At 48.1% G+C, this 71,713-nt stretch overlaps 1 protein-coding gene across 1 annotated transcript; it reads right to left on the bottom strand.

Annotated features, from left to right (window-relative positions):
* Positions 1-697: 697 nt before the first annotated feature.
* CTSD (cathepsin D) lies at positions 698-33,155 on the bottom strand. The gene is made up of 9 exons (XM_074954838.1): positions 32,965-33,155; positions 29,182-29,338; positions 18,624-18,747; positions 15,615-15,733; positions 9,679-9,878; positions 7,465-7,587; positions 5,773-5,917; positions 3,426-3,524; positions 698-2,592 (listed from the first exon to the last, which is right to left on the bottom strand). Exons 1-9 carry the CDS (start codon positions 33,024-33,026, stop codon positions 2,431-2,433), a joined length of 1,191 nt encoding a protein of 396 aa, XP_074810939.1. The 5' UTR covers positions 33,027-33,155; the 3' UTR covers positions 698-2,430.
* Positions 33,156-71,713: the final 38,558 nt, after the last annotated feature.

Here is a 71,713-nt window from a genome sequence, read left to right on the forward strand (position 1 = left end):
CTCTGGAGGGCAGCTGAGGATTTGTGTTTGATGGTTTTGGGGAACACACTGTTGTTCCCTAGCTAGGTCTTTAGGCTGTAACAGATGCCTTCAGCTTCTAATCGGAGGCTGCAGCCGAAGAGCATGCACAGACGGCAGGCCATGGTGGGAACAGCGTATTTATCACTCCTGGGGCTGTGCAGATCGACACATATGTTAGCGTTACTACATTCGCACCAGTCACAGCTGCCTCAGGCAGCCCCTTCCAGGTGTCTGAGTAACAGTAATGATTGTGAGCATTAAGTATGCACCAACGAAACCCCTCCCAGTCTGAGCAGCAGAGGTTGTTATTAAAGCCTGAGTCAACGTTAGCAAACTCATCACAAGGGGTGCAATGGACTGGAAAAGGGTGGCACTCAGCAGGCTGATGTGATGGGAATCTTTTTAGATCATCTCCACCCCATTCTCTCTGAACATCCTAATTAAGTGGCAGCCCTTTTCTCTCCCCAGATGGCAGGCTCAATGTTGGCTTGGTCCTGGGGAAAAGTGTATGCTCCCTAGTGTGACTAGCCTCCTATATGCCCCCAGGCACATTACTGCTCTCACTGCCTGCTGCTCCCTGGGGGAAATCCTGACTCCATTAAAGTCAGGGGCCAAACTCCCATTGACTTCAGGGAGGTCAGGATTTCACTCCCTACGTTACTCCCAATCCTCTCACCTTACTGCTAACATTGGTGTTACACTGGCTCACACCAGGGCACGATCTGGGTCTTTGCTTTTCTTTTTCACCCTCTGTGTTGTGCTCATGCCGCATTATACAGCCCGCTGAAGTCAATGAGAGTCTCCCTGTTCACTTCAGTGGGCTTTGGATCAAAGCCTTGAATAACTCTACCAAGCTCACTCTCTCCCACTTCCTCAAAACCCTACTTAAAATCCACTTTATCCTCCTTCCATCCACCACTTGCTCCTTGCAGTCCCTCCCCTGGACTACTGCCCCATGTTTGTCTTGTCTAAGGGCCCAACTGGGTGAACAGTTTTGCATACATAGCTGGTGGCTCTTAACTGGACGAGTGTGGGTCTGTGCGCATGACTGTAAGCTCTCTGGAGCGGGCAATATGCCTCTCTCTATATTTGTATAGCACAGTGTACGTTTACGTGGTTTTTAATAAGAAAAGTAAGCCAGGGTTCAGAACAGGGAGTGTAGAGTAGAAATGAATTGGCTTCCAGAGGTTCAGAGGCTTGGTAAAGAGAAGCACCTGGAACTTGAGATGCTTCCCCAAACCTCTTTGATCTGGAAGTCTTGCAAGTCTCTCGTCTGACTGCTAATAGGCTGGTTTGATCAGATCAAACATGCCATGAGTAAAATTTTCAAAAGCATCTAAAGAAAAAGCATTCAAAAGCTACTCTGAAAAAAGCATCTAAGTGACTTGAAAGCACCTAAGCCCCATTGACTGTCAGTAGGGTCTAAGGCTTCTAGGTAACTTAAACGCTTTCAAAAAAATGTTACCTCCCAGATCAATAGCTCTGGACAAATTTTCTCAAACCGTAGTACTTTAAGAAAAAACCCCAACCAACCAAACTATTTCAAACCTAAGAAAAGTTTGGGTCATCTCTTATTTATCTGATCTGGTTTGCTCAGCCTTAAGCATAAAGATAGGCCGTTGCAGACATGAACTCAAAGACCATTATCAAATCCTACCATGGTACCCTTCCCGCTCCCTGAGGGTTCTACCGGCTGGAGCCCCTGTTGTCCTCCCTGCCAGGTGAGACACTTCAACAGGGATGGTCACACCACGTCAAGTGCTCCCATTGTGCTGCCGCACAAGAAACTCGGCTAATGTATTTTGATCCTAAACTGTCCCTTGTGCGTTTTAAGGGATGGCTCATGCAGCCATCACTTGACCACCCTCCTCAGCTCCACAAGAAAGCACATTAAAGCAGCACAAGCTCATTGAGAGCCACCAGACTATTGCTTTTCTTCCTCATGTGACTCGGAGCAGCCCTAAGATGAACTCAGCTCCCGCACCGTCATTGGTTAGAGAAGAGGAATAAGGAGAAAGTTTTCTGCATGTACGTGGAATCCAGGGACCGTTACCAATGTGGGTTCTCTGCAGGAGGAGTGGAATCATCGCATGGATCTCATAAGCTGGCTCTCCTATTTGCGAGACCGGTGCTTGGAGTCATGAGTGGGCATTGTGCAGCTTCAACAGCGAATATTTAAAATGGAGCTGGAAGATCTAACAAGGCAGGGGCTGCTCTAGAGATTGAGTGATCCGCTACAGTTCTGATTATCACTTATTCAAGAGACGGCAAAGGGTCATTAAAAGGGCACGAATATTGTTTCCTTTTTAATTTTAAATCTATTTCCATTTCTTTTATTTCCTCATTTGCTTCCTAATCCTGGTACTCACTCTCTACAGTGCATGCGTGTGGCAGGGGTGGGGCAGGTACTCAGACACATTTGGCAAAGCCAACAGAGTCATTATCACGGTCAAACACTGTGTAGTAGGGGCCAATGAATACGTCTCCCAGGATCCACAGCGGGCCCCCGGGAGGTGGGACGTCCAGGGCTGAAAATCCACTCAGGCAGATGGTCTCTCCCTGTACAGAAATCTACAGGAAAGAGTGAGAAGGTCAGTAGGAGGACGAGTCTTTCATCCCTTCCCCTGCCCTCCCACACGCTCCGCTCTAGGGCACTGATTGGTGGAACTGACTCTACGTGGGGTGAGGTATTAACCGTGATCATCATCATGATCTATCACGACAAGGACTGGCCCTGACCTCTCCAAACCCAGTGGCAGATGGACTACAATAGTAGGAGTCACATGATGTCCAGTCCATTATTGCTCACTCTGCCTCCCTAGTTTCACCCACTGCAGGGGTTGATGGCTTTACTCAGTCGTGTCCTACAACTGCAACAAACCAGTGGAGGTCTCCATTGCTCTCTACAGACCCAGCAGCATGACAACATCCTGATTCTTCAGACTCATGCTTCTCCCCAAGTCTGGCATGCAGGGGTCCCAGCCGGAACCGTAGTGCATGGAACCAATTCTGACCACACACACAGTGGTCTCACTCTCTGTAGAGTTACTCCTGATTTAGACCAGAGTGAGCAAGGTGAGTGTCAGACTCTGTGATTGAAGCTCTGGGCTGATCCTGCTCCACGGATCATGCTTTGGAGTCTTGCCTGCTCTCTTCAAGAGAGCAGGTTATGATGCGGACTCAGAGATAGGACTGGCAAACCGCTAACCTTGCAGCAGTGAACAGGCACTATCCTGGCAGGACTCACGTGGTCACTGGGGTGAAACCCCTGCTCCACTGAAGCGATAAGACAACCACTGACTTCAGAGGGGCCAGGATTTCACCACGAAAGCCCGGCCTCCTACATCTAGGTAAGAACAGCTAGCGTAGGAAAGGGAGCTGGGTAGAAGCTGCTCTGGACTCACCTTGAAGGTGTACTGTTCTCCTGTGAGCCCATAGGGCTTTCCTCCTAGCATGAGAGTGACGACAGGAAGGGACGGCACTTTATCGCAGGGGATCACATACTGAAAAGGAAACAGCAGCAGTACACTGAAGCATGAGACCCCATGGGCACAGAAAGGCAGCTGGCTGGCAGGCTTAAGGAAAAGGGGGGTCACTAGGGGAGATGGTCAGGCCTCTCCTTCTGTTCTCAGACAACAGCCTTCTGCGGGTTAAGGGGGGGAAAAAAAAAAAAAGGGAAAGGAGGCAGCCTATGGTAATTAGCACCCTCCAGCCTTAAATCGAATCCGAATGGGTTCCTTGCTGAGGCATGGGCCCCTTACGATCAGCAGGGCTCAGCGCAGTTCAGCGTGCAGAGTTTCAGACAGCCAGTGGGAAGACTAGATCAAGAGGCGGTGTGGTCCTGGGGGTAGCACACTGGAGTGAGAGTCAGAAGACCTTGGTTCCACTCCCAGCTCTGCCACGGATCCGCGGTGAGACTTGTGGCAAGTCACTCCATGACTCTGCCTGGCTCTCCTCCCACCCTTTGTCTGCGGTGCCTCTTATGCCGATTCAATGGGAAATGGGACTAGAATGCAGTTGGGCTCCTTTGAAAACCCCACCCTCAGAGCTCTTCACTTTACTAAGTGCACGCATGGCGCCTATGCACAATGGGGCCCCTAGGAGCTGCTGAACTATAAAGCACAAAACACTGGATGAGCAAAGCAGGAGCAGGGGCACAAATACAGGGGTTCGAGTTCCTCAATCCCTTGGCCAGCCGGGCCCCAAGTTGCTCTCCACAGACCCAGTTTTGTCAATGGGGCTTGTTAGGGGCTAGCTGGGGTATGTAATGGACGAGTATTTGTTTCATGGTATGTCTGGGGAGATTTTTCAAGGGCTTGCAACACCATATTCTTACATCCTGCCTGGGACAGCTGGGGGGTGGTTCTGTTCTAGCACTGTGGAAGCCCTTGGAGGGAGACTCTTTCAACCCCTTTTTGGCATATCCTATTACTTGGATTGTAAATGCTTTGGAGCAGGGGGTGTCTCTTCATTAGGCATTTGTACAGCATCTAGGATAGTAGGGTTAGGCCCTTCTAGCTGCTACTGCAATAGGAATAGATGGTGTTAAACAAAAACCCCTAGAGACTATGGATAGGTGCAATCCATCTAATTATACATAAATTCTCTGAGTGCTGTTGATGGGGCCTGGAGGGAGCCAGGTCCAGAACGAATGTCACTACATTACAGGCACCCTTATCCCTGCAGAAGTTAATAAGGCTGATAATAAGTTAATAGGTTAATAATGCTCTATACACATTGTTCTAAAACCCTACAGAACTTAGCAGAGAAGGAGATCCTTCCTAGACCTTTATTAACCACCCTACAGAATCCTATACTGGGGACTTGATTATCTACTAGGTTCTATAGGATTGGAAAAAAGCCCCTGGGAAGATTCTCATTGTATATTAAATCCTGTAGGACTTTTGTGCAAGTGCTCTCAAATGTGAATTTACCTCCGCCCCTTCCCCCACTGCTACAGGGAGGGGATACAGGGGCTGAACCAAAGCCTACTGAAGTCAATGGGATCAGGCCTTAATTCTTGTCCCAGCTGGCCAAGAAACAGCGTGGGAGACTATTAAACTCCAGTCCATTTCCTCACTGGCTGCTTCGGTCTTAGTTTATCCGGAACTGGCGTGATCACGGTTAGGGGGGCTGCGATTTCTCCATGGCAACTTGCTCCTCCCAAACAAGCAGGTCAGTTTCCAAAGCAGGAGAGAGAATCCAAGCTCACTAGCTGCGGTTCAGGACAGGGAGGAGCAGCGTGTGTCTCTCCCTCTCCCAGGCTGCTGCCCTTAATTCTCTGTATGGGGCTGTAAAGTGTACAGCACCTGGCTCGCCGTGCCAAAGGAACGGCAGGTCCCTGCCCCAAGGAGCTTGCAGTCGAGAGGCGTGACGCAGGACAGAAAGACTTACGTGCTGATGGAACACTACCATTGGGTTTCAGGAGCTATGGGCAGAGAGAAGGAGGGGATTTGGGTCATATTAATCAGGAGGCTTTTCAGGAGTAGAAAAAGGAGAAAAGGAATCCCCCCCAAGAGGGGCTTCAGCAGAGCACAGAGAGTGGGAAGGGGCTGTAGGAGGAAAGACAGGTAGAGCTGCAGGGAGGGACAGAAATAAGAGATCTACAAAGTAAGGAGAAGCTTGATGTTAACCTGTCTGAAGAGGGGAAGCCAGTGTAGAGATTCCAAGGAGTGGGGGCACCAGTATTTTGGAATACTCTGCCCTCCCCGAGTTTCCAATACACCACCCAGTTTCTCTGCCAGGGTTTACCTGTCCTTTGATGAGTGGCTTAGCCCCGATGGCAGCCTGCAGCGCCTTCACCTCCTTCGTTGGCCCTGTAATGAGCGAGGTTCCGGTGTCCACAATGGCTTCACAGCCCCCTTTGCACAGGGTCAGGCTGTTGGCAACATCCAGTCTGTGTGAAGAAGAAGATTCCCAGATAATAAAAGCCCTTTGTAAGTTGGAGCCCAGGTTGCAAAAATGAATCAGTTCAACAGGGGGAAAAAACCCTTAATAGAACAGTATAAAAATACTGGCAAACTTGTGTAGAGGAATTAAGAGTTAAAACTCCCAGAATATGATGAAGTATGGAAAAACCTAGGCCTTACTCCAGCAGAACACTTGAGCAAATACCTCACTTTAAGTGAATAGTCCCATCAACTTCAATGAGAGCACTCATGTGATTGAAGTTATACGTACTTTGCTGGAGCACGGCCAAAGCTACATTTGCCCAGACATCTTTAATTTCTGCCTGGTATCCCATAACTAGCGGGCATGCTAAACCTGTTACCATGGTGAGTTAACCAGGATGACGACATATAAACCTGTATGTACTCTGGCACTTCCCCTGCAGAAATCTGAATCCGTTTCCACAGTGGTTTATGCAGCAGTATGTACCACTGTGGATGGCAAAGGGTTAAAAGGGTTGTGTAACATTTCCTACTTCAAAGGAAGTGTGTTAGGCCGGTGAGGTGGGGAAAGGTTTGGCCTTTGCAGATGTTAAGTATCACAATACTCTGCACTGTTATAAAACCTTCCCGTCAAGGGTCTCAATGCACTTTGCAAACATGAAATAACTTGGGGATAATGATACTTAACCCATGTGCCAGGGAAGGGTGGGAGGCACTTGGAGATCCTATCTACACTACAAAAGCTTTGCCGGTGAAGCTATACCAGCAGAGGCCCCTAATGTAGACACAGCATATGCCCACAGGAGTTTTTCTGTTGGCATAGTGACAACACTTTCCCTAATGACATTAGCTATGCTGAAAGATGCCCTCTTCGGTCACTATCACTGCAGCTACACTGGGAGGGGGTTTACAGTCAGAGCTGTGTCAGCTGTGGCTCTTTCCACACCCCTGACTGACAAAGCTACGCCAACAAAAAACTTTGTAGTGTAGACCTGGTCTAGAGCTTGGAATAGAAGTCAGGGCTAACAGCCCTTTGCTCGGACCACGCAACCAGGCTCAGTTTCTCTCTCACTTCCCTGAGCGAATGCAGAGTGATTACTACTGCATGCCTGTAAGAAGAGGGCCCCTTCCATCAAGTGCTGAATTCTTGGAGCCCCATTCAGCCCTTACGTACAAGCAACTCTGGGGCTTCGTCCCCTCTGGGAACGATAGCAATCGGTGTAGCGAGGCCCCGGGGGAGACAGGTAAAGATGCCAAAAGCCGTGATTTGGTGGGTTTACTCCTGCTTGAAATTGGCATAAGCTGCAGCTTATAAGTGTTTGCACTGGTGGCTTGTGCCCAGCACAGAGCAGGCCTGAAAGAAAACAATGGGACTTACACCCATGTATTCAAGGGCAGAATTTATCCCATTGTCTTCCGCCTCTCTCTACTTCCCAGGGACTAATTGGCTAGGTGTGCTATGGGATTTTGAAGGGTACAGTCCAGACGTGTGTGTGAGTGACAGAGAGAGAGAGAGAGAGAGAGAGAATGCGGAAAAGGAGATGGAACTCACTGATCCATGTGGACCTGCCAGTATGCCTTGCGTGTGACATTCACCCAGTTGAAGTCTCCGCTATAATACTTGGGGTCAGTCCCCCCCAGCAGCAGCTCCCCTCCGGGCTGAGCTGATGGGTCCCTGAAAGAGTAGAGACAGAAAATCAATTCAAGTAAAGCAGGGGGGAGGAAGACACTGCTTCTCCAAGCACGCTCATTCCACAAGGGATCCCTGTGCACTCATGCCAGGGGGTGGGAAGAAGAGAGAGCGAGCACACAGGGCACCCACATATGAAAGGTATAAAAATATTAAACCACCAACATTGTGGCTTAGGCTGTGAGGAGAGAGGGGATATAAGGAGATGTCTTAGGCTAGCTGAGGTGGAGCCATCCTGTAACAGCTATGGATGTTGTGTTGAGACCTGGAGAAACTCACTGTATGCAAGGAAAGAGCAATGGAAGAAGGATCATTGATCACTGACAGCCTAGACTGGCCAACTTTTTTTACCATTAGCTCCAGGACTAAAGAGACAGACATAGACAATTTCTTTATCTCCCTTGCACTTGGGGCTAGGGCAGGGGCAGAATAAGCTCTAATACCCTGCATCCAGCCAACAACATGTGTTTATGTGGGCAGGGATGAAGCTGATCAAATGATCCGTTGTTATTGCCTGACTCTTGGACCAGAGAACCAAATTCTCCAGGTTATTTCAACACACAGATTGCAGCTGAATAGGTGTGAGGAAGCATTGCTATGGGGGATTTTTAGCCTTAACTGAACCAGAAACCTGCCCCCCAATAAAGACAGTTTTCAGCCCAAGGAGTCTTGTCTCTCCCAGGTAAATGGAAAACCATGCTCAAGTCTGTAGGGGTGGTGATGGGTATGACAAAACCAGCCAACACCATGGTGTCAGGGCCTCCTGCTGCCATGATCCCAGTCCTCCCTCCATATGGTCTTCTCCCACTCCCCTTGAAACTCACAGCCTCTCCTGGTCCACCACAGCACCACATTCAACCCCTCCTCTTAGGAACAAAGCCCCTGAATCTCCCCTCCCTCACACTGGTTTCATACCAATGTAGCTCTGTGGAGGTACTCCCAACTGTCACTGGTGCAAGGGAGAGGAGAATCAGGCCTAAACTCCTTCAGCAAGGCCCACCAGTGATTCCCATCACTACATGCATAGGACTAATGTGAACCAACCCAGAAGGAATCCACGACTCCTTCCCAGTCCAGAGTTCGACTTTCTGCCAACATATAAGCAGCAGGTAGAGTTATGCACTGAGACCCCATTCCTCTACCCCCTGGGTAGGCATCCGGGTATACTTGGTCCTGCCTCAGTGCAGGGGGGTGGACTAGATGATCTCTGGAGGTCCCTTCCAGGCCTACTTGGCTATGATACTGTTAACGGCACCTGTGCAAAGTGGGTGTGAAAGGCTACCATTTTGATCAGAAACAACAAGGAGTCCGGTGGCATCTGAAGAAGTGAGGTTTTTACCCACGAAAGCTTATGCTCAAATAAATCTGTTTGAGTCTTTAAGGTGCCACCGGACTCCTTGTTGTTCGCATGGATACAGACTAACACGGCTACCCCCCGATGCTTGCCATTTTGATCAGATGGCATTAACACACCCACTTTGCACAGGTGGAAGTGACTGCCTAAGGGGCCAGACAGGGAAGAAACTTAGGGCTGGACAAAGGAAGCTGCTAAGCATCCTCAAGTCTTTTTGGGGACGCTCATCTCCTCAAAGGATCGGGCCATTTGAGTGCCAGCGCCTCGGGGCAGGACGTGCACGGACTTTGCCCGGTGACAAACACGCTGTAGGCATTCAGGAAAGGGAAAGCTTTGCAGATGATGGAAATCAGCGGAGCTCCAGAGAACTGAAAGAATCAGGTTTTTTTTGTTTTTGTTTTTTTTTTTTAAAAACAACAAAGCAGCTATGTCCGGAGCTCCTCAATCAGTTGCCCGATGCCAAGCAACCTGTGGGAAGTAGCTACAGCGAGAGATGAATGCTCACTCTCCCTGCAGGAGTAAGGGACCCTATTGCAGGAATAGGATTCTGGGGCCAGGCCCTCCTCGGGTGGAAAGGGATGCCAATTTCAATACAGCTGCGCCCCAATCAGCTGAGGATCTGGCCCTTGGAACGAGGGTGGGAGGACAGGAGGTGGCCCACAGGTTGGAGACAGCCAGACCCGATGTCTCAAGAATGAGCTCCGTGCCCCCCACAGCGTCACCTGTTGAGGTAGAAGGAAAAGATGTTCTTCTCCACCAGCTTCTGCTGAATGACGTTATCGAAGAAGGGTGTGACTTTGTCCACAGAGATCTTCGGGAAGGCCATACCCAGAATGCCATCGAACTTGGCAGCGATGAAGGTTATGCCAGGCTGCTTGGTTGCTTCACCAAAGATCTGGTCCTTGACAACTAAGTCACCAATCTGTGGGGGTCCACCAAAAAACAAGATGGTTAAAAAGAGAGACAGACAGTCTCAGAGTACCTGGGTGGGAGAAAGCACTTTCCTAGAAACAGGATGGAGTCAATGTGCGAGAGCTGTTCTCTGGTCTAGCATTGGCTAGAGAGATCCTGCCCCTTAATGCGCGCCTCACAGAGAAATCATGGGTGGATCTCAGGTCAGAACGCTATGCTACAAGTACAGGCCACTGGAGATACAACTCACATCTACTGCAGGCAGACCGACATCGGACCCTCTTAGCTCCCTGTGAATGGCATGACAGGAAATGCTTATGCTCCCTTCCCTGGATCAGACTTACTCCTCTAGCTGCTCTCTTATTTCTCTTGGCTCGCCCTCCTTGAGCCCCTCGGCTCGATCTGTGCCCCCTCCACTGAACTGAAACAGCCCAATTGCAGGTCACCGATAGCTTAGCTCCTTGGGGCAGGGAGCGTCTCTTTGTTCAGTGTTTGTACAGTGCCCAGCACAAGGGGGTTCTGGTCCAGGACTGGGGCTGCTAGGTGCTGTGGTAAGACACGTAACAGTAACAATAATAAATCCCATTCTCTCTTGGGCTTTCACCTCATGGCTTCCCTGGGCCTGCGCTTTCCCGATTCTCCTCATGTCCTCAGAGTGGATTTTTAGTAACTTCTTGGCCTCCTCTCTGCCCCACACGATTCTGTATTCTGTCCCCGCTTTGGCGTCCCCTAAAGAGAGGGAGTACCTCTCTCACCCATTCCCTTACCTACCACAGCGACCACCACCCCTATTGCCCTCCTCCCTAAGCTCTGCACTAGCGTGTCCGACTCCAGTTCAGACTGGCTCTCAGGTCCCCCCCCAGCCACTGGCAGTGCCGTTATCCTTCCTGTCCCCACACACATCTGGCCAGTTGCTGAGTCCTGTAGCTTCTACCTGCCCTTTCCTTGCTATCCCCTTATTGAGGTCATCCCCTGCAACCCCCCCCCCCCCCGACAACCGTCTCCTGTCTGGCTTGACTGCCTCACTGCTCTCCCCCATCAAAGGCATGTCTGAAGCAACCACTGCTAATGGGAGCTCCCATTCTGACCACATCACTTCTGCTCTTTCAGTCCCTCCACTGGTTTCTGGTCACTTACTGCCTTGTATTCGAGTTCCTGTTCCTTACCCTTGAGGCCCTACAGAATCCTGTCCCCAGCCACAACTTCCCCTTGCATTCCCAACGTGCCTCCTCACCTTTCCCTTCCTTCCGCTCTCAGCGGCCACCATGCTGCCCCCTACTCCTGAAACAACCTCCCCTCCCCCACCGCTCTCTTTCCTCCTTTAAAACCCAACCTACCTTATTTTCCTAGCTAGAATCTGCAGCCTCCCCTCATGAACTGTTGCTCTGAGCCACATGTTTGTCTGTCTAGTGGGATTTGGATGGCACGTCCCTCAGCGTAGGGAAAGTTTCCCCATCTACATTTACGGTCCTACTTATGCCCTTTGAATTAGGAGACCCCAAACATTCAGAGAGCAGACACCACAGATGCTGGTTCCCACATTTCTCAGGAAAGCAGGTCATGAAATTGAGGTGGGCACTGAAGGGCTGTGTTGGGGTGGTAGGAGGGGCAAAGTGGTAATCAGACCGATGTGAATTTAAGGTCAGCAATCTTGCCAGACTCATGGCTAGAAGGACTGACATGGTGTAAAGCACTAGGAGATCAGTTTGGCCCCAGTGAAGTCAACGGAGCTATGATGATTTACACCAGATGGGGATCTGGCCTTTGGTTTCTATCTGTAGCTGTTCACAAGATGTCATGGCTTAAAATGATCACAGGCAATTTTACCAATTGGACCAGGATGCTTTCAGAGTCCTAACCATCTTTCCTCAGTCCCCCCTGGTTGGGTCTGAAACTCCTATTGACGGCATTACAGTGAGATGAACTGTACTGAAAAGGAAAAGCTCAGCCTCTCTGACCTGACATCAGAAAACGATCCCTTGTAAATGACTAAAATCCCCCTAGGGTTAGATAGGGCCTCGCTCTGTGTCAGTGTGTAAGGGTGTGTGCGCAGGCCTCGTATGCGTGCAGAGAGTTCTTATTTTAACTGCACTAAGGACACTTTGTTTCAAAGTGTCATTTGCGTCACAAGAGAGAAAACCCACAGAGCAGGATGTGGGACAGAAAAGACCCGAGTGACATGTCCGGTAATGCACTGAGAAGAGGGAGGTGTTTTCAGAAGTTATAAATGCACCACCACAGCACTACTTCAGTGCTTAAACAAGAGCAATGAAATATTTGACGGGCCCGATCCCCAGCTGGAGCAATGCTGATTTACGCCAGCTGGGAAGCTGACCAAAAATTGCTAACATTTTGACATGCACCAAGGTAGCCAGGCGTGCACGCACTTTCAGGCTTGAAGCCTAAGAGCATCTTTAGCAGAGCAAAGGCATTGGGTTATAGAACTTTCCCTCTTTAAGTCACTTGTTTGGCTCCCATCCAGGTACATAATGATCAAAAATCATTACTAGTGGATGCTTGGTTGGTGGCCTCGCTCCAGTTCCTTGCAGAGAAGTCTCCCGCATCACATCCTGCAATTGGCACCATAGTTAGCAGCCTCAGCAGAAAAACCAAAAACTGAAAGGGGCATGAAGGCTGAAGGCCAAATCCTCAGCAGGTGTAGGGCAGGGTAGATTCAATGACTTCCTGGCTGGGGTAAATTGACCCCACTCCACTGAATCTTGCCTTGAACTCGCCCTTCCTGCTGTGTGGCTAAATGAGGACTTCACCGTGCAGGGCCATCAGCCTAGCACTCAGCTGTCTGTGTTTTCTGTCCTGTTCTTGTAAAGCACCCCCTAAGCTTCCTGTGAAGCTAGAATCCCCTTGGCAGAACTTGGGATCACTAGCACTCTGGGAGGCAGGGTTCCCCTGTTACAGCTGCATTCATCGTTTGTTCCTGATGGAGGTGGGAATCGTACTCCAAGTCAGTCAGAAAGTTTTCTACAAGGCTAGTGAATCATGGGAAAAGGCTTCCAAGGAAGGTTGTGGAATCCTCCTCACTGGAGGTTTTTAAGACCAAATTGGACAAACACCTGTCAAGGATGATCTTGGTTGGTCCTCCCTCACTGTGTGGGGATGGACTAGAGGACCTCTTGAAGTCCCATCCAGCCCTATATTTCTGTGTTTCTATTACCTCTCATGGGGTGTGTTTCCCTAGGATGTTCAATAAAGGTTCAGGATGCCCAGAATTACTATTTAGGGGCAGGGGTTTAAGGGGAAAGCAAAGAAGGGAAAGTCACAGTCCTCCATTCCCTCTCAGCTAGTCAGCTGTCCTTGCCAAACACCCGCCAAGATAGACCCACAGCTGGCAAATAGTGACTTTGATGGAGCTTTGCTGATATCAACCAGCTGAGGATCTGGCTCAGCTTGATGGCTGCATTTTAGGTCTGAGCTCAGACATTGACAATGGCCCCCATTTCACATCTCTTGTGCATCCCAAGCCTCTCTTGGACGTCAGTGGGAATTTGGGGTGTGCAATGAAAGCAGGAACAGGCCCAGCACGGGAAGCCACTTAGGTTCCCAGCATTTAGCGCCCCACCTCTGAGAGTGCCAGGAACCCACTGCAGTGCTCCCTTGGATTGTAAACTCGGCTCATCACAGGACAGACTTCGATCACTTCCGCACACAGGGAAGCTGAACATTGCAAGTTGCAATGGCTGCAGAGAGCCCCCCCACCCAGGCAGGCTCAGGAACAAACTAATTAAAAAGGCATTCCAATGATGATTAAAAAAAGCTGCAATTTTCCTTCTGACTCATTTCACTCCCTCCATTAAACTGGAGAGCACTGAAACCTACCAACACAATCCCATAAAGCCAGCTGCTTTGGATCACCGCCCCACTCCATCATTGGAGCAGCTCCTTTCAAATTGCCTCTTCATCTCTCCCGTCACCTGCGCCCAGCTCCCCCCGCTGCTCTCTCCCTGTAATCCTCCAATCCCACGAACAGCAGCCGACTGCACAGGGCAAAAGCAGACATCTCTATTGGTGCTAGACTTTTTTTTTTTTTTAAACCTAACAGAAGTGAAACATTTATTGCTAAATGCAAAATGACTTCATTGGGCATCAGCCATAAAATCCTTGGAAGGGGTTTTAGTGAATCCTAGAAGCTGCAAGGTTGAAATGGAATGACTAGGGTCTAGAACAACTCTTAGAGGTGAATGTTGCGATGCCAGGGATCTAGGCATGGGAGCAGGGACAGAGAGCTAGAATGGAGGGACAGGGATAGCATTGGGCTCTGCAGATCTCCCAAGACCAGTGCAGTACTTGAGGGTGGGAATAGGGGGAGGAAAGATCTACTGGTTTTGAAGGTCAATCCTTGCTTATTGTGGGGTGGCAAATCCTCTCACTCATCCGGGCAATACTGACGGTGAATCTTAGCAAGGGGAAACCGCACTCATGGTGTCATCTGTGCGACTCTGCCCATTGAGGATTCATTCTGAATCAGTCCCAGAGTCTCCTGTTGCTTACGGGGATAACACCTACAAGGGGACGTTCTGGCTGTAAGTCAAGTATTTCTGCACTAGTCTAGAAAAGACTCTGGCAGAGGGGAGCTAGAGTCTAGTCCAAGCCAGATGGGAAATTCAATTCAGGCTGTTCTTCTGCTCAGTGTGTGGGGGTGGGAAGAGGAGGAGAGAGAGAGATCCCCTTCTTTTGATACCAGCAGACTTTGTTAGCCAACACTTTTCAACTGGGACAGGCACAGAAAATGCCAGTGGATTTCTGGGCCTACCTAAAATAGGTTTATAGATTATCTATTTTGCTAAGCAAGTTTAGGGCTCTCAAGCCAGCACTGAAAACTAAGGCCCAGATCCTCAGAGGTATATAGGCTCCTAACTTGCATGGATTTCAACACCTTTGAGGACCTCGGCCTACGTAATTTGGAAGCCCAAGTCCCAGTGACTTTCAACAGGACTTGAGCTCTAAGTTACAGCTGTGCTTCAGAAGGCACGGAGCCCATGTTTTCAAGAGTGATGAGTGATTTCGGGCACCTCATTTTCTGAGTGCCTCACTGGAGACACACTGAAGTAGCCTGATTTTCAGAGGGTGGATGCTCTGCACTTTCTGGTAATCAGGTCCCTTTAAGTTGTCTCAAGTTGAGTGCTGGGGGGAAAAAAATAAAAAGATGTAGTCCCCTCCCCCCCCCAAAAAAATCACAGGTCACTTGAAAGTGTAGGCCCCAAGTTTCTACACAGAAGCAAAACTAATGCAATACAGGCACTAGCAGAGCAAGCTTACCCCGGACTGCCTCAAGTCTGATATGACGGAAGTACCCCTAGTGGTGGTAGCGTAGTTTAATCTCCATTCTCACTCAAGGCTTAGCCTCGCCAACGAGATCTGCCAATTGCAACGTGGACATGTGTCCCTAGGGGAGGTGGACTGAGATCCCCAACTAAGGCCCTGACTCAGCAAAGCACTTAAGCATGTGCTTATCTTTAAGGAATAGTGGGATGCAGTCTTTCCTAGTGACTAGAGAACTGGACTGGGAGTCGGAAGACCTGGGGTCTATTCCTAACTACTACTGGTCTGCTGGGTGACCATCGGCAAGTTGATTCCCCTCCCTGTGCCTCAGTTTCCCCACCCTACAATACCGACCTGTGTAAAATGCTCCAAGATCTGATGAGCCATTGAAATCAAAGGCACATGCCTGAATTCCTGGCTCAACGAGGGCCTACATGGGTTGCAGAAGTGAAGTACAGTCAATACTAACCCCCACAACATCCTGGCTGAGGTATCCAGACAGGCTCCCGGTTCCATAATGGATGGCGAAAGCTGTGCCGTTCTTCTGGTATGTACTGGATTTGGAGGAGTCGTATTTGTGATGGATCACTGCAGCGAGGAATAGGAACACAGGAGGTACACACAATATGAATGTTGCTCAGCAGTTTACACAGTGCGTTGCCTGTCTGAAGCACTGGTCAGGCATTAGCTAATTAACTGAGTGGGTCAAAAAAAAAAAAAAAAAAAAAAAAAAAAAAGCTGTCAGGAACTCCTAGAAATTAATGTCACAACCCGCCTGAGAGATGTGATAGAGGATCCCCCTTTTACAAATGTTGAAGGAGAGGGTAAGCAGAACCCTCATTCTTACATATGCCAATTCCAGAATGCCTTATAAAGCATTTCTAACATGCGAGCAATTCAATGATGAGATCCAATTTAGCAGTTGAATAGGATTTGGCTACCGGATTTGGAGACTAGACTACACATGGCTGATATGTCAGGGGACATTAGAAACCAAGAGAGTGATGCTCAAGTCACCATAACGGCCCCAAGAGGAAGATGCTTTGTGCTCCAGAGAGTTTGGGTGAATTTAAGTATATACAGGTATTAAAACATTAATTTTTGTATTCACTTATTTAGATCACATAGCATTTCTTTCTTAAAGGTGACCTGGAAAAGATTTTTTAAAATATAGGTTTTCTGCCCTTCTTTATAAAGATGGCCTGGAAGGTTTTAGTTTAAAAAAAAAATTAAAAAAAAAATGGGGGTGGGGGGAACGGGGGACGGAGAAGAGGGAAGAAGGATGTCTTCCCCCATTAGAGTGACCAGATAGCAGATGTGAAAAGTCAGGACAGGGAGTAGGGGGAGGTGGGGGTAATAGGCGCCTATTACAAGAAAAAGCCCCAAATATTGGGACTGTCCCTGTAAAATTGGGACATCTGGTCACCCTATCCGCCACGCCTATTTGTTTTATACCTTAGAAAGTTCAGGAATTTTATTTATTTCTTCCCCAGTTTTGCTCAAGGGTCTAAATGGATGTCTCAGCAGACATTGATTGTTTTTAATTATAAGGCTGGAGACAAGAAGTCATTAGCAATGACATCCTTGCTCCCAAATGTTTTTTCATCCCTGGAATTAAATAGGTCAAAAGACAAACAAGCCAAAAAGATGGGACCTGATGCATCACTGCCTGGCACCTTGTGCATAATCACATCTGTGCAAACTCAATTCCAGTTTGGGAGCATTTTACATTTGCTTTGCACTAGAGTAAAATGAGCGATGCAAGGTGCAAGTTGAGAATCAGGACCACAGAGCTGTGAACAGACCAGCTAAAAATCTCTTCCCCTCTCAAATGCGCAGCTATCTTACTCCTGGCTCTTGGGTTGTCAACCTTTCCCTAGCTCTCTAGTTGTATAGAATCTCCAAGATAGACCAGTCCTGAATCAGAGTCTCCAGCCTAGACAAGGCCCAAATCTCCAATATATAAAAACAAATGGGAAACAAACCCACTAAAAAAAATATTATACAAATATTTTATATAAAAATATCCATCCAACTGCCAAACTACTATGAATCACAAAGGGCACAAGTCCAATATTCACCTCCCCCCCCCCGTCCCTCCCCGGCTTTGCAGGTCACCTTTCATGTTTGTATATTTGTTGGCTCCACTTTCTCCATTCTGCTTAAGTAACACATTTGGTGGCTTTTAAAAGGCATTTTACCACAGTTGGGTTTGACATCTTCTTCTTTGGAGATTTATTATACTGTAACATCACAGGGCGAAAACCTTGTAATTTGTAAGCCTTTGGTTCTAGCCACAACATTTTTAAAAACATAGTTATTATTAATTATAGATCCATAAACATGTGCATGCATAGTCTGGGCAGTAATAAACTAGAAACTAGGACAGTTGGTATCAGATCTAGCAAGATAGGCTTTTTTGACAGCATTGAGCAATAGGACAACACAGCTATAATTTGGGGAGAAGCAGAGCGACACATGGAATGGCTCATTACCCAATCAAGGTCATTCCGAAAAGAAATTAATGTGAGTGTGTGTGGGAGACGGGGGCGGGAAAAAAAAAAGACAGAACAGGAGGAGAGATGGGAGAAGGAAGGGCCATTAACTTGATTGCTCACGGGACTGGGACTCAGGACACACAGGTACTGTTCCTGGCTATGCTTGTGACCTTGGGCACGTTGCTTCGCCTTGTGTGTCCCATCTGTAAAATGGGGATAATGATATTGACATCTCCTTTGTAAAGGGTTTGAGCTCTACAGAGGAAAACTGCTGTAAGAGTTGGAACATTATTGGTGTTTTCTATTTCACTCACCCGCCAACGCCACTCCCCCATTTTAGGTGGGCCATTGAAAAACCATCAGCACAGACTTTCCTTGTCCCTTACTCCTTCAGTCAAAGGGAACAAGGGCGCCAATGCCCAGATATCAGCACCGTGCTCCAATAATGCAGTGAAACTATCATCACAGGGCAAGAAAAGGACTTGCTCTGGTGAGCCTGAAAAGTGCAAAATATAAAAGACTACATCCTCCAAACCGCTGGGATTGGACAAACTTAAGGGGAAGAGAAAGGGGATTCTTATTTTGAAGACCTAGTGGCTGCAGGTGCCAGAGACAGGGACCATTTCGGTGTATTCCCAGTGCTGTGTCTAGCTTAGCCATGCTGCAGCTGCCTAAGCTGGGGAAGCCATTCTGGGGACTGGCGTGCAAAGGAGAACAGAGAGAGCGCCCTAAAGCATTCAGTGCTTCACTTGGGTTATTCTCCCTGACTGCTCCAGCTGGCCCACTCATGGGCCGAGAAGTCTGCAGGACAGACTTGTTTGGAGGATGCCGGTTGCCTTCTGGGTTTCTCCCTTGAGCGGTCTGACCTTCCGTCCCTGGTTTGCAGGGTGGCTCTTTGGTGCCTGTACTGGATATGCAAGGAACAGGAGACTGTTAAAGGTCATGAAGACAGGCAGCTATACAGCACAAGAGCTACTTACAGCAGGCGATGTCCAGGAGGTTGCAGTGGACAGAGGGCACCCAGAGGTTGGACGATCCAGTGTCAAAGACCACGGTGAACTTTTGCGGTGGTGTCCCAATGCCAATCTCGCCATAGTACTGAGCCTGGGGGAGAAGAGGAGCGCAGAGAGGAGTGTTAATACAGATGAAAGTTTTTCTGGAGACAAGGAGGGTATTCTCGCTCAAAATAGAATTGAACCGGATAATCCTCTGGGATTTATGCATAAATAACTTAGTGGTGTAAGACTGCAATTGCAATCCCTACTTCCCCCAGCAGGAGTAGGGAATGGTGTAGACAAGTGCTGGCGGTAGCGAGCTCATAATCACTCCAGTACCAGCCTCTTCCAGCAGGAATCACTTATAGCGAAGGGCATAGTAGTGGTGAGCTCACAGCTGCTCCAATCCCAGCCTCTCTCAGGAGGAATTAGTGTAGGAACATGGGCTGCGGTAAGCTCACAAACCCAGATCCTCAAAGGTAACTAGGAGCCTAACTCCCATTGATTTCAGTCCTACAGCAGTCTGAGCCTCACACAGCAAGAATCACTGAAAGGAATAGCAGGGAATCCAAGAGATACAGGAGCATTGGTATAGGTTACAGCGTTTGCAGGTTGGGTAGGAATCTCCCTCTCTCTCCTCCACCCAAGCCACACAGTTACAAAGTGCTGAACGGAGAGATGGACTTGTGATGAAAGCCCTACAGTACAAGTCATAAGATCTGGGTTCTGCTCCCAGCTCTGCTACAGACTTCCCGGGTGACCTTGGCCAAATCACTTGATCTCCTGATGCCTCCGTTCTCCTTCTGAAAAAAAATGGCGGTAATAATATTCCCTTCACCTGTCTTGTTCATTTAGAACGTAAAAGAATCTGTTTCTCACCAGGTATTTGTACAGCACCTAGCACAATAGGGTCAAGGCCTCTAGGTGCTACCATAACACAGACAGAGGGAAATTCCTCAGAGAATACCTGGAAGTTACTACACTTAGACACGGAATGAGACTAAAAGAAATATTACAACTGGAAGTAAAGTGACTCTGTCATCTCCCAAGTACCCCACCTGCTGCCAGTTCTTAGCAGGTAGTAACTAACGTCAGCCAGGAAAATCCTGTGCGAAACAGAACAGGTCCTTCTAAATCAGTACGTGAAACCCCTGTGTTCTATGCTCTTCCAGGTGCCTCAGCATGGATATGGGGCCGTCGCCTCCCAGCTCCTCCCAAGCGTAACAAAACTGTACATAGATCAGTTCCTTTGGCAGATGGATGTGCACCTCTGTGGTGGTTTTATTCTGCCTAGACAAGGCTGACATCCCTCTAGTTTCTTACCAGCTCACTCCCACTCATTTAAAAAAAAAAAAAAAAACATTTATTTTTTAAAATGTAAAACAAAGCATCAGCCACAAAAAGTTGGCTGCCCGCAGACAGTACCTTGGGCATCCACCTCCCTGAGCTTTTGTTCTAACTCCAATATGCAACTGTAAGTAGGGCTAGATTACACTTGCTTGCTCCTATGTGCTGGGTAGGTAGATTTCCCAGGTTAGGGCCATTAGCTTCTGCTCATTTGAAGTTTTCATTAAAATAAGAAGTTTCTAATCCTTAGGACAGTGAAGAGAACCCTGCAGCTGTGAACCAAGTGTGTACTGATGCAGTGCAGTCTGAGTCTGTAGACAGCCAGGTGCCTCTGTAGCTGATCTTCACTCTGCCAAGCTGCAGCAGAGTGAAACTGGACCACAGGTTTGCCAATTTGCATTGTTGCCATTCCAAGAATCAGGTTAGTTTCAGCCCTGCTGACACTGGGGAAAGTTGTAAGTAGCAGCAGCAGCATACATGGAGCTAGTCACTGGGCAGTGGAGAGGAGTCAGGACTCGTAAACAGGCTGAGATAGAGGTAGAGTAGCAGGGAACTTTCCAAGCACCCTTGCAGCTTAAAAAAAAAAAAAAAAAAAAGGTAGGTGTGAGAGTGAGAGAAATGCTCAGTTTCCCTTCCAGCAGGGAGGGGATAGGTATAATAGGGAGTACACAATGATCACCTACTAGACCTGCAAGCCAGGGATTGGTATGAAAGAAGCCCTTGAGCAGGGATCAAAGTCAGAGATTCCAAGTAGGACTCCAAGGAGCTAGACATGGGGCTGGCTTCTCACATGGGTAATGCCTTCCCTTCGTTCTTATCAGGCTTTGGCTAGACAAGATGGGAGAGGTAATCTCTTTTATTGGACCAACTTCTGGTGCCTAGTAGTTTTAGTCCAATGGTACACAGAAGTCTGGAAAGATTTTCAACCCCTATTTGTGAGTGAGTGGGCGGGAAAAGATAAGTTAGGAAACTCACAGAGACAGGATGATTTGTTTATTGCAGGGAGGTGAGGGGGAGGGAGAAAGAAAGCAAAGATAAAAAATAGAGGGGAGAAGGCAGAGAAGTGGTGGCGGGAGAGAAAAGGAAGATCCTAGGCAAATGCTGAAGACACACCTCAATCTACTATAGGAAAAAAACAAAAAGGTGGAGTGAAGCCAGGAAGGAAACAACTATTACAAAATGTAAAAAGGGAGTAAGGTGAAAAAAAAAATTAGAAAGCCAACTAGCATTGTGACAATTACAGTGCACAAGAATCTTATTCCCGCAAATTGCAAGAGGTAGGAGTGGCAGCACAAGTATTTCCCACCCTGGCTGGCAGGGATCAGAAACTTTTCAAGCGGCAAGCGTAGGAGAACACAGCTCCCCTGAGCCAGGGGGTAGCAAGAGATCGCACTAGTTGTGCCTGGAGTTGTTTAAGGAAGGGGGGTGGGAGAGGTGTTTTCAGTGTTGTGGGGAAAGAGCTGGACCAGCAGTTTATCAGCCAGCTACATGTGCGGGTGGCTGGATGCCCTGGACTGCAGCATGCTGAACACAGAGATGGCGGTACAAAGTACACCAGTTAGGCAGGGCTGGCGCTCCTGTTCATGCACCATAGATGGCATACCCTAGCAGCAGCAAAATTTTGCTTATTGTTATAGGAGCGATTGCAGGGAGGGAAGGGCAGTCCCCCTCCAGTTTATGGCAGAAGGAAGTTGAGAGCTGGGGCAACCCTTGGGTGTGAGGCACACAGATGCTCTGGGTTTGCTTACTGGGACTCTCACATGATGGAGGACATCTCCCCACCTTCCTAAAGTTTATTTCTGGTGTTGGGAACTATCAGGATTGGGGGCAAAGGAAAGCCACACACCATGGACTGTTGCACTGTGCGGAGAGGGTAAAATGGGGTCCAGCTGGAGCTGCTCTTCCCCCAGCACCTTCCTGGACCCAGAACTATGCAAGGAAGCGCCTCACCCCAAAACACACACTCCAGGGGCACTAGGACGCAGATGGTGACTTCCCCTGGCCCTTCCTCCCCCATATGGTCTTGGGGAAAAACTGCAGTGAGAAAATCAGCCGGAGGCTCAAGTCTAGCTGGTAGGAGCAGGCACTGAGGCAGTCAAAGCAGGGACCAGACATACCAAGAACTTCCTCTGCTGATTGATCCGACCCTATCGCACTGCCCAATCTCTTCACCCCAGTTCACTCTACACCTGCCCCTCTTAGCCTTTTGTTCTCTGTCCTGCCCCCTCACTCCTCTTCCCCTCACTTTTCTTTCCTCTGAATTTACCCTTCTCCCACGCTGCACCGGTCTGGTCAATTTGGACTGTAAACTTGTTGGGGCAGGGACCATATGCTACTCTGTGTTTGTACAGTGCCTTGCACAGTGGGGGACCCAGGCTTGATGGGTGCTTAGTAATAAGGGAAGGCTGGGCAACTAAAATAAAAATCTCAGGCCCTGATCCACGGACAATCAGGACCTTAGAGGGAAAGCTATGAGGAAGGGAGGTCAATTTTTGCCCTCAAACACCCTCCAAACCCTCAGGGTCCTGATTAAAAAGGACACTGCATTGTATAGCCAGCTGCAGTGAGGCAGGGTCCTAAGTATTTAGCAGTTTTGTAAGGCAGCTCGGATCACTAAGGAGTTAGCGATCCATTATAATAAACTGTAATGGGGAGGCAGTGATGCTTTCCGATTATTGCTAGAACTCGGAAAAATTAACCCCTTATTGCAGGCAAGGAGGGATTAGCACGGGACACATGCCTGACTACATCAGTTTATGGAATCCTGAGCATGATTCTCTACTGCCTTGCCCCTGCTGTGCTCATTTATACTGTCCCCAAGTGCTAGCCAATAAACATCCCACTAGCTTACAGTGGAGTAGGGTTTGTAAGGCATAGCCACATAAGGAGTGAGGTAGCACAGGATCAGTCTTCCCCTGACCAGCAGTTCTGGGAGACGGACCAGGAAAGCCCATTACTAGCAGCACGGCAGCGGGCTGAATGGAAGCGTAGCCAGAGTGCAGCAGGGGAGGCTGAATAAAATGAAATGCAGATGGAGCGATGTTGGCTTTTTGTTTTTTAAATTGCCTTAACTGAAGGGGTTTCACACACAAGAACTCATCTGATCAGAATAGCCCTGGACCAGCTTTCCACCGGGTTGCCAGCAATACGCTGACTTGCAGTCACAAGGGAAGGCAGCGTAGATGGGCCAATGATTCAGCACTTTTCCTGTGTTTTCTATGTTTTTTATTTTGCACGGTCACCAAAGTTTGTCCAAACCCAGCACGCCTCAAAGGTCACCCAACAGCAGTGCTGAGGATTTTCACTTCTCTGCATTCTTCCAGTGGGGAAAAGGAGCCACTAGACAGTGACCCAAAGATCAGCTTACTTTAAAGCACTTCCTTAATACTAGAAGAGAATGACCCTGGGTCGATGCAAAGACCTCATCTACACCTTAACTAGAACCAAGTCAGGGGACCCAATTACAATCTTGCCCCGTGACCAGATTACAAAATACAGATACTAGTTGATGTAACCGACACGTAACCATGTAGTAATTGAGTCAGGTGACCAAAGTGTTGTAACAGATACTTGACTGGGTTAAAAAATAGAAGTGGTCACAATCTGAAGAGAAAAGTCTCCCGGTCCTTTCTCCTTAATTTGATCTTTTGAAGCATCCTTCTGTAACCCTGCAAATACCCCTCCACTAAGAGTGACAGATTTCCACCTTGTCACTGACAGTCACAGTCATGGTCAAATCCCCTCCATGTAATGGGCTATTTAAATTCTTGAACATTGCCAGCCAGAGCACTGTAAAAGCCTAATCTGTTAGCAAGGCAACAAGATGGAGGAGGTCGTATTTTTTAATTGGACCAGCTTCTGTTAGTGAGAGAGAGAAGCTTTTGAGCTACACAGAGCTCTTCCACCAACAGAAGATATCCCCTCACACTCCTTGTCTCACTAATATCCTGGGACCAACATGGCTACAACACCATCGCAAATAGTAAGAGGACAGACAAGAAAAGCTTTGCAGACTCCCTGACCTCCAAAGGGAGCTTGAACTTTGGGAACGAAGCTGATCTTAAAACAAAAACAAAAAAAAAAAACCCACATGCCAATCCTACAAGGCTGACTTTGTACTGAATTTGCAGCAAATCCAGTACAAAGTACTTAAAAATTGACAGATACTTAAGTGCTTCGCTGGGTCAGTCTCCATCACAGGATTAGCTGGGCCTATATGGACCTAGGCCTTCAGTCACATGACTGTCACCTGATCAAAGCGTAGGCTAGAATTGGGGGCTGGAATCTTTGACAGGCCCAGCTCACCCTATGACAGGGCCACAGAACTTAGACTCAGGGTTTCTTTAAGTTCTGCCGGCTGCAATGGAGCCCCACTGGGCTGTTCTGGGACCCGAGACAGGAATGCAGCTGCACATTAGCCACGCACCCCTTCTGTACGTCACAGCCCTATGCTGGACGCGGGATGGGCGGCCCACAGCTGCCAGGCCAGTTCTATGCCATCTGGAGATTCCTAAGGGGAAATTCGTAAGGTAGCCGGTTAAGCCGGCTATAAGATTGCACCAGTCTAACAGCGCAAAGCAAAGCATTCTCCATGTGAGCCATGATCTGGCCAATAGTCGCTGCTCAAGGAACTAGACAGCTAAATGTATACGCTAGAACCAAACAGATGCTGGGAAACCCAGAGGAAGTGCTATGTGCTTTAATACTGATGAGCTTCACGGAAGAGGTGCTTGAAGACCTGAATGCAGAGAGATACTGCTTCCCTCGGCCAGGGAGGGCATCTTAGGTGTAGGGATGCAGGAGAACTAGGTCAATATAGTTAAGAAAGCCATGGAGATACCACCTGTCATGTCACTCTCATGACATGACCCACATCTCAATGGTATTGCAATGCAGGGTGTGCAGTCTCCATTGTGCATCATGCCCAAATGGCTACTTCTGCTGAGGAGGTCTAGAGGCTCCCCCAGTCTCCTAGCACTTTGGGTGGGGTTCTGGCACACTGTCAGGGTCTCCCTACCTGAAGGCAAACCCCCCGCCCCATTCCCCACTTTCTTGCACCAGAAAGGGAAAAACCAAAACAAGCCATTGGAAACAATACAAAGCTGACTTTAAGGCATGAGTTGTCCATTAACAGGAACAGACGCAGAGTATCCCCTTATGAGTCAATACTGGGTACCATTCTGTGCCATCTGTGGGCCACAAGCTCTGGGGGGAGGGGAACGCAATGAGTCACTGGCATCCTGATCAGCGGCGACCAAAACTCTCAGAGGGGCCTCTTGGGGAGACTTGGGCAGGATCTTCTGCTCATCTAACCAGGGGACACTGGTCCAGATTGGGGTGACAAGCAGCGATGAGTGGTAGAAGGAGGGTATATTTCAGGGGAAGGGGTGAAACCTTGTTATTTTTAAACTCTTCAGTCATAGGGCATGCAGAGCTGGGTGGGAAGGAGAGGGGGCATTGCCTGGAAGGAAAAAAAGAAAAAAAAAAGGGTGGGGGTGGGCTAAGAAAGACACAGCTGATATCATGCACAAGAACTACAGTGATCCCTTCTGTGAATCCTCTCCCACCCAGTGGTTGGGCCAATGCTACATGCTCTTTCAGATGGAAGGAGAGAGTGTGGTCTGAGCTACATCACTGCCCATCACACTGACTAGTATGGTCTCATTATTTCCTTTAACCACCCCACGTTCATCTGTTTCCACCTGTTGTCTCTGGCCTTTTTGTTAGATTGTAAGCTCTTTGGGGGCAGGGACTGGTTTTGCTGTGTTTGTACAGTGCCTAGCACACTGGGGACCTGGTCTATGACTTGGGCCACAAGGCGCTACAGTAAGACCAATAATAAATCTGCCCTGCCACAGCTCCTGGGGTCCAGTGTTCTAGCCTGATGTCACAAGAGCAGCACAACCAAATCCCTCTGACTTTCTTGTGACTTGAAAATAAACCAAACGGGTGTTGAAATCATTTCTAGCAACAAGATTTGAAGATGGAAAAAAACAGCACCTGAGAAGTGACTTAAGTGTCAGCTCCCAACCGGCAAGAGCTGAAAATGAGGAAAAAGGTCTTTAGAAGAAGAAGCCAGAAATGTTTCAGAATTGCAGCCCCATTGTTGTGTAATCCCCACCTCCCTCTGTTTCGACATTGCTGATTAACCAATTGCGGTCCCTCCTTGCTGATCCCAAGGAAGTTGAGGGAGGAAGAAATTGGAAATCTGACAAGAGCCCAGGGGGCTGGGCAGTGCAAGTGAAAAGCTGCCAAGATATTCCTGTTCCCAGGAGAGCACTCCACATATGCAGGATGTGGCATGTATGGTTGTTCATAAGTCTGATGCCTTCAGGTCTGGGAGCTTTAAAATTCCACCTGTCCTGTAGGAACCAAGGCTGAATAGCCACTGAAATTTAGAAGTCTCATGTTTTGGGTGCCCAACCGGAGGCGAATTTTCAGAAGTGCTGAGCACCTGCATATTCAATTGAAGTCTACAGGAGCTGCAGATGCTTAGCAACTCAGAAGGAAAAAAGATGAAGCCACTTATTCACATTCAGGTTGGGCGTTTAATTTTCAGCACCCAAGTTAGAAAACTTTGGCATAACTAAACAGTCTAAACCTCCTGTCTGGGGAGCAGCGTGTCCGGAAGGTCTGACGAAGCGAGTGAGAGAAGGAACTAGGCAGGGGTGAGGCTAGCACAGCTGTGGGGGAAGAGGTGCGATGCGATACGAATCAAGGGCAGAAACATGGGCAGGGCCAGAGCTGGGCAGATCACCGCAGCTGCGCTGAGCCCTGTTCTGGTTACGTGAAGCAGCTAATAGGTAACTTTCTAGAGGACAGCAGCATGGCTACTACGTAGGAAAAAGAACCTGCTTCAAAGGTGGGCCCTTCTGGAAGGTTCTACCTGCAGTATGAGAGCTGAGTCATTTACTGAGGGTGGATAAAGCCCTCGAATGAGGGTCTCTCACAATGAGGCCCTGTTTGAAAACACCTGATCCAAAGCCCATTGAAGTCAACGGGAGGCCTACATTTTTAAGAACCAGGGATAATGCTGGCAAGGGTGATTCAGCAGGATCCAAGCTGCGGAGGTGGGAAATGACCTCTATCCCGGCGGAGGGTTGCCTCTCCTATCCTCCCCTATCATTCAGGCACCCATTGCCTCCCCGATGTTTGCAAGGCATTTTCTTTTCCATCTGCAGGGAAAACACTTGCCTAGATCCTGGTTGACAGTGTCACACAACAGCCCTAATCACGTTGTTGATTCCCCATCAGATGACCCAAGCTCACATCCCCCTTTTGTAATCTGTTTCCGGTCATGTGCCAAGAGGAGACTTCAGTAAACAATTGCTGCCTTGAATGCTTGGGGTTTTTCCCTCATGCTAGTGTCAGCACCACTGGTATCAAGGGGTTAATATTATAATGAGCATGTGTGCCAATGCCCCCTACTGGATGGAAGAGGGCTATAACCATGTTTCATGGATCCTATACTGCTAAAAGCTAATGCAGGTTCCCCTTAATCCACAAGGGGACATTTCCTTTTGAAGTGGGTTCTGAACCTCCCTCCAGCATTCAAGTTACATAAAGTCCCTAGCGAGGCTGAGGATAGGCAGCTTCCTGAATATCCAACATGTAATTTGCTCCATTAATGAACTACAAAGCGTCTGTGTGTGTCCAATGCAAACCCAGGTAGTGAACTTTGATGAAAGGAACCCTGCACTCTCAAAATATATGCAGTGTTTTACTAAAGCAAAATGGCACACACATTCTGGTTCTGGATTCCCTTTTCACTTGACCCTCATCAGTGCTGCTGCCAGTGTATGGGTGTGTAACATCTGCCTTGTTGTTTTCTTGAGTGCCCAATCTCAAGTGCACTCGACAAGCCAGACTTTCCAAAGAGCTCATGGCCATTTTGACAAATGCTAAGCACCCCCAACTGGGGCCAGACTTTCAAAACAACTCAGCGCCCAGCAGCTCCCATTGTGATTCCTATTCCTGTGTGGGCTTAGGCTCTGATCCAGCAAACGATTTAAAGCACATGCTTAACTCTAATGGGACTACTCAACAGCTTAAAGTAAAGCAGTAATGCTTTGCTGGATCTGGGCCTCAAACAAACAGCAGTCATTGTTCTTTTCATCCATAGACAGCACAGCACTTTACAAAGGAGATCAATGTCGTTATCTCCGTTCTACGGATGGGCAAATCACTTCCCACCTTCATTTCCCCAGCAGCTCAGTGATAGAGCTGAGCTCTATTCTTGGCTCTTACAGATTCCAGCCTAGTGCCCTGGCCACAAGGACTAGTAATACTAACAGCTACCTCTCCCTCCTGCTTGACGCATTCCGTGAAAACTACAATTTGTTATGCCCTTGCATCACAGACAGCGGATTGTGGCACCACCAATCAGGCAAGAAGTTGAAAGGTCTGATTATAAAGGAGAAAGCTTCTACTGACAGTCATAAAGTTTGGGTATTTAGCAATGAGGGGAAAAGAAATAGGTTACTGAAGCTGTGAAGACTGTTTTAAAGCTCTCTTGGGTGTGGCAGCGGGTTTATTAAAACTGCAAATAGCTGTAAATAAGAGGAGCTCGCCCTTCAAACTGTTGGCTCCTCCATTCCCTGGGAGTCTGCACCGCATCCGTGTACTTATGTAGTGCTACACTTAAAGGCCTTCTCCTCCCCCTGAAGCCAAATGAGGCATTGCCATTGATGTCTGTGGAAGCAGGACTGGAGTCTAAAGGATCAAATCTTCAAAGAGAGTTAGGCAATCCCTGCAACAGCTCTGTAAAGGAGGTATTATCACTGTTTTACATGTGGGTAAACTGAGGTAGAGCAAGGAGCTTGCTGCAGAACTGAGGCCCTGACTTTGGCAGGGTGAGTTTCCTTGGGAGTGGATTTCCACAGCACTGGATGAGAGAATGTGTCTGCAAACAAATACTGCCCATGTGCAGGGGCTGTCAAAGGGATAAGGCCTGAGTGCGATTCAATATTCACAGCAAAGAGTCAGGCACTTGAGAAGCATTTGCAGCAGGATGAGTCAGCTATCACTGTGGGCAAGCAACAGCCTCTTTTTCCTGTCCTTGCATGCTGCAAAGAGGTGCAGATGACAACAAGTTTCCAGGTTAATGGTAGACCCTATGCATTGAGACAGGGAACTCCCTGCAATACCATGCTGCCAAATAGAGCAGTGACTCTGCAGAATCAGCTGCTGTACTTACATCCATGTAGTTCTTGAGGGTCTCTGGGGTGGGATCCCCTATGCCAGGCACACCCAACTTGTATTTCAGGAATTCGCCCATGGCATTCAGATCAGGGATTTCGCTTCCGGCTTCATTTAGGATGCGGCGCACCGAGGGGAACTTAGTCAGCGGGATTCTGTTTGGGAACGAAAGAAAAGCACATTGCCAGTTAAAGCAAGTAACCCTGCCAATGCCACACAACAGCATCCACCTCCCCTACAGGCAGGGCTGGGCCCCATGCAAAGCAAGTGATCGTCTGGTATGCAAGGAGCGCTCAGAGGTTCAGTAGCAGTCTTACAAAAATCCAGAACATGCTGCTGTTTAATGTTCTGAGGGACAGAATTTTCCCTCCTCCTCCCCTCTCCCCAGGGTGACAGCACCTGTTTCTGTTGATCTGTGCATACAAATAAATGCACACCAAGGCCTATAGGGTTCTCAGGAACACATCTTCTGCCAGTGCAAAATGACACAGTTCCATGGGAATTAACGGATCTGCCAGTTTACATCAGCAGAGAATTTGGCTCCTAATGTCAGGATGTTTACAGCGCAACTCCAAGCCTGGGCAAGCTTCGACAAAGTTTATATTTTTCTGAAGCCCACTGTCGGGTCTTCTTTCTGGAGCCTTAATAAGAATACCTAGCTTTTGGTGCTTTTCATGTGTAGATCTCAAAGTGCTTTACAAAGGAGGAAACGGCAATTATCCCCACAGATTGGGAAATTGAGGTAACTGAGGTACAGAGACTGACTTGCCCAAGGTCACACAGCAGGTACGTGGCAGAGCCAGGAAGAGCACCCAGGTCTCCCATTGAAGCCCAGTGCCCTATCCAAAGGGTCATGCTGTCTGTCTCTCTCAATTCCCAAGGCCTGTGCATGAAGAGAAGCACTCACTGCTTTCCATCCAGGGCATGTCTACTACACTTCCAGCTGGGGAAGTGTGCGTCCTCGAGCTTGGAACGGCAGCCCCAGCTCCTAGTGTAGACATTCCTGAATGAACCAAACTTAAGGTGTGTCACAATCCAGCATTTCTAGCATGCGCTGCTTCTAAGAGTTGGAAGCCTCACCTCAACTTCAGTGACCCACGTGAGTTTGTCTGTGCGTGGAGGGGAGGTGGGCTAACAGCACCGGAAGAAAAATAAAATATCAGGACGTTTGGATATCACTGTTATTCCCTTCTCCTCCTTCCTTGCCTCTTTGGGGAACTCCCCTTGTTCTTTAAGGCCCAGAAGCAGAATCACGCTAGCTCTAGCTATGTTCCAACACATAGAACAGGACATCGTTTTCATGACAAAGGCCTGGATCCAAAGCCCACTGATGTCAATGAGAGTCTTTCCATTGACTTCAGTGGGCTTTACACCAGGCCTCCCATTAGCAGGGTGCTGGATGAATATAGAAAACAGACCATTCTTGCCCTGAAGGGCTTATAAAACCATGTTTGGGGAGGCGGCAGAAGTGGTGTACAGCGCTGTTTAGTTTGGGAAAAGGATTCCCTGTTCACTTGAATAAGGGAACCATGCTAACGATAGTTACTGATCCAGCCTCCAGATCCCACCACAGGCGACGCCTCAGCGATTTCACTCAAACAGGGAAAGCACTTTAATGCTCAAGGCCCCTGTGCTACTAGTGATCTTCTGGAGCCAGTGGCTAAGCTCAAGAAAGTTGCCCCTTAAAGTGTGGCAGTCAGCCTGCTCAAAACCATCCATTCTCCTCTCCCAGGGAGGCCATTCATCTGGATGCTGCTGCGTGTAAGGACTCTGCCAACTTTTCTGGAGTTTCTGTATTTCAGGCCCTGTCCATGCTGGGAAACTGACCGTGTTCTTGCCAGCGGTCAGGTACCATGGCTGTACTGGTTGCTGATGGCCAGCAACAAGAGTATAATTTTGTTGAAACAGTTGTTGAAAACTGCTCAGAGTCCAGAAACAAGGGAAGCACAGGAGGGGCTCTATGCAGCAAACGATAGCTCCAGTATCAGGCGGTTTCCCTAGGATCGAAGAGTGGTAAAGTCAATACTTATGTAAAGGCACTTCCTTTGTTGGTTATGATCCAGTGCAGATAAAGAAAGTTAGTATATTGACAGAAAGCGGACCACAGCTCACAGAAAATGAAATAAAGGAAGACAATTTACAGCTATTTTGCTTATGATTTAGAACTTTGTAAAGACTACACTGAGGTTCAACTTGAGAGGACAACTATCCCAGCTTGGCACTCCCTAGATCAGACTCCTGACTCACAGGTCCTCATTCACTGCTGTCCAGCACCTAGAATAGTTATTTTCACCAGTTGGGGGTTGTGTGTGTGTGTGTACACACTACTATTCTGATTGCAAAGCATTTTACACACACTTTGCGCTGGTGAAACTGACTGTGCAAAGTGCAGGGCGACAATGATCAGGCTCCTAATGTGTCCGGAAACTCCCACTTCTGTATCACAGATCAAAGCAACAGACTTCAACAAGAGGGCACATTGTTTCCACAACACAAATCCCCTGGTCAAGAGCTGCTTGCTGCCAACAAATCCCGCAAATTCACTGCTACCTAGTTCCAGAGTAAATGTATATTTTGTGGAGCATTTTGTTTGAAGTTAACATATTGACTGCCAGTTTCAGCAACAAGAGAAGAATATTCCTGACCACTAAATAACTCCTCAAATCTTGATGATCTCTCAGACGTTCCATTGGCCTTCACAGGAGCCAAACCTTCCAAGCCCTGATTTTCAGAAAGGCTGAACACCCACAATTCCAGCTGAAATCAATAGCAGCTGCAGGTGCCTAGACCTTCTGAACAATCAGGGCTTGGAAAGTTTTGCTCCTGTAAAGGTCAACAGAACTTCTGAGAAATCATCAAGACTTGAGGTTTTATTTAGTGGTCAGGAATTTTCTCCTCTTATCTATTGAATGTCAGTTTCAAAAACAAGTGAAAGTTAACTCAAAACAAGGCCCACCCCCCCCCCCCAATATACATTTACCTTGGAACTATGCAAGAATTAATTTGGGTGAGTGACCTGAGCCCGACAGGTTTGTTTCCTGAGGACCACATCCTGCTCGACGCTGTGCACCCTCAACTCTAACCAGTTTCAATGGGGCATTGAGAGTGCTCAGCCCGTTTGCTGGATTTGGCCCTGGGGAAAGGTGACTGGGGAAACAGCTGCAACACATCCAGGGTAGCACACTACATGCACCTAACTTCTGCTTAGCAGTAGGAAGACACTATAAAGCGCGCCTCATGCCTCTTCATGAGGCAAAGTGTGCCCTTGGAGAGGCAGGTGCATCTCCCAGGGGGGAAGCCCATAGAAAAAGTCCGGGTCTAGCCCAGGACCAAATTTGAGCTCACACTAGGTCATATATATATTTTTACTTCTTTGCTTAATTCTCCCATTTCCAACCCCTGCCGGGATGCAGGGAGGCCGCTCTTTGGTTTGGTAGGAGTTTACCTGAGTCTGCAGCTTATTCCTCACGTCAAGTCCTAATCCCCCCCATGAGCTCATGATGGGGGAGAGAAATCGCAGCCTCCCAGGAGCGAGAGACACACGCACATTCCTAAGCAACAAAGACCCTGCTTTCCTGCAACCCTCCCCAGTTACCGCAGGCAGCCGGGCAATGGGCAAGCCCAAGCTAACACATACGCCCCCAGCAGCTCTTTGGCGGAAGGGGTGAGCGGCTGCTGTAGCCATCGGGCTCCCAACCAGCACCTTTGTTTACAAGGACCCCACCCTGGGAGCCCCTAGCGCCTGCTGTCCAGCCGTGCCCAGCGGCAGCCCTTCCCTCACCTGATCAGCGCCGAGCACGGGAGCACAAGGGCCAGGAGTAGGAGAAAGGCGCGGAGCCCCATGGCTGCTGCGGAGCGGGCTCCCGGCGTGACCTGTGCGGCAAGCCGATCCGTGCGTTATCCAGGGCAGGGGATGACTGAGCATGGAACCCTGTGACTTTGGGATCAGCTGACGGGCTAAAAGTGCCACTCCGTGTCACGTGATCACCGGGGAGGCGCAGCCGGGGAAGGGATTTAACCCTGCAAACGCCACAGTCAGGCGGAGGGAGGTAGCTGAGGGCTGCTTGCGGCCAGACTTTCCGGCAGCAGTGTCGCTAACCCAAGCCTGCAAACACCATGAGTCAGCTCCTTCTTCCCCCCTCCCCCCCCGCCACAAAATATCACGAGGCTGCGTCGGATTGCTTTGCTGTCTGGCTTGTAATTTGGACCTTGGTCACAGGTTTCAGGCTTTTCTCTGCAGTCAGGAAAGCTCAGAACTTAAGAAAAAAAAGTGAAGAGTGAGATGCTGGTGGACTCACACTGTTTACGAAAAACACCAAACGTGACAAGACTTGCACTGCGATTGCAAGAATTTGCAACACTGGTAGGGAGATTGTGCCATGTCTACCTCCCACTCACAATCATATAACCTTCCTGTGGCAATCAGGGCAGCTGCTGGCATGGAAAGATGAGATCAGGGAAGTATTTAATGTATTTGTACCTGCCTGTTAGTCTCTCCCAGGGTATGCAGTGTGCCCAGCCATTTCATAGCCTCGTTATCAGGCAGGTGAGGAGCCCATAGCTCACCGTGGAAATAAGTCAGGGGGCACTGATGGAGGATATGCCACATAGCCTGAAGTTAACTGCATCTACCTGGTGGTGGGTCGTTAGAGGAACCCCCTTGGAAGAGACTGGCTGCACAATGGCCCTGTCCTGTTCGAAATCGGTTCAGGGATGACCCCAAGTGTCTTGGCAGGTCAGAACGTGGTGGGCAGATGGCAAGAGAGTGATTATTAATGACGGTCGTCGTCACAGACCTCTCGTTACGCCAAGCAGATTCCACCATGTCTTGTGGTGGCCCAAATGACCACAAAGGGCGCCTAGAAGACTGGTGAATTGGCAGGTGGTTGAAGAGGTCAGAGTACTGAGGCAAGTTGCTGTTCTCACAGCTCTTGGCCAGGAGCATGATGTAGGCCCCTTCATGGCGAATATGGGGTGGTGCAATGTTGCTAAGTATTGGCAGCCATGGCAATGGAGTTGCACAAAAAGTCCCCATAATATGCATAGCTTTGTTAAGCTCTACATCGAGCAGCCTCGTGTGAGACAAGCGACACCAGACAGGAGCATGCACTCTGCAGCTGAATAGCAGAGGGTAAGGACTGACGTTCTAAGCATCCCTGCGCTTCGAACTAAAGATTGTTAGTGCAATTTAGCAGCTAGAAACGAGGAGGAGGAGGAGGGGACAGCAGCACGAGAGCTGCTAGCTCCCTGCAGACCACTAGCAAGGGCCTTGTGGGACACCCATGGTGTATGGACCACAATTTGGGATCCCTGCTTCGGACCTTAGCAAAATTGCAGTACCTAGACTCCCTGGTCCTGTAGGTTTGAGTTTTTGTTGGGCAGCTGCCCCATTTCAAGGCAGATAAACCAGATTCCCTGGCTCTTTTAGAGAATACCCTGAAAAGCCAGGTGTAGTCTGGTTTGCCTGGATGTTAAAGGTCTTAGAGCACTTTTTAGGAAGAAAGGGGCCTTTGACCAAAATTTTAACCACTCTGTAGTTAGGGGGCGTGGGGGGAAGAAGGGGTTGTGGCTGCTGCCCTCCAATCTAAAGATAGTAAAACAAACCTTGGCTGCATAGACTGTAAAGGGATCCATCAGGATGGGATGTGCTTTATAATGGCTAGCTGCAGGCCTCCTGCTGCTGAGAGAATTGGGCTCTAAGCCCATCTGCGAAGCCCTACTAGAGAATCATCTGAGTGCAGGGAGGGGAGAACCTCCAGCCCTGTCCACATAGAGACTCCTATGCCACTCCCCTTACCTACCTTGGCCAGTGGGGGGGCTGGAGGAAAAGGAGTGTAGCCAGGATGCTCCCCTACATTACATTGATCCTGGGGTCCGTTTTCATCCTCTTGATTGCTTAGCAGCTAGCATAGAGGAGTAAGAAAAACATCAAATATAATTAGGGATGGGATTTTCACAACCTGAAGCACCCCCTGGAAGCATGGCTCCTTTCCCACACCCCCACCTTGCTGCTATTATATTTTTCTTGGAGTAGTAGAGGAGAAGCCATTGTAAGGATTCTTTTTTCCCTGCACAGTTGCATTTGGAGAGTTACTTTGCGGTCAGTGAGAAAAGCAGGACTCCCAGCAGGAATACAGGCTTGGCAGGAGATGCGGCTTTGAACAGCACCAACTTCGCAAGGGGGCTTTCAGGGAGGAAGGGGCAGAGGTCTAACAGCTGGGAGGATACTTCTGCTAAGGAGATTGTCTGTGAATTTAAAGGATGGCTAGTGGTGCCAGACAGACAGCCATGGCCCTTTAAAAAAAAAAAAAAAAAAAAAAAAAAAAAAAAAAAAAAAAAAAAATCTACAGCACAGGTAGAACAGGGGCTTCTCCAAACTTATGGGAGAAAAGGGAGTGGAGTTTCCAAGCCCATTCAGTTTCTGGCCTCCACTGAGGCTGCCAACAGGGATCTCCATTAATAGCAATTGGGGTGGTGTGCTTGGTGTCATAGATACTCCATTCCCTGAATCCCTTTATCAGCCTTCATCAGATTCAAACACCTCATCTCGGAAGGCCCTACAGAATCTCACCCCCACCTCCGCTGTCATTTCTTCCTACTCTCCTGTGTTCCTCCCAGTTCGCTCTCCTTCCTTTGCCCTTTCTCCCACTCTCAGCGTCACATCCTTCTTTGTACTCCCCCGCCAAGTTTCAGAGAGTCAGCCAAGTGTCCTTCCTCCACCTTCAGCCCTGCTTCTTCAAAGAATTTGTCCTGCCTCGCTCTCTGTACAATCTCTGCACACCCTCCCCTGTATGAACTTTTATACCATCTTTTGCCTGGGGTCCCCTTGTCCATTGTAATCTCTTCAGGGGAGAAAACATGGCTCCTGCATGTTTGTAAAATGCTGGAGGAAAGAACAATTCTATAAAGATTAATAAAGCAGATAAACCAAGATTTTCAGAGGTGACTAATGATGGGTGCTCACCTTGGGATTAGAGCCAAGCATGACAGATATGTAATATTCTGGATAAACCCTCTTGAATTAGGTTTAATACTATTGGGGGCCACTGTATTAAAAATGCAATTGTTTGTGTGTTATTGTGAGATCTGGTCTACACTACATACTTACATGGATATAACTGTCTCTCTCGGGTGTGAAAAATCCACACCCCTCTGCAATGTAATTATACCCACCTAACCTCTGCTGTAGACAGCACTAAGTCCGTGGAAGAGCTTCTCCTGTTGACATAGCTACTGCCTCTCACAGAGGTGGATTAATTACGCTACCGGGAGAGCTCTCTTCCATTGGTATAGAGGGTCTTCATTAAAGCACTACAGGGTGCAGCTGCATCTATGCGCTGATGCAGCAGTTTAAGGGTAGACCTGCCTGGAGATTGTGTGTAACTTCACTAGGAGGCAGGGGTATGCTAATGTAATCCCTCGAGTTATCAGCCCTTTGAAACTTTGTCCTGGGAAGGGGATCTGTTGTCTGGCTCATTACCTAGTCACACTCTTCAAAATTTCAAACTGCATTCTCTAGATTCCAGCCCACAAAGAAAGGATGTTGGGATAAATCACCTGGTGGTAAACAAACTCAGGGCCTGTTTTCTGATCCAGCAAATGGACAGGACCTCTGGTCGACTGAAGGTCCCAGTCCTTAGGGAAGAGTTGGAAGGACTCTAGCCTACTGAGTTCCCATAAGACTGCTCTTGTGCTGAGCAAAGGGTATGATGAACTTGAAACCACAGGAGAATCCCTAAGTGAGTTTTGAAGGACTGCTCCTGCCAGAGCCCCTGTTGGAAGCAGGGGATGATCTTGGGTAAGCTTATTAGCATGCATGTAGGTTCGTTTATTGTTTTTAATATGTTTCCTCTATAGTGCTTTTGCCTTAAGAATAAAATAGGCTTGCTTAGAAAGAGCTGTGTACTAGTTTACAACTGCAGCAATTACATGGTGTACTGCCTCTGAGGAAAGAGAAGCAGGACTGCTTAGAGAGTCTGTCTTTTGCTGGGAATAACAGAGGGAAGGCAGGGAACTCTTGAGCCTGGAAATAGCCCAGTCAGGAGGGGGAAGAGAGAAGCTGGTCTCCATCTAAGAAAAGGAATAGTTAGGGAGCCTTTGCTGGGCCACTGAGAGGAAATACAAAAGTGCAGGTGCCCAGAACTGTGACACTGGGCAAATTAATTTTTTCCCATTAGAAATTGGCTATTTAAGATTAATTTTGCTTAGAAATTCAAAAAAAATATGAAAAATGCAATTAGGGTTAAAGAAAATATTTTATGATGTTTTTCAAAGTTTACTTAAAAAATAAAATTTTAAGCACATTCCAAAACAAACAAAAAAACAAGAACTTTCAGAAACATTTAATTTCAGAAATGCTGAAATGAACCATTTCAGCATTTTTTTTGGGGGGGGGATGACCAGAAGTATTGGCCAAAAAAATCAAGCTGAATTTACAGTTTAAGTCAACCTGAATCTGGAGACCCAGGTTCGAATCCCCACCCTGGAGCAGGTGTGTGCCTTTGCCACTAGGTGTGGAGTCATTCTCGCCCTCTGCCCCAACAACTGCTCAAGTATTTTATAGAAAGTGTAATAGATTGCACAGGAGAGATTGCAAGCTACCTAACCCAGAATACACAGCCCAGTGCTTTGGGCATCACACTGGACTAGAGGAGACATGGTTTCAAATATTTGTGTGGGGATTCCAGCCTCAGTCTTCCCCATCCCAGGTGGGTACCTGAACCATTAGGCTAAAAGTTATCAGGGAGGCACCTCTTCCCCTAAATGTTTTGTGAATCTAGCCCCCAAAGTTCTTTCTGGCCACACCTATTCAGCCAGTTTGCAAATAGTTTCAGGTCAACTAAAACTGCATTTGTCAGTGAATAAACTATTTGCCTAAAACCTTTTGCCCAGTGCCGGGCGAGTGCTCAGCACTGCCTGCAAATGTAGACCCTTGGCAAGTGTTTCAGGCTGGACACCCAAAAAATCATTAGTCACTTTTGGGGGGCGGGGGGGGAGGAATCTTGGTTCTCAACCCACACTGAGCCCCCAGACTAGAACTTTGCTGATTTTAACAGATATTCAGCCCCAGCTGCTCTCGGACATTAACAGGAGCAGAAGGGCTCAGCCCCTCTGAAGGTCTTGCTGCTGGTTTAGATGCCCGGAAGTAAGTGGCTTCCCAACCCCAGCCAGCACAGAACTGCACCGGTGTATAGTCAGGAGTCACCCCTCTGAGGTCTGACCGATTAACAAAGAGTGGCTGCCAAACTAGTTCTACATGAAACTCCCATCTTGGCTGGCTGGCAAGGTCCTTCAGCCTCAGGCTTCTCCCCCACCTCAATGCCCTTAGCATTCCTTTCCTCAGGGTGGAAGTCTGCCAAACCCCAGTTCACCCACTGCCTGAGAGAGCAACACCTACCTCCCTTGTATGCCTGAATGTGTCATGTGCCTGCTGTACCAGTGACTCAGCAAAACCCTCAGCATGTAACTGCCCTACACCTCGGTGCTCTCTCTATTCCCCATGTTCCTTGTCTGCTGTAGCAATTCAGCAAAACCCACTTAAAACTTCCCCAGAAGGCTGAAGACCTGCTAACAGCTTGCGGCGTCTCAGGCAAACAGTGCCAGCTTGTTACATTCCTCCCTGCTTGAGCAAAGCCCAGGCCATCCTCTTTAGTTTCCTCTCTGCAGTGATCAGATGCAAGCACCCCTCAGTGACCCCTGGAATTGCCAAAGGACCTGGCCACCCTTCCACCATGGACACTACTCAGTTCAAGGCTGTCAATTCATCCCCTGACCCTCAGGATGTATGAAAAAGGTTTTCAGGTGACATCCCACAATAACAGCAAAGGGTAACAAGGGGGCCACCCCTTCTGAGTCAGACTCAGGTCCCTTCTCCGTACAGCCATCGGGAATTACAGCCAAAGGGTATGAGAGGCGGACTCCCAGGATGCAACAGGCTCCTCAAGCTGAAGGAGCTCATGGCAACCACTTCCTCCCACCTCAGTGTGTAGTTGCACCTCAAGTCCAGCAGGCTATTTACTCTTTCTCCATCCACCTGCATGGGCACAGTGACATCACCAAAGACCCCAGACTCTCATATAGGTCAGTTGCCTCAAAGTTAACCTCAGTCTAGGGGCAGAGCTGAGAGTGCTACAGCAGGAACATACAATCAGAGGTGCTTGGGGCTCCCACCTGGGGTTATCAACCTTTCCAGATGACCGTACCCCTTCGGTCTGATTTGTCTTGTGTACCCCAAGTTTCATCTCACTTAAAAGCTACTTACAAAATCAGACTAAAAATTACAGAAGTGTCACAGCACATTATTCGTGACAAATTGCTGACTCTCATTTATACCATATAATTATCAAATAAATCAACTGGAATATAAATATTGTACTTACATTTCAGTGTATAGTATATAGAGCAGCATAAACAAGTCATTGTCTGTATGACATTTTAGTTTGTACTGACTTCTCTAGTGCTTTTTATGTAGCCTGTTGTAAAACCAGGTAAACATCTGGATGAGTTGATGTACCCTCTGGAAGACCTCTGCGTACCCCCAGGGGCATGCATACCCCGGGTTGAGAACCACTGGGATAGGTAAGCAGCCTCATCTGATTTTGCTGCAGCTTTGAGCTCACCAAGCCCTTCTGTTTCCTGGATAGCTCTTCTGCATCAGGCACTAGTGTCTCTCGCCAGTTGCTCTACCTGCGGATCCTTCTCCATTACCAGTGCTGCCTCAGCCAGCACAGACTGAGGGAGTTAGTGCACCAAAGCCTGGACCTTCCCAAGTAGATGGTCTCAATACTGCTCTGCAGGCAGCAGCTCTGTTCGCTCCCCTCAACACTCTCTGCAGCTTGAGCCACCCAGTCTGATGTCAAACCAGTGTGCACAGTAATGTCCCCCTGAACAGTCATCAGTGCTCCTTTTCTGAGAGTCCCAGCCCAGGGGGGATGGCAGCTTTCATAGCTCATTCGGGCTGCCTCCTCACCCAGGAGGTGATACATTGCTTGTCTCTCCTTCATTAGGCACAGAGATAACTGGATTGGCCAGGACTCCTCCTCCCATTGAGCTGCAGTAGCCACCCATACAGACATAACCAGATATGCCCCTGGGATTATCTTCCTGCCCACTTGTGGCTACAGATGGGTTGGGACTTCCAGGCAGCCTGGGCACTGCCCCAGGTTCACACATTGTTGCCTCCAGTTTCCCTTCCTGGACTGGAGAAGGGTCTCCTGATGGTACCAAAGAGCTGCCGTTTCAGCTTGCTGCTGCTCTCCTCCCTGCTGGTCCATTAGCACCTTAATTTCCCCTTTGTGTCTCTTTTGCAGAGACAGTCTGAAAAAGTCTAAGTCAGGGCAAATCCTGCTCACTCATCCTCTCAGTCCCAGCAGAGCCGCATGGGTCCACTGCATAGAGGGAGGCAGGCAGCATCCTTACCCCCGCCCAGACAAAACTACACTCCGAGTCTAAATAAAGTCATCCTCTGTAATGGGCAGAGAGTCTTCCCCATTTAAGGCAACCGGGCTCACCCCAGCCTAGTACAACTGCCAATCATGGAGGCATGCACTCATAGCTGGGCCACTAAGGAAACAAGCCCAGGTATAAAGGAAGGGTAACAGAATGTGATGGGGAGGCAGGAAGGCCTGGGATAGTGGATGGGCAATAGCCCCATGCCAGGCTGTCCCTAGGAAACAGACAGAGACAGAGGAAGACTGCAACCCCTGGAGTTTAAGTGCTGATTGACTCATTTTAGATTAAATTAATGGATTGGTCTAATTTGAGATGAATAGAGGGAGACCAGTTAGGATCTCTAGAGAGACTGCTCCAAGAACAGTTAGGAATCTGCTTTATAAACAAAAAGGGACTTCCAAAGTAAACCTATGCAGGGCCCCATCCAAAGCCATCACCCCCATCAGGGTAGTAAACTGTACCTTACTTTACCTCTTACCATCTAGCTCACACCTTAACTCTGTGCCCAAAGGCTACACCCTCGTAGCCTTCTATCCAGGCAGTAGAACAGGCCACAGGCACTACTGACTCAGCAAAACCCAGCAGGATCACTGGGGGGTGGGCACTGGAACGGATATCAACTATCACTCTTCAACATCTAAGGGTTTAAGAGAAAACAGTCTCTGTGGGCAAGTGTAAGAGGCACATGTTATCCCCACCCCATCCTCCCTGTCTTAGTCTCCCCAATTGGGTCATCAGTAAGATCAGCCAGACTTTCATGTATTAGACAGCACCCCTCTTCACTTATTAATAGAAAGCTCAACAGAAATACAAGGCAGACCTTCACTTAGGCAGACTCCACCTGAAGTTATCAGTCTCACAACCAGGCCCTTGACCCACAACACATTGCCCAAAATGGCCCCCAAGGCACTCCTTCCCTGGATCCAGGGCCTTCCCACAGACTGCAGCTCTTCTCCAGGCAGCATGGAGCTCCTTGAAGAAGAGGTCCTGCAGCAGTGATCTGGGAGGTCCATTTTCTTGAAAGTTATCCTGCTTTAGCCCTTGGGAACATCTCTGTCTAGAAGCACCTCTCTCTAACTATGCTGTGGTAGTCCTTTATCAGGTTCAAATACTCATTAGCCATTTAGCTGCCAACCAGCCACCTAGGCAGTTAATTACTTACAGGTGGGTGAAGATGGGCCTCTTCTCTTTAAAGAAGTCTGTCACAGGTAGACCGGGCCCTGACTCCCCTTAAAGGGATCAACCCACTGTGACAGCAGACCAGTCCATAACAGGGTGTGACAATCAGGGTCTAGACACCCCAAGGGGAGACCCCATGGGGAGAACTGCCAAAAATAAGCAGGGAAACCAACTGATTGCATACTGTATTATTGTACTATAAAAATATATTGAGTAAGGCCTTTTATGAACGCTTGTAATGTTCTGAACTTGATGGTCATTATGAAATATGTATACACACTGGTTATGAATTATGTATTTGTGTACATAGAAACAGTGCTCACAATCTGGGGTGCAACTTCAGCTGCACCTCACAGCAGGGTGGTGAGCAGTCAAGCAGGGAAAGGCATGTCCCGAACATGAAACTGGCATCAAGTAACTATCCATTGGCCAGCCTAGGAAAAGACCATGATGGACCATTAGAGTTAACTGAAAGACATTGAGACAACTCCAAATTGTGAAGAACATCCCAGCTCTCGAACATCCTGCTCTGACTAACCTTGAGTCTAAAAGGAAAAAGTCTTTTAAAAGCAGGCTTGGAAGTGAGGTGTTTTTTTTAAATGGGGGAGAGTCTCAAGGCTGTCTGTAAATCCTAGATCCTCCTCTAGCTAGGGGTGTGCTGGGAAATGGACATAGGGAAATCAGTAACTTTTATTGGAAAAGGGATTTTATCTAATATGAAAGTGTAAAGCCTGAGGTTGTGTCGTCATTTGTATTTTCTATGTAACTGGCATATATTTGCTTTCCCTTACTTTGATTTTTCTATTAAATACTTCCTTTTATCCCAGGCAGGTCTCTGGTGTGCAAGCCGTGTGGAGTGTGTATGCCAGAGGGAGCTGATAACTGGGGGACTGAGGTCACCTTTGGGGGTGATGAACCACAGAGGAATGGTGCGAGTGTCTGGGGTTAAGAACTCAGGAGGACTATTTGGGGAGACTCAGGACTTGAAGGGCTGTTGGTATCACAATGCAAAGAGTAACGGGGCTGGTGGGAGCCAGGGTGAGACCTTATGCTTATGGGCTGGCTACTGGCATTAGGGATCTGAACCATAGCTGCACAGCACGAAGACCCCCAAGGTGACAGGTCAGGCAGTGATAGAACCCCTCACTGGTCTGCGTGATTCCCAAAATATCACACAGGGGTTTTATTTTTTTCCCCCACCTTCCACTGAAGCATCTGGGACTGGCCACTGTTAGTCAGGATACCTGACTAGAGGGACCACGGGTCTGATTTGGTATGGCAGTTCCTGTGCCAACAGAGCGCTGCATTTCAGGCTCATTGCAAACCTATCACAGTGCCTAGAAATTATGGAGCTGGCTTCCCAAATGTGGCCTAGAACTCTGTTTGATAGAGGGTCTTTGCATTGTTAAATAAAGTATTGAAAAGCAAACCAAATATAAAGATGCAAACAACATGACAAATCAAACACAGTACAGGAGACATTTGGACAAGGGAGGGATGCTGAATCCCTCGTATACAAAACAAAGGAACCAGGATGAATGAGTAATCTCTGAAAAACAAAAATAATAATCACCCCCAAAAAACCCAAACCATGCACAGCAAGAAGAAGGGAGGAGAAAGCGGAAAAGAAAAAGATGGTAATCAAGGTGGAGAATGTGATGGCATAGGAGGACCTGGATCAACTGCTGCGAGCTAGTTGTGGAACTCAAAGCTGTCACTCTTATGCACAATAAAAAATCGTGGCTTTAGGCTTTGCCTACACTACAGACCTTACAGCGGCACAGCTGTACCGCTGCAAGGCCTCCCAGGTAGCCGCTCGATGCACCCCCAACATGCGGCCGTATCTATGTTGGCAGGAGAGTGTCTCCGGCCGCTGTCCCACCCTTGATCGACATAAGTTTCACTGACAAAAGTGCTCGTGTAGACAGAGCCTATGTCAAAAAAGAAAAACTAATATGTCTGATGCCTATTGTATGATCCCAGGAGCAACTGGAGGCTTTCCCAAGATCCAGGAGTGCAGTGCTTCAGAGCTGGCTTGTGGGCATTTTTTTTTTAGATTTCCAAGGAACTTCAGTATCATAGAAGATTAGGGTTGGAAGAGACCTCAGGAGGTCATCTAGTCCAACCCCTTGCTCAAAGCAGGACCAACACTGACTAAATCATCCCAGCCAGGGCTTTGTCAAGCCAGGCCTTAAAAACCCATAAGGATGGAGATTCTACCACCTCCCTCAGTAACCCATTCCAGTGCTTCACCACCCACCTAGTGAAATAGTGTTTCCTAATATCCAACCTAGACCTCCCCCACTGCAACTTGAGACCACTGCTTCTTGTTCTGTCATCTGCAGCCACCACTGAGAACAGCCGAGCTCCATCCTCTTTGGAACCCCCCTTCAGGTAGTTGAAGGCTGTTATCAAATCCCCCCTCACTCTTCTCTTCTGCAGACTAAATAACCCCAGTTCCCGCAGCCTCTCCTCGTAAGTCATGTGCCCCAGCCCTCTGATCATTTTCATTGCCCTCTGCTGGACTCTCTCCAATTTGTCCACATCCCTTCTGTAGTGGTGGGACCAAAACTGGAAGCAATATTCCCGGTGTGGCCTCACCAGTGCCGAATAGAGGGGAATAATCACTTCCCTCAATCTGCTGGCAATGCTTCTACTAATACAGTCCAATATGCCGTTGGCCTTCTTGGCACAAGGGCACACTGCTGACTCATATCCCGCTTCTCGTCCACTGTAATCCCCAGGTCCTTTTCTGCAGAACTGCTGCTTAGCCAGTCGGTCCCCAGCCTGTAGCAGTGCATGGGATTCTTCCGTCCTAAGTGCAGGACTCTGCACTTGTCCTTGTTTCTTCAGATTTCTTTTGGCCCAATCCTCCAATTTGTCTAGGTCACTCTTAACCCTATCCCTACCTTCCAGCATATCTACCTCTCCCCCCCTAGCTTTGTGTCATCTGAGAACTTGCTGAGGGTGCAATTCGTCCCATCATCTGGATCATTAATAAAGATGTTGAACAAAACCGTCCCCAGGACCATCCCCTGGGGCACTCCGCTTGGTTTTCTATTGGGAAAGCTACATGATTTTGTGTTGTGTCAGCCTTATGTTGTTATAGTTGAAATGCTGGGATATTTCAGAGGATAGTGGCATTATAATTATAACCATAGCCGGTATTTGCAAGGGGACTTCTCACGAGAAAAACCTCTGCAATTCAGGATGATTGAGTCCTACTCACCTACCCCTTTCTCAGCCGAGTCCGTGTGGTTCTGCTGTCCTTGAAAGAGATATGCCCCATGCACTCTGCAGAACTCATCTGCAACAGACACTGTGCACTAGGGTGTGGGTCAGGTTTGAGGCAGAAAACCTACCTCTGAATGGTTCCAAGTGCTGTGACCATAGAGCCCACTCCATCTCCTGGACTGAAACGGTGGCTACACGGCAGACCTCCTACTGCTCTGTAGAGGGCAGGGGTGATGGGAGCAAGTAGGATTCCCTCCACCCTGCCCCCATAGAAATACTCAGCACTCCTCAGTTACTTAGGACTTCCATGAGAAAAGGGGAACATATCAAGCTAATTATCCTCTTTGTGCCCGTGACAGAGACACAAGGCAGGTGCCTCTAGCCAAAGGAGCCAGCCGAAGAACCATATTAGAGACCCTGTGAAGAAATTCATCAGCTGGTGACTAACATGGGAGGAATTCCAGGCCTGCTGGAACTCATCTCCTCAGCCAACCCAATGGCATTCAAGTTCAGATCATTTGTCTAAATGCAGCATCTCTTAATTTACGAGTACAAAGACCGATGAAGAATGTGCAGATCCTAGCGGCTGGACAAGGCAGTGACTAGTACAGCGTCCTCCATATAAACGCTATCCCAGAATACTTTACAGTTAAAACGTTAACGTGAGAGAGGGATTTTAATACTATCAGACATGCACTTCCAAATATCAGGAACCTCTTCTCTGAAGGTCAGGCAGCTGTCATGTGGGATAGATTGAGTTATGGCCCCTTACCATCACCTGGGCTGGGCACTGGGATAGACACTGTAAAAACCACACATTAACAAGAAGGTTTAGAATTGTAACAAAAAGGTGGTTAAATAAGGAATTGCAGACTCCGTGGGCCAGACAGTTAGGTCCTTACTTCACTGTGTTTTCTGATGTACTCAGGATAAACTCTCACTGACATCTGTGGGAATTTTTTTGAGTAAGGACTGAATGAACACCCAAAGCTGCCAGCTATTAGAGCTAGTGAGCCTAAGCTCCACTATGCAGACCGTGATTGTTCTTGGGGAACCCAGGATTGTGCGTCACTTTGTTTCCCCCTGTTTGTGTGAGGAAGACATAGTGTGGTGTTAGCTCCCTGCCACCGCCAGCTTGTGACCCACCCGAGCACTCTCCTCTGGGCTAGGCCAGCTCTTACTTTGCCTTGCACGTTCACGTTCTTACTTTGCCTTGCACGATCACAATAGTTGCACTCAAATTCTCAGCTTTGAGGAATTCCCCTGTAGTACCCAGCCCCTTATCCACTGAACACACACAAATACCTGATCTGATGTCCCCAGGGGAACAGCATACACACCAGCTTGTGAGAGTCAGGATCAGCACCTTGCTTAATATCACCGCACTGACATATTTATCATAAAAACAAGGATAAATTTATTACCAAAGATTCAAGAGATATTGAGTAAGGATAATAGGAAACAAAGGTTACATATAAAACAAAATCATAACGTGTTCTAGAGACCTAGCTTAACTATTCGGTTGATCTTCTGTCTGATGAAGTCTATCTCACTCAAATCCTGCAACCGACTGGTTGTGATCCCATTTTCATGAATGTAAATGCACTGCTTGTTTGCTTCCTACGTGCAGGATGACAGGGGGTCTTCTTTGTTCCCCAAGTATAGTCCAGGAAGCCTTTGAAGTGTATCTCAAGATAAGGTTCTCTTCCCCTAGGTGTTTCTATCCCTGTTCGCTCTTGTCTAAAATTCTTACAGTCCTTCATCTGCATTCAGTTTGGACGGGTGGTGGGAGACCCCTTGCGAATGAGACAATATTTAATTTACATGTTGACAGAAAGACAGACAAATAAACAGCTTTTGTCTGACAGATGACCTCTTTCTCCACCTCTGCTATGACACAGAATCGAAGAACATATTTTCAGTACACATACAGACCTGCTTATATAATATCTGTACATACATTTCACAATGATATTAATGACCAGCATGACCCTGGCTTTTGGTTAAGACCTCACATGACATTCTTTGCTGACCCAGAATGTACCTACCAGAATCAGGACATTCTTGCAACCTCCGTGCCAGTTGGCACAGACAGGTTCTTGGGTCACGCAGACACACCAAAGTTCAGAAATGTTTGGCTCTGGAATGTGTGGGAGATCAGCAGAGGTGATATTAGTGCTCACGCCTGACCTTAATGTGTGCTGTATATTTAAAATGGAGGGTGTGGGATGCAGGTCGTTCTGCAGACTAGATCATTCCAGATTGCACAATATTATCTTCAAACGTTAAAGTGGCTCCATTCAGAACACTTCTTGGTGCCTTGAGTTTTCTGGATAGCTCCCCTTGTTTACTAGGCAGGCTTTATAGATCTGTAGAGATATTCACTGGGCCAAATTCAGAGGTGATGTGTAAGGTAGTGTTAGAGGGTGACCATATTTCTGCATGCTGAATACGGGACACCTGCTAAAATTACTCATATTCAAGTGAGTTCAATGGCAATCAATCAGATCTATGCAGTACAAACATTCAAATTAACATCAAGTTGACTGAGCTCCTGTTAAAAAGAAATACTGCGTAGTTGGATTCTTTTTATTTATCTTCTTATCTTTAAAGCTTTAGGGTTCACATGGGGAGGGGTGCCCCCCACACACAGGGAGAGGTAACACACACACCCCTCCACCTCTCTCACACAGGAGGGGGTGACTGACCAATCCTCCCTTCTTGGCGCTCACCACCCGCCATGCTTGGCTGGGCTCCCAGCATGGACCCGCCTCTTCTGGCACCGCGTCATCCCAAGTCAACAGTAGGGGGGGGCACACAGGGTCCCATGCCCCCCTCCCCAGACTTCTGCCAGGGTTCACACCAGAATGTGGCCAGCAGCAGCCTGTTGGCACTGTGCGGGAGGGAAGGGATAAGAGCTGCTTCCAGCCACAGGGGAGGAGTGGTGAGGGAAGGGATGACCTGGCCCGTGTCTTTGCAGAGCTCATCTCTTCTTTCCTCCCGCCCCCCAGCAGCTGGAAGCAGCTTGTCCCTTCCTGCCCACATAGTGCTGCCACCAGCCACCAACATAACCCAGCCTGCTGAAGTGGGTGAAGAGGGCGCTTTGTTGTACCAATAAATTAAAAATCAGCAGGATCTTATTAAAGGGAAAAAGGCAAAATACCACATTTATTGTGAATACAGAAAGAATCATAGTAAGCAGTTAGTTACAGCTATAACATTCCATTCAATCGCATATTTATTCACACATTCATGCAGAACCTGTGTGTGTGTGTAAGGTTGTTATCATAGTTACCAGCCTTAGAGTTGCTCATGCCAAGCCACTGGCCAGGTGGCCTGGACACGAGGAGGGAGCAGGGCCTTGTCAGATGCTCATCTGATGCTCCTGGAAGTTGCTTTGCAGAATCAGACCCCAAAGTTCTCACTTTTTAGAGTCTATTTTTATAGGAATTTCTTCCTATGCCAGTCTATGGGAATGGCTTCATCATGCTGTTGCTGAATCAATCAGCAGATAGCACATTTCTGACGGCTCCAAGATGTTATCTTGTTCTTTGGTTCTCCCATTCTTGAGGCTGTTGGGTGGATTCCAGTCTGCCCTCCGGGGGTCCTCTGGTTATTTCCACTTGACGCCTTCTTCAGCCGATGGACACTGGATTCTTAGGCTGGCACCTCCCTGATCATTCAGTTATTATCCACACCAAGCATCCATCCACATACATCCTCTATCTCTATTTTAATCACCATTGTTAATACAACAAAAGGGCGAGGAGTCTCTGGGTGCTGTTTCTGTTGTTAGAGAATTGCTTTGAGTCTCTCTCTCTGTGAATTGCTTTGAGAACAGACTCTGTCTTAGAATGTACTAACGCAATTAGCAGCTTGCAAGTTTCACACATAGAGGGAGAGAAACAGTACCAAAAACCAAGAGACCTCTTAATTAGTAATACCCTGGAATTTAAACTATGGGGAATCAAACTCATTTGTGATTTTAATACAGAACTTCTTTAATATGATCCAACACATAACCCAGCCTGCTGAAGTGGGTGAAGAGGGCGCTAAGCCTCTGCCCAGGGGCCTGCTGGGCTGGGGCACAAACAGGCTGGAAATTGCTTCCCCCCCACCCCTCCAGAGCTTAGCTGAGGAGCGGACAGACTTCTCCATGCCAGTGCTCTGCAGGGCTATGGCACATGCAGGGCTCGGCTCTTCCTGGTCAGTGCCCTGGACTGTAGGGTCTTGGGCTTTCCCAAGCCCAAGCCAGAGGCAGTGGGAGAAGGAAGTACAAACCAGCCTAGATTGCATGGGTATGTACTTGGCGCGGCTAGCCCATGCTGCTGATTGCTGCTGCCCTGGCTATGCTGCTATTTTTAGTGTGTTACTCGAGGCGTGCTAGCAGGAGTAGTTCTACATGAGTTGGGAGTCACAGCTCTAGCTCCAAGTGTAGACATAGCCCAAGACACCCTGACACTCTAATTCCCTTAGATCTACTTGCTTCCACTTCCCAGTGTGCAAGGGAGATGACAGGAATACATGCACCGGCGCCAGAAGGAGCTGCCAGGAGTGGCCTCCTTTAACTACTCACATTGTTATTCACTCTAGTTCATTGCTTTCCTTGCTACACGTTCTCTCCTGGCCACAGGTGGGATGTAAGGGTGGGGTGGGGATGGAAACTACAGGTTGGAAAGTGGGTGTGTGCCTAAACCTAAGTGAACTTAGGTGGAGTCTAACTTGATATAAAATGAACATTGAGGGGGCTGCAAGAAGGCGTGAATTACACAACCCTAGACTCCCTCTAGTCAGGTTTGACTCACTCACCCTGAATTTGGTCCATTGTTTTAGCTGAGATGCCTTTTAAAAGTTCTTTCTATTGAAGGCACAAAGGCCCAGATCCTCAAAGGTATTTATACCTACAAATCAATGGGAGTTAGGCACCTAAATACCTTTAAGGATCTGGGCCGAAGTGAATGCCATCCATGACCAGCCATTGTGAATTCCGGATTAGGGGAGACTTAGCTCTTTCCATTTAACTCGCAAAAATTCTTGATTAATTAGATCTGCAACAAGTTGTGGTATCTCTCTAGTAACAGTGACCCCCAGCTCTGACAGCAATGAGCATGGAATAAGAAACCACCACTATCTTGGTCATGACTGGGAACCTCTCTCTGGAGCAAGGAGAATCAGAGTTGTAGGACTGGAAGGCACCTCAAGAGGTCATCTAGTCCAGTCCCCTGCACTCATGGGAGGATTAAATATTATCTAGACCACCCCTGACAGGTGTCTGTCTAACCAACGATGGAGATTCCACAACCTCCCTAGGCAATTTATTCCAGTGCTTAATCACCCCTACAATTAGGAAGTTTTTCCTAACGTCCAACCTAAATTGCCTTTGCTGCAATGTAAGCCCATTGTTTCTTTTCCTATCCTCAGAGGTTAAGGAGAACCTTTTATGTACTTGAAAACTTATGTCCCCTCTCAGTCTTCTCTTCTCCAAACTAAACAAGCCCATTTTTTCCCAATCTTCCCTCATAGGTCATGTTAACCACAGCTTTGGCGATGGAGTTCTCGGAGAGGGGTGTTTTGGAGTGGGGAGTCTGAAGGATCCTTGCTGCACCCAGAGGGCCTAGGAGGCTGGGCAGCAGGTTCCAATACTTGAAGGAGGGTGCTAGATAGAAGGTCTGCACCTGAGAGTGCACCTAGGGACCCTGAGATTGGGGCAGTGGCTGGACTTCAGTCAGGTTCCAGGAGCTGAATACACCCCTGGGAATCCCCTTACAGCAATCCTAGAGGGTGGCCAGGGAAGGGTGCTTGCTAGGACCTGTGACAACAAGTGCGATGGGGCTGACACAGAAAAAAAATTGGTAGCTAGACTGTGAACTGAGTGTTGGCTCTGAGCACTGGGAATCAAAGAGCTCTCCTACTGCACCATGCCACTGGAGGTCAATGGGGTTTTACCAAACATGATTCCAACTGAGTGATGAAAAGATCATGGGCTCAGAGACCTGGGATGTCAGTGCAGCTCAGAGAGGCTGTGTGTGTACAAAGGAGGCTAGAAGACAGCTCTGAGACCCCCTCTGGCTGCCAGCCCAGTTCCCAGCATAAATTGGAGCAGCCTCAATGCTGCTCTCACACAAGCAGCCAAGGATCACGGGGTGTAGTGACATTCCAGCCATGACCACTTCTTCCCATGCTGGGGCAATGGGGATCCTCAAAGAGCCAGTTAGCCTGGCTCTCCGGCTGCATTGTACCACCGGAATGGTGCAAAGCAGCTGGAATCAGGAGGTGGATCTGGCTCAATATGCCTTGACTATCTGAACCCAAAGTTTGGGCCAAGGGTGGCTTCCCCTTACTCATCTGAATATCCCAGTGGGCTTACTCCTGTGATCAGGGGAGCATGATTTGGTCCTTTATGTATTCTTCTAGGCAAAGGAAGTCCAGGGGAGCATATCTACCCATCACACATGTCTAGGACAGTGAGCTGTTACTTGCAACTTCCCTGGTGTCAGCATGGGGGATGAGGAGAGAGAGAGAACAAAAGTGATAGCACCAAACGGTGGGTGCTTGGACCAAGCTACAGTGCAGAGCACTGGGGATTCAGAACTGGCTGGCCAAACTGCTAGACTTGGGCAAAGGACACCCACACCCATACACCAGGGACTGAGCATGAGCTCACTCAATACATTACTGAGGGGCCGTCAAAGAGTGGAACTACAAATGCTCCCTTCAGTGGAGGAGTCACGTAGACAACACACAGTGCGGCAATCGGGGGGAGGTGTGTGTGTGAGGCTGTTATGGCAATTCTCTGCAATATCCTACACAAACCTTACTGAAATACCTACGATACCCACAAAAGGAAATAAGGAAACAGATCAACAGAGCCAGATGTGTACCCAGAAGCCTCCTGCTGCAAGACAAGCCCAAGAAAGAAACCAACAGAACTCCACTGGGCATCACATACAGTCGTAAGCTAACACCTCTCCAATGCATCATCAGTGATCTACAACCCATCCTGGACAATGATCCCTCACTTTCACAGGCCGTGGGAGGCAAGCCAGTCAACCCGCCAACCTGAAGCATATTCTCACCAGCAACTACACACCACACCATAGTAACTCTAACTCAGGAGCCAATCCATGCAACAAACCTCAATGCCAACTCTGCCCACATATCTACACCTGCGACACCATCACAGGACCTAACCAGATCAGCCACACCATCACCGGTTCATTCACCTGCACGTCCACCAATGTAATATATGTCATCATGTGCCAGCAATGCCCCTCTGCTATGTACATCGGCCAAACTGGACAGTCCCTATGTAAAAGGATAAATGGACACAAATCAGATCTTAGGAATGGCAATATACAAAATCCTGTAGGAGAACACTTCAACCTCCCTGGACACACAATAGCAGATTTAAAGGTAGCCATCCTGCAGCAAAAAAAAACTTCAGGACCAGACTTCAAAGAGAAACTGCTGAGCTTCAGTTCATTTGCAAATTTGACACCATCAGCTCAGGATTAAACAAAGACTGTGAATGGCTAGCCAACTACAAAAGCAGTTTCTCCTCCCTTGCTGTGCACACCTCAACTGCTAGAAGAAGGCCTCATCCTCCCTGATTGAACTAACCTCGTTATCCCTAGCCTGATTCTTGCTTGCATAGTTATACCTGCCTCTGGAAATTTCCACTACATGCATCTGATGAAGTGGGTATTCACACACAAAAGCTTATGCTCCAATACGTCTGTTAGGCTATAAGGTGCCACAGGCCTCTTTGCCGCTTTTACAGATCCAGACTAACACAGCTACCCTTCTGCTACTTACTGAATTAAGTTAATCCTAATTAAATTAAGTTTAAGTATCTTAGGAGCAGATTGTATTAAAATGCTAATGTTTGTGTGCTATTGTATGTAACTTCTCTAGGAGACATGACTCATGTAAACCTTGGGAAATGCTATGAGCTTCAAAGGACTCTTTGAAACACTGTGCTAGACAAACAGACAAGTGGGGTTCCCAGGAAATACGTAGTGGTGCAGGTTATGCAAAACCCCAGCCTTTTGAAGCTTTGCCCTGAGGAGGGGACCTTTGTCTACAAATTATGTATTTCCAGATGAAAGGCCCAAACAGTATAAATGAGAGACTCACAAATTCATGAGTGTTCTTGTTTGCAGTGAAAGGAATTATGAAATTGTAACCACACAAACACCTTTTGGTGGTGTTTGAAGGACAGTTCAGTGGCCAGAGCCCTTGGTGGGGTCAGGGGGTGATCTCTGGGCAGCTTATTAGCATGTGTGTAGGTTTGGTTAGAGTTTTTTAAATATGGTCTCTGTAAAGCTTTTACCTAAAGAATAAATGTGCTTGCTTAAAAAGAGCTGTGTGATAACTTATACATGTGGGCAGTTATGCAGTTTATAGCCTCTGAAGAGAAAGCAAGGCAGAGACTTAGGCCTGCTGAAGCAGTCTGTTTTGCTGGGGAATTCATAGTATAGGCAGGAGACTGTGCAGCCTGTAAATAGCACGGTCAGGAGGGACAGAGACATGGGTCTTCGTCCAAGAGAGCTGATGGCTGGAGAGCTGGAAGCCTAAGAGCAGGTGCCGTCATTGGACCACAGAGGGGGAACACAGGTGCAGTTGCTCTGACCTATGAAAGGGTACCCACATGCAGGGGGTAACACAGGGGGCCAGATCCCTGCTGGAACAAGTGGACAACTCCAGGGTAGACAATAAAACTACACCTGCTTTGGCCAGGGGTGAGTTTGGGCCAGAATGTTATATCAAACCAGCAAAACAAAATAGCTCTGGGTCAGAGCATCAGCCAGTGTGAATGGGTGCAGCTGCATTGATTTCACAGCTCTCTGCACTTCACTGCTGATTTACACCAGCTGAGGATCTGGCCAATGTGATTTTGCAGCCTTTTATAGAGATCTAAGGGGAAAAATAAAATACCAGTCGGAGGGCAAAGCATCGCCTCCTACACATTAGAAAATTATGTGGAGGACAAGATGAAACAAGCCCTGGCGCTACATGGGTGTGGGAACATTCACACACCAACCAGAAGAGCACCAAACTACTCACACTGAAGGGAGAAATTAGCTAAAAAAGGACATGCATCCCATGGCAGATAGCCTCCGATTATCCCTGTGTCTATTGGGTGCTGGTACGCAGGCAATGTCTACACTAGCACTTTTGTCGGACAACCTTTTGTCAGTCAAGGGTGTGAAAAAACACAAACACACCCCCCAACCAACAAAAGTTTCACTGACAAAAGCGCTGGTGGGGATAGCGTCTCCCACCGACATAACTACAGCCTCTCATTGGGGGTGGGTTAAGTATGCCGGAGGGCAAGCTCTCCCCACCTGGCACAGAGTGGCTACACAAGAGACCTTACAGCAGCACAGCTGCAGTGGAACTGTGCGACTGTAGGGTCTACAGCGTAGCCATAGCCCGAACCTGCACCTGCTTCCCCAGCTCAGAAGTCAGAGTAAAGTTGTAGTGATCTCTCCAGAGGGGTCTCAAGAGCCACTCCCAGGAACTGTTCCAGTCACACTCAGTATCAATGAGGGGGAGGAATATTTTGAGCCAGCTGCTATCAAGGGACCAACTGTTTTATATCAGCGGAGCATCTTGTCCTTTGTGTTATTGTTATTTGTATTAAAGTAGTGCCTAGAAGTCCCATCTAGCTAGGCCCTGTACTCAGGCACAGTGAGAGAGAGTCTTTGATCTGAAGAGCTTACAGTCTAAAGAGAAAAGAGACAAAGAGCAGGACAGGAAAGAGAAGCACAGGGAAGGGGAGTGACTTACCCAAGTCACCCAGCAGGCTGGTGGCAGAGCCAGAAATAGAATCCAGGGCTCCTGAGTCCCCATCTAACGCCCTGCTCATGGATCACGTTGTTTCTTAAAGGTAATGGGTTTGCCTAGACCATCAGAACTGAAACTTCAGCCTCTTTCGCAGACCAGCTATTAGTGGGCTGTGATGACTTAGGGTGGGGAATATGATATGGCAAATTCAAACATGTTCAAATTAAGCTTCATAGAGCTCCTTCCCCATGCAGCAGATGAAATCCTCCAACAGAGACAGAAGTTCTAGCAGCAGTTTGGACAAGTGGGCAGTTCTCTCTCAATGGATGTCAGTGGCCATTTATAGCTTATTCGGCTCACAAGTCACTGTTTTTTGTATCTGAAAATCCAACACCCAAACCACCAGCTAAAACTGAGAGGTGGACATCTCACCTCCATCTGTATGGGGTCACCATAATTTACAGGACAGGGACCAAAAGCCCTACAAACAGGGGTATACAGAAATGCCGCTGAGGAATAAACCATTTACACTGCTGTACAGGTGATGCCCAAAACCATAACATTAGCTAGACATTAAGGCCCCATTCCTCCAGTACATTGGGGCTGCTTTGTGTTGCTCCAGTTGCGTAAAGCTGGAAGACCTCACTGTCAGAAGATTCCCCTGGTACAGGGGAATCTTTGGGTGGCAAAGAGCCACGGCATTAGCTCATATGCCATCCCCTGTCCCTGCAGTCTGTGCAGGAGGGGTAGCCATGGAAAAGGGGCGGTGGCTGGGGAATCCGGTCACCAGCTGCTGGAACAACCACTTATGGCAACTGGCACAAATCAGAGCAGCCTTCAGCTTCAGTCTCAACCTAGACGGCAGGGAGTAATGACTGGACACTGATGGAGGTGGTAGCAGCCCCGCAATGAGCACTTTAAGTCAGTTCTATATGGCACGTGGCCTACTAAAGATCCATTCGTTAACGCCACTGGGCCGTATTCATCAGCATAAGGGGTGAAGTCCTGGGGACAGCCAAGGGTATGGGCAGTAAATGTTCTTCCACATCATGGGCAGGGAAAGGAGAGCCAGGCGGGGACAGGGGACAAGAGGCAAAGTCCGAGTCTCCTTTTAGCCCTATACAGTGTCCCTCTGCCACTGACCAATTCTCCCTCCAGCCTGCTGCTGAATCTTGTCAACTCTGGGAAAGCAGTGATCTGTGCCTTAGGAAGCATCACCTTTGGCAAGTAGAAACTAAGGGTCACCTGCGAATTGTGGTCAGGATGGTCAGCAAAAATCTCAGTGCTCACAAGAATCCCTCTGTAGTAATTGCCTCGCATTATTATGTGGCCACCTGCCAGAATAGCCAGGACAAGAACAGTCCCTTTAGTGACTAAATTTCCATTTAAATCCTTGGGATTACTGCTTAAAGCTTCAGGCGGGATCAATACGCTTTCTCCTATGCCAAGAGGTCAGGAGTGTTGGGGAGTGGCTGCCATAGATAGCCAAGTGCTTTGATTCCTTGTGACAGGGTACTCAACTCACCACTAGGATTGCATCTCCTCCTGGTCACTATGGGGAATAGCCCATGAGATCAATGCCCCTTCCCACAGTTGCACACCATCCTCCGCCTCTCTCTCTGGGTCTGCAGCACCTCTCTTGCTCCTCTTTGTGACTCAGACCTCCAGCCAAGTCACTACATCCCTTTTCCCCTTCCAGGGTACTAAAGTCTTCCTTCAGCAGTCCTAGGCAGTCTTCCCATTCACTGCCTTGTTGTGCTACCCCTTCAGTGGCTGGCAGGGGAGCCCAGGCCTGCTCTCTACTCCCGGTTCTGACTCAGGGACCCTCTAGCCAGCAGTCCAGGCCTGTTCCCATCTAGATCTCACTGCCTTTCCCTGAGCCTTGTTTTACCTTCCTAGCTTCCCCCACTCTTGGTGTTTTCCAACCCAAACACACCTCCTTTCTCCCAAGAAGCAACTGCAGACTTTCCCAGCAGCCTCCTTCTGCTGCCAATTTCCCGCCTTTATAGTCCCAGCCCAGCTCATTCCTCCTCAGCTGGATTTCCTCATTCAATCAGGGGATTGCCTAGTCACCTGATTCCCCTCAGCTGTGGCCTGTTGGGTTAATTAGCCCCCTTTTCAGTCTGCCTTAACCCTCTCAGGGCAAGCGTGGGGTGAACACGCCATCACACTCCTAGATATATCCTGGGTATCTGATCCGAATCTTAATACTGATTTCACTGGGCACTGGATCTGACCCTAGGAACTGATCCTGCACCAATGGAAGTCACTGACAAAATTCCCATTGGCTCCCATAGGTGCAGTGTAAGGGGTGAAGGCACATAGCCAATGGCTCACCTACACACATGTTAGCGCTATCAGATTTAACAAAACAGGTTACCAAACCCACACTCTGGACACTGAAAACACCTGACGTGACCCAGGATATTTTAAATATGCATTCAACCCCTTTTGGGGCAATGCATGGAAGTTTCAAGAACAGTTCTCCCCCGTAGGAGGCATGCAAAGCAGGAGGAAGCGCTTATGCTGTGGACTCCCCTCCTTTTTCCTGGAAGGTATCACAGAAATGATCTGAGGAGAAGCAGGACTTTGCTGAATAAGCATGGGAATGTTGTTCAGTCCTGATCCCTAGCCATAGTAACTTATCCTGTTCTAGCAGCATCAGCAAATATCAGGGGCGTGTCACCCAAGATAAAGTTAATTGCTTACTATGATTATAACTACTTCTATTTATCCCTCTGTAGTGCTAAGAGGTTCCAGCTGAGATCAGGGCCTCATGAAGCTGGGTGCAGATTTGCAGCAAAGGACATTCCCAAAGAGCTGACGGTTTTAGCTGATGCCAACATGTAAGGTGCGAGAGACAAACATAGGGGTTGGGAGGGAAGGGAGAATGATTTAATAGCAGAACAAGGATGTTTTTTCCTAGACTAGTTGTAAGCAGATCAGTGGGAGTGGTCTCCCCTCCCTACCTGTCTGATTATTTTTGTCTGGTAACACACCATAGCACATTGCAGTGAGTCCCAAGCAGGGAGCTGATGGAGGATAGTGTGGTGGGTGAACAGGGCCAGATTTCTAATTAGGCACTGTAGGCACGTGCCTTGGGGCACCAACGTTCTAGGGGTGGCTTACCTCTCTAAAACTGCGTGCAACACGATGGTCGGCGGTAGGCAGCGGGCGCTGAAGATGCTGTGCCTAGGGGCGTGTAAGGTGTAAATCCCGCCTTGTGGATGCATGGATTGTATCAAGGAGGACGTTCAATAGGTATGGGGTGATATGGAAGGAAGGGCAGAAGTAGACAAAAGTCGGCTATTGTCCAAAGCGATGGTGAGAGCAGTTGAGGATGTGATAGGTGGGGTGGGGCTAAGTAAGGAGGGCAAGAAGCTTGTGATTGGTATGGTGGAGGAGGGGGAAGGACTCAGGGAGGGAGGCGATGTGGTCAGAGTGATGGGTTAGGAGGAGGATCTTAGCAATGGAGTCTGGAACTGTCTGGAGGGGGCTGCAGGCATGAAGGCCAGAGGGAAGGGGGTTGCAGTAGCTGAGACGCGAGAGGTGAAGGGCCCGGATGAGGGTGTTGGTGTTGCAGACACAGAGGAAAGGCAGGATCTCTGAAGTGATGAAGGAAAAGCAGCAAGATTTAGGATGGAGGTGCGCCGGCCAGAGCTGAGCATACGGGGGACAGACACAGAAGAATGTTGGCCGCTCAGAGTGGGAAGCTGGCCCAGTACCTGCACATTTCATACCTGTGCTCTTACCTTTCCATCAGCCTTCCAGTCACCCAAACTTTAAGGGGGCAAATAAGTTTGAAATAGACGTGCATATGCAGGGGTGATATTTTTGCTTCGCTTGTACCTTTGATAACACACGGCGGGGCAATGTGATGATTCTGTTTGAGATGAGCTAACTTATATAGACAGCTGGGCCAGATCTTCAGTAGCTATGTGGAAGTCAATAGGTCTGCACAGATATACTCCACCTGGGAATGGGTTCCCAGAATCAAATTGGACTCCCCATGTGACCCTGTTGAAGTTAGTGAGAGTGCACAGGATGTCATTCAGAGCAATAGTTGACCCTTAGCTGGGCATCTAGCTAATTCAATGCCCTCTCATTTCCCTAGTGTCCCAGAAGCACTGTCGGCTTCCTGGCCTTCCATGGGCCAGCCCCAGAATCCATTAGGACAACTGGATTCTGCAGTGGCTGCAGAATTTTCCCTCCTGTCTCCCCTGCAGGGATGACCTGCTTTTCTGAGGGCGGGAGTTGGCCATCCACACAGACAGCTTCAAAGAAGGTTTAGCCCTTGTCCTGTGTTTTGGAGGTAAAGGCGTTTGACCCAAATCTAGTTCTTTGATGTCTTGTGCCTGCTAGATAACTGGCTGGTTGCATCCAGTTCTGATACAGACCTGGGGATAAACCTGAGCAAATAGTTACTCTCAGCAGGAACTGCAATGACCTCGGGGAGTTACTAAGTGTAGCTGCCAAACCCTTGTGCTGGATCTTAATTATCCCTTCTGTATCTCTCTCACTGAGGGCCCGATGTTGCTATGGCTCCTGGTGCTGAATGGCCTTCATTCCCACTGTCATCACGCGGGTGGAACTTTCCCCCGAGCGGAGGACCAGCACCAAGCCTATGTACCACTTAATCTCATCTAAGCCCTCAGGGCGCAGAGCAGCCTTCTGAACAAGAGTGAATTTCACAATGAGAGTCAAAGGCTCTCAACACCTCGTGGGATTAGGCTGTATAACACAGCGATATGCCTGCTCCTTTGAGGGGTGCAGCTGTGCCTCTGTTTCCCCTCCTCCTGCACCCTTCAAATACTCCCATGCTGGCATTTCAACTGAGGTCTCCCCTTTTGGTTTCTGTCTTATTAGTTTTATTAACAATAACTATTTGCCCTTCACCCTTGTATCTGGTCTCCTCAAGCTGTTTCCAGCCTTTTCTCCCAAGACTTCACAGTCACTTCTGTATCAGAGCTCTGGCTAGTCTTGCTTCTGATCTGGGTTTCCAGCCAGTTCGGACTCTAATCCCAGACCTTCTGGCTGGCCCTTGCCTCTCCCAAGATCTCTCTTATGTAGTCCCCACAGGAAGTTACTTGATTCCCTGGTCATTTTACTTTTCCAGTTGTGTGATTCCCTCCAGTCAGATGCTTCACCTGGGGAGCTACCATAGGTAGAATTTGATCTTTTAAAGGGCCATTGTAACAGGTGTGTTGTCCAAGCATGTGCTTAAGGACCAGTGCCTGGATTAGCATCAGGAGTTTGGTCTTCAGATGAGTGACATTGGGCTATTATTGGCAACAAGACCTGCTTTTGGCAATGGCTGGCCTTGCTTTAATGTGTGTAGATGGGAGTGGGGGATCTATCCTCCATGACAAAAGCTTTTCCAGAGATTGTGCATCCCCTGCTATGAACTGTGCCAGTGCCTTATGGATGTAAAATGTATCCAGCCAGCTGACCCATACCGTCCCCTTAAACGTATGTCAGCATCCAGAGCATCTTCAAGTCCCTTTGGGGTAAAGCCCCAAATATAAGTTTCAGATGCCTCCATTCTATCTCCTTCCCCTTCTCTCTCTGTGGGGTAAAAGAGTTTCTCTCATGCTTCCTCCATGACACCACTCTGGGCCTATTTAATGCCCTGACTGTCTCTACTTCCCATCACCGACTCGTTTCTTGTCAGCCTATGGCACCCAACACTCTAATTACACCCAAAATTAACTCTAATTAAATCCACTCATATCCTCCTAGCCTTGGAGCTCCCTGAAACTTGGCCACTCTGCTCTTTTTGTCCCAAGAGCTGCCAGAGATACAGAAACTGCCTGCAGGACATATTGTCCCCTGGATAGCTCTCCTGTCTCCACCCAAAACAAAGTTGCCAGAGAGCTCAGATACTATAGTGATGTGGGTGCACATAAGCACATAGCTACCTAATCTTCCTTTCCCCCTACTCAGGCCATATCTCCTTACTACTCCAATCCCTGCACTGATTTCCCCTGCTCTTCTGCATCAAGGCCTCAGTCTAGCAAAACACTTAAGCATATGCTTCCCTTTAAGTACATAAGTAATCCCAATGACTTCACCAGGACTATCCATGTGCTTAAGTGCTTTGCTGGCCAAAGTTCCAGGTTCTCCTCTTCGCTTCAAAGCTCTCCACAATTCTGCCCTGCTAAAGTCCCCTCAACTCCTACTATACTCCCTCTTCTTCCCTCCATTCTGCCTTCGCATCCTCATGACTCTCTTTATCTTTCTTCCATGCCACTGCCATAAACTCAGAACAACTCCCACGCAATGTAGGCTTTGCTGGCTCCCAGCCTTACTTCCAAAGAATGCATCCGAAGACCCACCAACTGTAGTAAGCATGCCGGCTATAATGAGCTGACAACATCCTGTGTTTGTTTTGCTTTGTTCTGTATTGTGCTTTCTGATTCATCCGCTCCTTGGGGCAGGCTTTGTTTGTGTCAAGGTTCTTTCTCCACTCTGAACTCTAGGGTACAGATGTGGGGACCTGCATATAAACCTCCTAAGCTTACTTTTACCAGCTTAGGTTCAAACTTCCCCAGGTACAAATTATTTTACCCTTTGCCCTTGGACTTCCACTGCCACCACCAAATGTTTAACCGGTTACTGGGAAAGAGTTGTTTGGAAATGTCTTTCCCCCCCAAAATCCTCACGAAAACCTTGCACCCCCCTTCCTGGGGAAGGTTTGATAAAAATCCTCACCAATTTGCATATTTTCAAATTACCAGCAGGAGAGTGGGGTGGGAGGAGGTATTGTTTCATGGTCTCTGTGTATATAATGTCTTCTGCAATTTCCACAGTATGCATCCGATGAAGTGAGCTGTAGCTCACGAAAGCTCATGCTCAAATAAATTGGTTAGTCTCTAAGGTGCCACAAGTACTCCTTTTCAATTTGCATAGGTGACCACAGACCCAAACCCTTGGATCTTAAGAACAATGAAAAAGCATTCAGTTTCTTAAAAGGAGAATTTTAATAGAAGTAAAAAGAATCTCCTCTGTAAAATCAGGATGGTAAATACCTTATAGGATAATTAGATTGAAAACATAGAGAATCCCTCTAGGCAAAACCTTAAGTTACAAAAAGACACAAAAACAGGAATATCCATTCCATTCAGCACAGCTTATTTCCTCAGCCATTTAAAGAAATCATAATCTAGTACATATCTAGCTAGATTACTTACTAAGTTCTAAGACTCCATTCCTGTTCTGTCCCCGGCAAAAGCATCACACAGACAGACCCAGACCCTTTGTTTCTCCCACCCTCCAGCTTTGAAAGTATCTTGTCTCCTCATTGGTCATTGTGGTCAGGTGCCAGCGAGGTTATCCTAGCTTCTTAACCCTTTACAGGTAGAACGGTTTTTCCTCTGGCCAGGAGGGATTTTAAAGGAGTTTACCCTTCCCTTTATATTTATGACACGCCCGCCAAATCACAGCTAGGGTGAAACCCTGTCTGTGATTTCTTATTGGAGCTCTAGGAGAAAACAGAGTTAACAAGACACATGCACCTCTAAATATACTACTAACTGCATGAAGACTAACAATATTTTCCACATCTCAAGGACGATTTTAACCAGTTGATTCTGGGAAACTTTCATGGGAGAGTGCATCAGCCACTTTGTTAGAAGCTCCTGAGATGTGTTGGATGTCGAAATCAAAATCTTGGACAGCTAAACTCCACCGAATAAGTTTTTTGTTATTTCCCGTGGCGGTATGAAGCCACTGTAGTGCAGCATGGTCGGTTTGTAGGTGGAAACGCCGTCCCCAAACATATGGGCGTAGCTTTTCCAGAGCGTAGACAATGGCATAACATTCCTTTTCACTGATTGACCAGTTGCTTTCCCTCTCAGACAGCTTCTTGCTGAGAAACACTACAGGGTGGAATTCTTGATCCGGTCCTTCCTGCATTAAAACTGCTCCCACACCATGCTCGGACACATCTGTGGTTACTAGGAATGGTTTGTCAAAGTCTGGAGCCCTTAGTATAGGGTCAGACATGAGTGTCGCTTTAAGCTGGTTAAAAGCCTTCTGACACTCTTCAGTCCACTGAATGGCATTTGGCTGTTTCTTTTTGGTTAGGTCTGTCAGTGGGGTGGCGATTTCGCTGTATTGCGGTACAAATCGTCTGTAATAACCGGCCAAGCCTAAGAAGGATTGAACCTCTTTCTTTGACTTTGGGACAGGCCACTTTTGGATAGCATCCACTTTGGCCTGTAGGGGGTTGATAGTTCCTTGACCCACCTGGTGTCCAAGGTAAGTCACTCTGTTTAGGCCTATTTGACACTTCTTAGCCTTAACAGTGAGTCCTGCCTCCCTTATGCGCTCGAAGACTTTTTGTAGATGTTCCAGTTGTTCTGCCCAGGAATCCGAAAATATGGCCACATTGTCAAGGTAGGCGACTGCATATTCTCCTAATCCTGCTAGGAGACCATCTACAAGTCTTTGGAAGGTGGCGGGTGCATTCCACAGCCCGAAAGGGAGTACATTAAATTCATACAGCCCGACATGTGTGGTGAAGCCTGACCTTTCCTTGGAGGATTCATCTAGTGGTACCTGCCAGTACCCCTTGGTTAAGTCCAAGGTAGAGATGAACTGGGCCCGTCCCAGTTTCTCTAATAGTTCATCTGTGCGTGGCATTGGATAGTTGTCTGGGCGAGTTACAGCATTTAGCTTACGGTAGTCCATGCAAAAACGTATCTCCCCATCTGGTTTGGGAACTAGAACCACTGGAAGTGCCCATGCACTGCCAAGGGGCAGATTACCCCCATCTGTAGCATATCCTGGATCTCCCATTCTATACCAGTTTTAGCTTGAGGAGACACCCAGTAAGATTGGACTTTAATTGGGTGAGCATTACCGGTGTCAATGGAGTGGTATGCCCATTCAGTCAGTCCTGGGGTGGCTGAGAACGTCAGCGCGTAGCTAGTGCACAGCTCCTTGATCTGCTGTCACTGCATATGCTCAAGGGTCATGGAGAGGTTCACCTCTTCCACGCCACCAGCACTTTGCCCTTCGTAATAGACACCTTCAGGTCACTCAGAGTCATCTCCTCCCTGCACTGTAAGCTGACAAACCTTTAATTCTCTGGAATAAAAGGGCTTTAGAGAATTAATATGGTACACCTTAGGCTTTCAGTTAGAGGTAGGGAATGCTATGAGATAATTAACAGCTCCCAGGCGCTCCTGGACCATGAATGGCCCTTCCCACGACGCTTCCATTTTATGAGCCTGGAGCACCTTTAAGACCATGACCTGGTCTCCTACTTTGAAGGAACGTTCTCTGGCATGTTTATCATACCAGGCTTTTTGCTCTTTTAGAGCATCCTGTAGGTTTTCTTTAGCAAGGGCTAGAGAGGTTTGGAGGGTGTTTTGTAGGTTGGTTACAAAGTCCAGAATGTTAGTTCCTGGAGAAGGTGTAAACCCCTCCCATTGCTGCTTCACCAACTGCAATTGCCTCTTAACCTCGTGGCCATATTCAAGTTCCAATGGTGAAAACCCTAAACTGGGATGTGGTACAGCTCTGTAGGCAAAGAGCAACTGCTGCAACACTAGTTCCCAATCATTGGAGTGCTCATTTACGAATTTACATATCATGGCCCCCAAAGTTCTGTTAAACTTCTCCACCATGCCATTTGTTTGATGGTGGTAAGGAGTGGCAATCCAAGTGATTTACCCCATGAGCTTCCCAAAGGTTTTCCGTAGTTCCTGCCAGAAAATTAGTTCCTGCATCTGTGAGGATGTCGGAGGGCCAACCTACCCTGGCAAAAATGTCTGCTAGTGCCTGGCACACACTTTTAGCCCTGGTGTTGCTTAGAGCTACTGCTTCCGGCCATTGAGTGGCAAAATCCATGAAAGTCAGTATGTACTGCTTTCCTCTGGGTGCCTTTTTCGGAAAAGGACCCAGAATATCCACAGCTACTCACTGAAATGGAACTTCAATGATGGGGAGTGGCTGGAGAGGGGCTTTGACCTGGTCTTGGGGTTTTCCCACTTTTTGGCATACCTCACAAGTCCGGACATAAGTAGAAACATCCTTGCCCATTCCCTCCCAGTGGAATGACCTCCCCAACCGGTCTTTGGTCCTGTTCACTCCAGCATGGCCACCAGGATGATCGTGGGCTAAGCTCAAGAACTTGACCCGGTACTTAGTTGGAACTACCAACTGTCTCTGAGGATGCCAGTCTTCCTGGTGTCCACCAGAAAGAGTTTCCTTGTATAAAAGTCCTCTTTCTACAACAAACTTGGATCGATTAGAAGAGCTGAGAGGCGGTGCGTTGCTCCGTGCCGCCGTCCAAGGTCTCTGGAGGCTTTCATCTACTTCCTGTTTGGTCTGGAACTGTTCCCTTGATGCTGGAGACATCAGTTCCTCATTGGATTGTGGACCTATGCTTGGTTCCTCTGGAAGCGATGTAGGGGATGGGGCTGTTTCCGTTGACTGTGAACCGCTCTCTGCTGGTGCACTATGTTGGGTTTCAGGCTCCGGCTGAGCCTCTTGTGTAGAGTTATCGGCTGCTGCCGGTTCAGGTTCGGTGGGGCCCTCTGGTGTTGGGGTTGCAAGTACTGGGTTCAGTGCTCGCAATGGGTCTGGTGCTAGTTGTTCCGCCGGTTCCGGTTCTGGCTCTGTCTGGGTCTCTGGGACTGGATCCACTACTGCTGTTGCAGACATTGGCCTGGGGTCCGGGTCCATCACCTCTGACCAGGTCCTGGTAGAAGTTTCTGGAACGGAGCTAGGCGTGACGGCTTGTTTAGCCTGGCTGTGGATGACCATTCCCACCCTCTTGGCTTGCTTCACATGATTGGCCAAGTCTTCCCCCAACTGCATGGGGATGGGATAATCATCATAGACTGCAAAAGTCCACGTTCCTGACCAGCCCTTGTACTGGACAGGCAACTTGGCTGTAGGCAAATCGAAAGAGTTTGACTTGAAGGGTTGAATCATCACTTGGATCTCTGGGTTGATTAAATTGGGGTCCACTAAGGAAGCATGGATAGCTGACACTTGTGCTCTGGTGTTCCTCCACGCAGTGACCTTCTTCCCACCCACACTCACAGTTTCCCTCCGCTCCGAGGGTATCTGGGAGGTATCTGGGCCTGAGGATCTCTGGAGTGATTCTGGTGCAATGAACTGTAATCTGTTGGGGTTCTTGGGGCAGTTAGCCTTTACATGCCCTGGCTTGTTACATTTAAAACATCGTCCAGCTGACAGGTCTCTGGGGCGAGGTGGGTTGCTGGAGAACGGTGTGGCGGGACAATAAGGTGGCTGGAGGGTTCCTTGGGTGGTAGTTGGCGCCTTGAGCGGCCCCTGGTAGTAGGGGGTGGTCTGAGGTTGTCCCTTCTGGTATCCGCTCCAACTGTGACCAGTTTTTTTCTTTTCTGCCACCTCCACCCATTTGGCTCCAATCTCCACCGCCTCGATTACAGTTTTGGGCTTCCCATCTAGGATGTACCTTTCTATTTCCTCAGGAACAGCCTCTAAGAACTGTTCCATTAGCATTAGGAAGGGCAAATCTGCTGGAGATTTAACACTTGCTCCTGATATCCAAGGATCCCAATGTTTCACAATATGGTAGGCATGTCAGGTAAATGACACGTCTGGTTTCCACCTTAGGGCTCTGAACCGCTGACGGGAATGCTCGGGGGTTAGCCCCATTCTGACTCTCGCCTTGATTTTAAACAGTTCATACTGGTTCATGTGTTCCTTAGGCATTTCAGCCGCAACCTCAGCTAAGGGTTCACTGAGCTGTGGCCCCAGCTCTACCATGTATTGGTCTGTAGAGATGCTGTACCCAAGGCAGGCCCTTTCGAAGTTTTCTAAGAAGGCCTCGGTATCATTGCCTGCCTTGTAGGTGGGGAACTTTCTGGGATGGGAAGTGGTACCTGGAGAAGGCTTGTGAGGGTTTGTTGGTATATTCTGCTGAGCCTTTGCCTTCTCCACCTCCAGTGCATGCTTCCTCTCTTTTTCCTTCTCCTCCTCCACATGCTTCCTCTCTTTGGCCCTTGCCTCCATTTCCCTCCTGTGGGCAGCCTCCCTTTCTTTTCCCCTTGCCTCCATTTCTTTCCGTATGAGTTCTATCCATCTTTCATAGTCCTTTTATTTTTCCTCAGCCTCAAATCTGGCTAATTCCAGCTTTTGTTGAACCGTGGAGTCTGTCATCCTAACCTCTCTGTTTTTAACTAACTTTACACCCGAGAGTTAGAAAACCAAAACAAAAAAATTTGGCTTGTAAAATTTTGCTGTGCTGTCCGGATACCTCTGTTATCCTGTTCTCTGATAGGGGTTTTTTTAGGATTTCTCTGTAGGCTGACAATCACTAACACCTTTGTCTCCAGGCAAATAGGCAGAAAACCCCTCTAGTTGCTCTTAGAAGAAAAAAAAACAAAAAACTTCAGGTCTATGAAGACTTGTGAATTTCCCTGCAGGAGGTTAACTACCCTGCCTTTAGGTAGAGAAAACTCCAGCTCACAAAAGACAATTCCCTTTTGTCTCTGCTCTGGCCCCAAAGCAGAGAAAAAAACTCCAGCTGCTTTCAGTTGGAAACCTGCTTTCCAGCAGCCCAAAGGGAAAAAAAAATTCCCTTTTAAAATCTGTTTCTGGTTCAAAAAAATCTCAAATTGATCTCAAAATGATTTCAAGTTAATCCCACCGCTCTACCACCATGTCAAGGTTCCTTCCCCACTCTGAACTCTAGGGTACAGATGTGGGGACCTGCATGAAAACCACCTAAGCTGGTAAAAGTAAGCTTAGGAGGTTTTCATGCAGGTCCCCACATCTGTACCCTAGAGTTCAGAGTGGGGAAGAAACCTTGACAGTTTGCCTCACTGTACCTCTTGTGGAGCAGTAGGTAAAATGATGGGGTTGTGTGCACAGTTAATAACAACATCATCATGTTATTGGCATGTTCAGTCTATGACTGGACAAAAAGCTACTCTGTGATCATAATGAATAAACAATGTTACAGGACTATAAATGGTCATGATTGTTCATCTTGTCTTCTCCTCCCGTGATGTGATGGCAACCATTTCATGGCTAAGTAAGCTCTAAACCCACAACCACACCACCATGCCCATGGCATGCTCCTTCAGAAGGCCTTGTCAGATTGCACTGTGACAAGTGGCGCAGCCAACAGCTGGGTTGATGTTGCCAGTCTACTCTGAAATGGATGGACAGATATTTGTATTCAGCCATGTTCCACAACTTCCAGCATGTACCTCATACAGTCTGACACAGTCCCCCATTTCTAATGTGCACCTTGCTTCCCAGTGTCTATCTCTCCAGTCTGGGTGAGTTCCCCCGTTATCCAGTGCGTTTCCCCATTCCTGACATATATCCCCTATGAACGCTCCATTCCCAGCACATACCCCCTATTCTCTCATGCACCCCTATTCCTGACATGGACCCCCACACACAGTGTATTTTCCCACTACCATCACGTTTCTGTTGCTGTGGAACAGCTAACTCTCAGCCCACATAAGGACTAGGGAAGTACAAGTCCATTTAAATGCAATGAAAAATGGCTTGACTTTCTTCCCAGAATTTCAACCAAACCTGAACTAATCCTTTCTGTGGGCTGAAGGTGACTTGGCTAATTCTCCTCTGAGTATTTTTCATTCTCACGTGTTCCTAGTTCCAGCTGGGACAAGCAGCAAAGACCTATGTGTATAATCCACACAGATTACATGGAGTCCTGTGTGGATTAGCCTGACAAAGTACAGTTTCTGGGCGGGGGGACCATTACTGGCATGGGAAGTGAAGAAGACTCACCTACCGTCTCAACCCCCGGACTATGAAATGTGGAACCGTGACCCTCAAAATGAGGGAAATGAGGAACACAATAAGGGCCATACCTTTTGTTATTGATTACTGTTTTATTTCAAAATATATATAGGAACAAGCATGCAAGCAGCCTGGAACATATTATAATGAGACTAAATGCTGATTCTGTGTGCCAGAAGCATGCTTTCCGCAGAAAGCCACTTCTTCCAATAAAAGAAACCATTCATTTGCTCTAATGCTCACTGTTATTGTATTTCGTGGTTGCTTTTTTTTTTTGCCAGGTCCAACACTTCCTTAGGTTGCAGTGCCTCACGAGTTTGTTCATTTGAATAGAAATTAGTGGACAATCCTAGAGGTCATTATGCTAGGTCAGCATTTGAGTTTTTTGAGCTTGCATGCTCACATTGAACTGAATAAAGAAAATTAGATAGATGCAACAGAACTCCAGCAATGCTAGTAATCTTGCAAGTTGTTTATGGCCTTTATGCCTGTACTGCCAGACATGGTATCCATAAGATGCTAAGGTGAAAATTATGCATGCTCTTGACACTTTAGAGACTGGCACTCAGCTGCAGCTGTTGACCTTCATATGCCATGTTGGCTGGCCTTGCTCCACTCGCTTGCAATGCGGCAGTGACTGGTTGTAAGCATGAGACATGAAGACATCATGCACCAAGGACACTTGCTGAGCAGCCATACAGGGACTTGGCATTGGGCATGCAGGACTGTGGGACAACTTTAAAAATAGAGGCCAGATGCAGGCTGTGCCCCGCAATGTGGGACACTGGAGAGGTATGCCTGGGGCCATGCGGCAGTGGGAAAGGCAGACTATGGGAGAATAGATGCACCCAGCAGGGTACAGTGGTGGGACAGGGAGACCCTCCCTTGTAGAGACAATAGAGGAAACAGGATAACTAGATTCTCCCCACCGGAGCAGACATGTCCAGCACAATGCAGTGGCAGTAGACCTTTGCTGGCAGAGTAAGAGGAGCAGACTTGTCCAGTACAGCCGTGGGGTAGCTGGACCCTCATTGACATGAGCTGCAGAATAGATTCATCTCGCAGACTACAGCCCAGCTCATTCTTTGATAGAGTCCAAACTGGTTTCTTTCAATCGGTCACAGTAACAATACCCGTTCCTCCTCGTGCCCCTCAAGTTCACCTCTGCTCCACACAGACATGAAGCTGACCCAACCAACTTTGACTCTGGAAATGCTGAATCATGACCTGGAGGGGACAGGAAATGCTGTGTCTGTTGCAGAAATGAAGCCCACAGCATTTCCAGCTTCCTCCTTATCTCGCAGGTGGTGTTTTTTTTTTTTTTTTTTTTTGCTGCGTCATGTGCTTCCAAAGGGCTGAAATTTTTGCCTTGGAAACTTGAAAGCAAGTGCTCAAGGCACTTTGTTTGAATTCCATCACATTTGGAAACCATTTACAGTGAGGGAGGGATTGAACAGCGCCAGAGGTGCAGCCACTAAAGAAAAAAGTTATGGAGGAGCTGAAGTGAAAATGCATGGCCATTCCCAGAAAGCAGCCACGCGCTGAGTGGATGCAGAGAGAGAACTACCTTCTCACCCTTAGTGGTGGTTCTGGCAGGGACGTGTGGGGAATCTTACCCTGCTAATGCCTGTCCCGTGGAACATTTGCCTGTAGCCTCCATGGCTGTCAATCCTTTGCTATTTGCCAGCACTAAATTCCCTTTGACATTTTCCTTTAATTTGCAGTTAAAGTTGTCCTGATAAAGATCACAATTTATCCTGCCAAGACTCTTCCACACTGAGGAACACCAACCACACTGCAGCTGGGACTGAGCCTCCCAGACCGGCTAGACAGACTCATGGTAGCAGAGGTTGAACGAGTGCGCTAAAAATAGCTACGTGGATGTTGCAGTTCAGACTGGAGCTCGGGCTCGCAAGCATATGGATCAGGTCGGCTTGACAGCCTGAGCTGCTATAGCCACATGGCTATTTTTAGTGCACTAGCTCGAGCCCCACTAGCATGGGTCTGTCTACCTGGTCTGGGAGGCTTGCTTGCCATCATAGCGTAGATCAGCAGTTCCCAACCAGGGAGTCTGGGGCCCCCTAAGGGGCCGCAAGCAGGTTTCAGGGGGTCTGCTAAGCAGGGCCAGTGTTAGACTTGCTGGGGCCCAGGGCAGAAAGCTGAAGCCTCGCAAGGTGGGGCTGAAACCCAGGGCTCCCAGCCCTGCCATCAGGGGCTGAAGCCAAAGTCTGAGCAACTTAGCTTTGTGGGGACCCCTGTGGCATGGGGCCCCGGGCAATTGCCCTGCTTGCTCCTCCCTAATTCTGGCCCTTGCAAAAAAACAGCTGTGATACTGGTGAGTCGTGGAGTTTTTATAGCATGGGTTGCGGGGGGAGCTCAGAAAGGAAAAGATTGAGAACCCCGGTGTAGACATCCCCACGGAGCCTTCTCCAGAGTGGAAACTGGGATTGTAAAATGAAACCACTCAGGTTTCAAAGCAGATGTTTGGGATGGGGAAAAAAATCACAGCTAGACTCAGATGGTCCCAGGACTGATGCGCGCTAACAGACTAGTTATTTACTAATCACTGGTTTCAGAGTAGCAGCCGTGTTAGTCTGTCTCCGCAAAAAGAACAGGAGGACTTGTGGCACCTTAGAGACTAACACATTTATTAGAGCATAAGCTTTTGTGGGCTACAGCCCACTTCATCGGATGCATAGAATGGAACATATAGTAAGAAGATTATATATATATATACACACACACATACACACACACACACATATATATATATATACACACACACACACACACACATACATACACACATACAGAGAAGATGGAAGTTGCCATCCAAACTGTGAGAGGCTAATTAATTAAGATGAGCTGTTATTGGCAGAAGAAAAAAACTTTTGTAGTGATAATCAAGATGGCCCATTTAGACAGTTGACAAGAAGGTGTGAGGATATTGAATTTATTTCCCCATGTTAAGTATCCTCATACCTTCTTGTCAACTGTCTAAATGGGCCATCTTGATTATCACTACAAAAGTTTTTTTCTTCCGCCAATAACAGCTCATCTTAATTAATTAGCCTCTCACAGTTTGGATGGCAACTTCC

This window comes from Natator depressus, chromosome 6 (genome assembly GCF_965152275.1).
Source record: "Natator depressus isolate rNatDep1 chromosome 6, rNatDep2.hap1, whole genome shotgun sequence".
Taxonomy (NCBI): domain Eukaryota; kingdom Metazoa; phylum Chordata; order Testudines; family Cheloniidae; genus Natator; species Natator depressus.

Bases quoted from the DNA above. Each gene is read 5' to 3' on its own strand.
- CTSD (XM_074954838.1), bottom strand. From the start codon at position 33,026: ATGGGGCTCCGCGCCTTTCTCCTACTCCTGGCCCTTGTGCTCCCGTGC. The intron at 29,339-32,964 runs GTGAGGGAAGGG...GTTCCCAAACAG, and splicing joins CCGTGCTCGGCGCTGATCAG to AATCCCGCTGACTAAGTTCC. The intron at 18,748-29,181 runs GTAAGTACAGCA...CTTCTCCCCCAG, and splicing joins CCCTCAAGAACTACATGGAT to GCTCAGTACTATGGCGAGAT.